The 72,089-nt window shown below is 47.2% G+C and overlaps 1 protein-coding gene across 1 annotated transcript; it reads right to left on the bottom strand.

Annotated features, from left to right (window-relative positions):
- Positions 1-29,455: 29,455 nt before the first annotated feature.
- Positions 29,456-67,715, bottom strand: crhbp (corticotropin releasing hormone binding protein). The gene is made up of 7 exons (XM_086001766.1): positions 67,496-67,715; positions 66,567-66,657; positions 64,840-64,997; positions 60,033-60,243; positions 36,872-37,014; positions 34,047-34,164; positions 29,456-32,282 (listed from the first exon to the last, which is right to left on the bottom strand). Exons 1-7 carry the CDS (start codon positions 67,574-67,576, stop codon positions 32,125-32,127), a joined length of 960 nt encoding a protein of 319 aa, XP_085857892.1. The 5' UTR covers positions 67,577-67,715; the 3' UTR covers positions 29,456-32,124.
- Positions 67,716-72,089: the final 4,374 nt, after the last annotated feature.

Raw genomic sequence — 72,089 nt, 5'->3', positions numbered from 1 at the left:
GTAGCATTAAGATGCTGTAAGTTTGTAAATAAGCAATACAGGAAATAGGAGCAGGAGTAGTGCGTTTTTAGGAGAGGGCATTGAACAGAGTGGCGAGGTTGAAAATGGCAGGTCGTGCGTCAAAACAGCGTTACACACTGACTGACATCACAATCTGCATACTCGGCATACTGCCGGCGCATGCACGTACCACCCGCGCAATCGCCCTAACCAAGATGGTGTTCAGCGCAGGCCATGACAGAAGTGGGAGGAAGTGAGGCAAATGCCATTTTTTCTTCAAAACCGGCCAAATCTACCGGTGCTATGGAGCCGAATTTTGCGGCCTAAATCTTTAGCATTGGCCTTTGTGTCCTCCTCAGCAGCTCCCCAATATTTCCAAAAATATGCAGGCAAAAGTTCTCCAGACAGTGTAGCAGTTCAGAAGATCACAAGATAATTACAGATAAGGAAAGCCATTTTGTCCATCTTGATTCATCGAACCAGGAGAGGTCCTTACACCTCCCATTGTAGCATCCAATTATTTCAGGGTTTTTGCCTTCATTATATTATCTGGAAATTTATTCCACATCTCATGTTTATTATTTGTGTGAAGAAAGTTTTCCTGATACCAGCTTTAACTTTTAACCTTCTTTGTTCTCAGGCCACTAAAACTGTAGCAATGCCACCTATGTATACCACTGCATAATCCCCAGCCCCCATCATGACCAAATCTAACAGCTGTTGGAACTTGGGTGATACATTTTTTCTTTCTGAAGGGTATGACCATATCTCCTATAAACTTGCGAGATAATGATGCAGGATACATCTGGGCTTTGGTGAGTAACAGGACCAGTTAATGCACTTTGGTCAGTTTGTGAATAACGGCATATAACCCTAGTCCCTTAGGATTCTCCTTCATGAGAAGCATATGGTAGGAACCGTTTCAGTAGTTTTGTATTATCTGGACAGAACTATGTAGTGTCTGTTGCGTTTGCAAAGATAATCCAGAGGCCGTAAGCAGAGCTCAGTTCATGTTGCTTTTAATGGCTGATCCAAACACACTCTACAGGCAAAAGCAATCGAATACCTATATCCAATGTCAGACACAATACAATGATAATAGCACTATCAAACTCCATGTGCTCAGGCCAAGGCAATCGAGTACCTATCACCAATGTCAGACATAACAGCATCATCCTTTTCAGGAATGAGTACCACGAGGAGTGCCCGAGGCTCTTCAAAGGATGTTTAACTCCCAAATATAGGACCCTCTACTTTTTTTCTATGTGGTCCTAAATACTATATGCCACTAGATAGGAACATCGACCTAACACTCATTCGACAATCTGTACGAATTGCCACGCATGATCAGATTTAGCTGAAAACAGTGTCTGAAGGTTGTGTAATAATTCAGAAGCCTCCTGTCACTGTTTAAGCAATAATAACAGTTCAACCTTATCAATTTCAAGGTACTTCCTTTACTCGCAACTACAATACAGTAATACCTTTGTTACTCAAGAATAGTTGAAACCAAGTTCTAAGTGTGGTAATATTTTTGTTCAGGAGACAGACAGAGATCACTTTTAGTAATATTTCATTGGCTTTGAGAAGAAATTCAGCCTAATGATCTCCACTGAATCATCTGCTATGGTGAACCAAGAATTTCCATATGTAGAAGTCTTAAGGTGCAGTATTCAAACCTTGCTCCATACAGCCCTGGTGAGTGGAGACTGGAGCTGCAGCTCTGAATTCTGCATTGACATCCAGTGGGATACTGATGTCCCGTAGGCCCCCTCATCGTATGGATTGTAGGAGCCCATAAAGCCCTCCCGCCATATAGGACTAACCACCCTGTCGGCCGGTATAAAGATGGTTATGGACATGGAAGGAGCATTCACATTGTGGCCTGTAAGACTGTTTATCAGTCTGTGAATCCTTCCGCTACTCCGCAGCATTCCCCAATGGAAGAGTGTGAAGATATGAAAACAAAATGGCTTTCCTTATCTGTAATTATCTTGTGATCTTCTGAACTGTTACACTGTCTGGAGAACTTTTGCCTGCATATTTTTGGAAATATTTTTTTCCCTTGGGGAGCTGCTGAGGAGGACACAAAGGCTAATGCTAAAGCTTTAGGCCGCAAAATTCGGCTCCATAGCACTGGTAGATTTGGCCGGTTTTGAAGAAAAAATGGTGTCTGCCTCACTTCCTCCCACTTCCATCACAGCCCGCGCTGAACACCATCTTGGTTAGGGCGATTGCGCGGGTGGTACGTGCATGCGCCGGCAGTATGCAGAGTAAGCAGATTGTGATGTCAGTCAGTGTGTAACGCTGTTTTGACGCACGACCTGCCATTTTCAACCTCGCCACTCTGTTCAATGCCCTCTCCTAAAAACGCACAGCTGAACTTGCATTCAGTTGTATGAGGGACCCCCACCAGCACTACTTAAAGGGATACATCTAACTTCTAAGTTAGTTGCTTATTGCAAAGTACTGACTCTTGCAGAGTTTGTAGGAGTACTGGGTTACTGGAAGAGACTTAAAAAGTTGTTAAAGTGTGCAGTGAGTGCTGCTGGATGCTTACAAGGCATTGGCTGCTACTGGAAGGCCTCTGAGTACACCACTTGCTCCCAGTCATGGGGGCTCTACTTACAGTCCCCCGTGGGCTGCAGCATGACAGGGAGATGGAGCAGAGGCAGCAAAGAAGAGGACAAGCTGCTCACAGAGGGAGAAGGAGGAGGAAGGGAGGGAGGAGGCAACCTGCACATCCATGTTCCAGGTGGGCTCTCCATGAACACATCATCAAACTCCGGTTGCCCTGAATGAAACCCCAGATCCTCGTTGTTCAACACTTCCCCACCTTACCATCCCTCTGTCACGGAACATCACAGCGTCCTCTTGGCCACAAAGCTGAAATGAAAGCCACCACAAAACAAACATTCCAAACCAAATTTATAAATTAATCAATCCAATATTACATAACCAAGTCAACTAATCACACTTGTGCATTCTCTTACTGCCTGATTTCCGTGTGCCTTTGCCTGTCCTAGTGCTCCTACGAAGTGCTGCAACATGGCTGGTGGAAGGCTGCTGACTTTCAGCGGGCGAGACTACAGATGGCCTTGGAGGATGACCTAGGAGACCTGGTTGCGGACTGCAACACCTCGGTATGGGTGGTAGCAGTCTTGGCTGGCTGGCTGACAGGCAACAGAAAGGGCACCGGCGGTGTGGCAGTGGTGGGAGGATGAATGTTGCCGTCCTGAGAAAGAGCAGCAGGTTCGTGCTCCACGGAGCTATAGGCACTCCCCCGAGGCGGTGCATCAGCAATCATAGCAATCTGTTGGAGGACAGATTGCTAAAGTGCTGTGACACCCTGCAAGCCCCTTTCAACATACATAAATGCAGCCATGATAGCAGCAGCCTGAGCTTGCGTGGCAGCAAGCTGAGCCTGCATGAGAGTAGACTGAGCTTCCATTGCAGCACTCAAATGTTGGGTCACTTCTGCTTGTGCTGCAATGGAAGCTGAGACTTCGGCCATCAAATACTGCATCATGGTTGGGTCCACAAGTGCGCTAATGGCGTTGCCCATCACTTCCAGCCTGGAAATCATGGGCTCCAAGCTCTGCACAAAGCCCTGTGCAAAGTTGGTGCCGGACTCCTCCATGCTCCCGGATAGTGACAACAGGCTCTCTGGCAGGCATGCCAATACCCCAGTCATTTCTGTGTGCACCTCCATCACCCTTCTTCTGAAGGCTGCCCCATCGAGGCCTCTGCAGCAGAAATTGTGTATGATCTCGCCCTCCGGGGAGCTGGCACCTGCGCTACCCTTCCCCCTGCCCTGGCTGCAAGCCAATCATTCACAGTGACTCACCACGTGCAGATCCCGCCTCTATACTACACTCTAAAGTACGCGCGGTGCCAGTTTCTGAGCTGATGCCTGTGAGTGTCAGATCGAGTGATGGTGCCTCTTCTTCTCCACCACTCTCCTCATGCTCTTCCTGCACTGGCTGGCCAGGTTGGAGTTCTTGGGTATCTGAAAGGAGAAAGGCACCAGGATAGGGTTGTGGTGAGGGGTTGGGGTGGGGGGAAGCAAGATGTGCATTGTTACACCATCAGCAGCTTGAAAGTGAGAAGAGATTGTAGGATGAGGGGGAAGCAGGATGTGAGAAAGAGGATTAGGTATGAGGATACCATCACCTTCAATGGCTTCAGCCTTGCTGCTGGCCACAGCCTCAGTGTCAGCCCCTCCAATAATGTCAAGCACTGTTTCCTCCAACTGGGTAAGGATATGCAGGCTTGCCCATCCCCCGCCAGTTAGTGGCCACTGCTTGCTTGACACCTTGCCCTGCAAGAGAAAGGGAAGTGTGTCAGTGAGTTTGGTGCAATGTGGTTGGTTGATGTGCCTGTCATGATTGACTAGCTGGCAGTGTGTGCAAGGTGTGAGATGTGAGTGTGAGGCTTGCAGAAGTGGTAAGCGAGTGAGGGTGAGGTGAAGCTATGAATGTGAGGTATGAGTCATGATTGATAGAGATTGTTGGTAGGTGAGTGATGGGGGTGTGGTGCATTGAGTAGTGTGTGAGGCTAGTGATTCAGTTGGTGGGAGACAGCATTTGAAGATGCATTCACTGACCTTGACCACTCGTGTGAGGTCATTAAACTTCTTTTGGTACTGAAATCAGGGGGCCACACTGTTGATATTGACCACATCAGCTATCTGCTCCCACTGCCTTTGCTGTGTGTATCTGGAGGGCCTTCTGGCCCTCTACGGATAGAGGACCTGTCTCCTCCTTTCCACCCTCTGGACTAAGGTCTCTAGTGCTGCGTCCGAGAAACTTGGAGCTCTTTCTCTGGCCTGTTGAGCCATTAGTCAGTCTTCTTCTTTCTTACCCTTGCCATCACAACCAGTTCCAGCAGCTGCTACAGGCAAAGTGCACCTCCCCTTTAAGAGATGCACACTGCCTTTAAGAAGTGGAGGCTAGCTTTAATTGGAGCTAGCCTCACACGAACTTGGGCCCCCTGCTGAGCAGTCAGCCACTCAGCAGCACACTCAGTGCTGGGCTGAACATTGCAGTCATTGTAATTAGCAGGCAGCATGAAGGTTGCGTGCTGCTTGCATTCCTTTCAATGGGCACGGACTGATCGCGCATCATGGTCCTTGCACCCGTTTTTGTGTCCAGTCCAATTTTTAGTCCATAGGGGGAAAAATTCAGTATCGCCCCGCTTGGGGCGCGATTATCGTCCGTGCGCAAAGTTTAGCGCCTGGCGCTAATTAGCGCCTCTGACGGCAAACTTGGCGTTTACCACCCCTGGAGGTGATTGGAGCGCTAAATCAGGTGCTCCACACCTCTCTTAAGGCGCAAAGGCCGAGGAGCGAGGCGCTAACTCAGAGCGTGGCGCTAACTCAGAGCGTGGGCGCAGCACAGGTGCTGTCAGTTAGCCATTGAACACAGACACACTGGCGCCGGCCAGTTCTTAAAGGGGAGGGTCGATCTTGCTCTCCAGCCACACCCTGCTCATTGCAGCCTTGAATCTCGGCCTGGGCAGACCTGTGGCTAAATCTTGCAGCCAAGGACTATGGAGAGTGCCAGGGAGCGAGCACAGCGCTTCAGCGAGCAGGCCTTGAAGGCTCTGGTTAGCGCGGTGGAGCGCAGAAGATCAATACTGTACCCAGAGAGTGGCAGGAGGCCTTTGCCGCGCGATTACAGAAGAGTGTGGAGGGAGGTGGCACAGTGTGTCTCCTCCAGGAGCATGGTGCCCAGGACCCATATACAATGTAGAAAAAGGTTCAACGACCTCACTCGGGTCATCAGGGTGAGTGGCTTTTTTTCAATACCTCTCCATCCCTCCATCTCAACCTCACTCTATGGCCAGAGGGTATTAAAACCCCAATGCCCAACACTCATCCAACACCTATGGCCCTCTCATGAAACACACATGCACATTCCACACTTTACATACAGTAAGGGCTGTTCTCCTATGGGAGGCACATCAGGCAAGACCATGGCTGCATAGAGTAGGGGCTTTTCACCTATGGGAGGCACATCCGGCAAGACCATGGCTGCATACAGTAAGGGCTATTCACCTATGGGAGGCACATCAGGCAAGACCATGGCTGCATACAGTAAGGGCTATTCAATTATGGGAGGCACATCAGGCAAGACCGTGGCTGCATACAGTAGGGGCTATTCACCTATGGGAGGCACATCCGGCAAGACCATGGCTGCATACAGTAAGGGCTATTCACCTATGGGAGGCACATCAGGCAAGACCATGGCTGCATACAGTAAGGGCTATTCAATTATGGGAGGCACATCAGGCAAGACCATGGCTGTATATTTATTCAGGCGCCGTCCTTTTTCTTGCAGGCCAAGCTATCTCATAATATGAGACAGCAGCAACGTACGGGTGGAGGGCGACCTCAGCTGCAACCCCTCAGCGATCTTGAGGAACGCGTCCACAGGATTGTGGCAAGCCGGGTGATCGGTCCCGTCGCCACTGGATAGGCCGACCCCGTTCTGGACAGCAATGGTAAGGTCATCACCTTTTTGTCCTCTCTCCTTCCACTTGTCCCTCACAACACCAGCCTTTGACACTTTCAATCCAACTTATTAAATCGCTGCATTAATTCCTCCCTTACTGCCACCCTGTCCTCACACTAAAGCCACACTTGTACCTCCCTGCTTTCAGATGGTGATTCTTCAGCTGAGGAGACGGGCCCTCAAGCTGCCAGTGTGAGTGAAGCTGCAGGCGAGGAGGAAGATGAAGCCGCAGCATCAGTGCCACCCTCTCCCAAGGAAGCCCATGCCCACACTGGGAACACGCCTTCCCTGGAGGGGAACAGGGGGGGAAGGGTCTGATGAGGGTGAAGCTCCACGACCCAGTGGGCTGCAGCAACGCGATGGGGGTAGGGAAGCTCGGGGGCCTTCTCCCTGGTGGGAGAGTATGCCAGCGAATCCTACTGCAGTGGACGCAGTGGAGGAGCGGGTCGTTGCTGAAATCAACACCCAGGCAGTGGACATGCACACTGAGCTCATGGGTGCAGTGGGAAGGGTGCCCGAATGCATTTGAATCACTGGCAAGGAGTGTGGAGCACTTCACTATAGCACAGGCGGATGCCACGCAATTGTTTAGTGCTGCAATTCAATCACTGGCTGCCATGACCCCATCTCTGACTGCTCTCCTGCAGACTCAGATTGAGGCCACGCGAGCACTAACTGCTGCCATCCTTGCTGGCTCAGACACATTTCCCTGGGGCTCTCACCGCACCGCAGCAGGCCAGCAATCTGTGCTCCAGCAGATTGCTCCAGATGCTGAAGTGCTGCCCCGTGGGAATGCCAGTGTGTCGGTCAAGCAGGGAGTTGCTGTCCTCTCTCAAGATGACAGCATTCCTGCTGCCACCACTGTCACTTCTCCACTGCACTTGCCACTGCCTGTAGGGCAGACTGCTGCCGCCCATGCAGATTTGGTGCAGTCTGCAGCCGGGTCCTCCAGGCCCAGAGCTGGTCGAGGCCATTCTTCAAGGGCATCTGCAGTCTCAGGTTCTGACAATCAGCAGACTTCCACCAGCCTTGCTGCAGCCACTGGGGCCCCATTACGGAGGAGCAGTAGGGTGGGAAGGAGAGAAGTGTGCAAGGGAAGGAGACCACCCTCGAAGGGCAAAAAGTAGGAGGTGTGACAAAATGTTGGTCATTTTTTTATTCACGGGCCGAGGTTCGTGGTCAAACTTTTGTTTAGTGTTTTGGACATTATCTCCAGGTTGTGAGAACCAGTTATGTTAATGGCTGTTTTTTTGTGTTCCTTTCTATTAGTTTGTCATGAGGAAATGACACACACAGAGTTTGTAAAATAAATAAGTTTTTGTATTCAAAATGTACATGTTTGGTCTTTGCAGTCATTGCTGCCTTGGCCGGCTTAGGGGTTGCGGGTTGGTTTCATTCATGTTGTTCTCAATGGCAGAAGCCATTTCCTCAGCAGGGGCCTAGAAGCGGCTTGCTATCAGCCGTTGACAGACAGCCCTTCCAGTTTGTGTGCCCAATGATGTTCCTGGTAGTTTGATAGCTCTCGTTGTACCGCAGCTCAGCAGGGGTGTTGGGCGTACGGAGCGGTGTCATCAGCCAGGTGCACAGTGGATATCCCTTGTCCCCGAGAAGCCAACCACCTGGATGATGCGGTGCCTGGAAAAGCGCAGGATGAATGCATCGTGGCTGCTGCCAGGATAGTGGGCATTGATAGCGAGTATCAGCTGTCTGTGGTCACAGACCAACTGCACGTTTAAGGAATGGAACCCCTTTCGGTTGCGGAAATCCTCTGCATTCTCATGCGGAGCACGCAAAGCCACATGCGTGCAGTCAATGGCGCCCTGCACCAAGGGGAAGCCCACTATCCTCGCAAAACCCATAGCGCGTTCATGCTGTTTGTCCGGGGTCATGGGGAAAGAGATGTACCCTCGTCTCCTTTTATAGAGGGCATTTGTGACCTGACGGATGCAGCAATGGACCGCGAACTGGGATATATTGGCGATGTCCCCAGTAACTAATTGAAATGAGCCGGTGGCATAACAGTTGAGAGCCACTGTTATCTTCACTGCCACTGACAGAGACATCCTGCTCCTCAGTTGAGGCTGCAGATCTGGCTGCAGCAGGTGGCAGAGCTCAGTGACCACCTCCTTGCTGAGGCGCAGCCTTCGTAAACACTGCTCCTCAGACATATTAATGTATGAGAATTGTTGGTGAAATACCCTGGGAGGGTAAGGTCTCCTGTACAGAGGCCTGTTGGCCCTCCTCCATCTGGCCATGATTGCCACTCTCTCTCTGCGTCTCTGTGGCCTCTGAAACTGCTGGTGCAGGACAACGCCCCCAATTAGGGCAGCCCCCATAGTCTCTTGGCAATCAAAGTAATGAAGGTCAAAAACCAAAGTACAGGAAACTTTGTGCTATCCGGCACCGATGGGACCGAGCTGTTGCCGTCCCATCAAAACTGCTGGACAAACCAGCGCTAATGTTGAAACATATGGAGATTTTGAGCTCCGTATCTGGCAACAAACCCTGTTGCTTAGCAACAGCTTCTAAACAGTCGGCCGTACCTTGCAAGCGTCTGTAGCGTCTCTGTAGCTTAGCAACAGCTTCAGCGAGACCTTGTAGAGCTTGACTGTTGAGAAAAAAGCAACAAAAAGAAGAAAAACCTAATGAAGCGGCTCCTGATTTTTGCCGGTGGCTTGAGCTTGCCGGACATTTAGCCTCCGGATAACACAAAGTTTCCTGTACCTGCAAAGTTATGGTCCGAAGACAAAACTACTTCACACAGCGTTGACTCAATGCAGAAGTCTCTCTTTCTCTCTTTCTCTCTCTCAAAATCTCTCTCTCTCTCAGAACGAGTGGTGCAAAAATGTCTACCGCACAAAAAGCCAGGAAGAGGCCCCCTTTAAATAGCGCCCCCCCCAGCCCCACCGCGACTGGGAAGCATTCCAATCTACCTGTCGTTGGTTGCGCCAGGCGGAAAGGAGAGGGGCGCCACTCAATTTCCATTCTGGGGCATCACAAGGGCTTTGCACGCTCGAATGACGTCAAGATCTGCGTGCGCAGGAGATCGGTGCAGTATTGTTTAGCGCCGCCGCAAAATGCCCGGTCAATTTTGCGAGAGGCGCAGATATTGCTGCGCCCGGGCGCGAGTTGCTTTGTGCCCCATTAGCGCCCTCTTAAGGCGCTAACGGGAGGTGCAAACCAACTGAATTTTTCCCCCATAGTGTTTAAACAAAAAACAACAAAAACAAAAGCTAAATGGTTCCGAAATACAGGTCTAACAAGACTTTCCCTTTAAACCACTTCCACATTGATGTGGTGACTGAGCTAAGCTGGATGTCCTTTATACTTTATATAATACTTTAATAGGAGTGGACTCAAAAGTCAGTCAGCAAATAAGCAGCACACAAAACTGGATGTCTGAGATCACTATCTAATTTACATTTTAATTCTACTGCCAGGTTTTGGATGGGTATTTCCTCCCCACCTCCCAACCCCACCGACATAATCTTTGGGGTAAAACAGCTGATGGAATCTCAATTATGGATATTTTGGTTGACATCCCCACATCATTTCATGCACCTTCCTGCCCCAAAACTGCTTGAAATCGGGGGTAAAAACAATGGGAAATCCAGATCCTACCGTCTCTATCTGCCCCTCTGTACACAGTCACTAGGTGGTACTTGAGAATGACCTATGTTTTCCAGATTGCTCTGTGGGGAAACACCTCCAGTTGGGTCCTCCCTCTAACAGTGTGACTCGGGTGGAGAATTCACTGTGGGGAAGCCACAGGTGCAAACCTTGCTTTCTGGTAACGATTGATTTCCCTGCCTTCTAAGTGATTCACAGTTTCAGTGTTTTAGTATCTTGATACCATTCAGGATTTCCACATATTCATTTGTGGAAGATTTCTTTATGCTTTTGCAGAAATTCAGTGAATGCTAGCTAAATGACAATATGAATGAATGACGCATCACACTCCTTAATGTGACCACTGTTGAACTGAGCTCTATTTGACTTGAATGGAAAACGTTATTTCCAATAACAAAACAGGTACAGGTGCAATACTAATAATCCTTTTGTTTTGCCAATTCCCTGAATAGTAACTGCAGTATAATTAACCTCTTAGATAGCCAGGAAGGTGAGGAAGAAATCGTGGAGCCCTAATTTCCAAGCACTAGTAATTTTTTTACAATGATTTAAGTGCCAATTGGAGAATGAGCTTTGCATTGTACATTGTAGGAACAAAATATATTTGGAAGTCCTGGCTGGCAGTTATCCCTCAACCAGCACCACCTAAATAGATTATCCAGTCATTTATTTCATTGCTGTTTGTGGGACCTTGCTGTGTGCAAATTGACTACTGCGTTTCCTACATTACAAGTGACTACATTTCCTTTATTGGCTGTGAAGCACTTTGGAATGTCATGAGGACATGAAAGGCTCTATATAAAACTTCTTTCTTTCTTTCTTTCTTTCTTTCTCCAAAACAACTGTAATATTGCATTGTAGCAAACAGAAATGTTTCTGGACTATTCCTTGAATCCCCAAGGGAAATTTATTGCTCATCAGCACTAGCAAGGACCTTGCTGTGCACAAATTGGCTGCTTCGTTTCCTACATTACAGCAGTGACTACACTTCAAAAATACTTCATTGGCTGTAAAGGGATGTCCTGAGGTTGTGAAAGGCGCTATATAAATGCAAGTCTGTCTGTCTTTCTTTCTTTCTTTCCTTCCTTCTTTTCTTTCCTTCCTTCCTTCCTTTCTTTCTTCCTTCCACCAGTTATTTTGTCATCAGATTAAAGAGATTGTACACCTTTGTTATAATGTTATTTAGCTTGTAGAATATTGATAATATTGTTTTTTGTTACTGCACAAAAATATACAAATCTTTCTGTGTGATATTGTAGCATCATAGGAATTCAAATGAGATTCCTTCACCCTGCCAAACTGTCCCCTGAGTGAAGACTACTATCTCTTTTGATTCGGTCAATGCCAATCCTCAAAGTTGCTTGATGAATTGATCCCAATTTTCAAAACAGCCATATTCAGATCAGGGTGTACCTCTACCACTATGTTGCCATATTCACTATAGGACTGAAGAGTCCACTGCAACCATCATGTTGGGTGAGAACCAATTCAGTCATGTCTTATCCAGCAGAGTGTATATCTCAGATATTGAGCCTTGACAATTGTCCAATATTTGGCTTATTACATTCTGGAACTGGAGATTGGCATTTATGATATTGCTTTTGTCACCCATTTGCTTCTCCATGTGTGCTTGAGATCCATGGTACCTGCAACCTAGCACAGATCTCTGATTTGTTTTCTTCACTGGCGGTGCTACTTCCTCTGTTTTAGGTGACAGTTCTTGCAGTGATGAGACATAAGGATGCAGCGAAGACAGAGTGGCAAAGGTGGCGGGGGTCACTAGGCAGAAGACAATGGTTGGAATTTTCACCTTTGTGTCAGGTTTTGTGCGTGCGGGGGGTGTAGCGGGTCCAGAACGCGATGTTCAGAGCAGCACGTTGTTCAGAGCGACTTTCAGTTAATGGCCCCAATTGAAAGAGTCATGAGCATTTCCTGGCCCTATTAAATGGTGCAGGTCTGATGACATCATTGATGACTCATTTCCAGCGCCCATATTTAAAGCAGCCTTGCACTGGACTCACTTGAAGTTTGCCAGAGGAGGGCGGAAGGTATGAAAGAAAGGCCACAGTACAGCTAAAACTTTTGAAACATTGATAGCCAAAGGCAGAGGGCTGCACCACAGTTCTCTGATTCTTCGTTGCATACTCTTGTGGAGGTCCTCTTCCCTGCTGACAGGGAAAAGAGACGTCCACAAACAACAAAAAGAGCCTGGCTGGATATTGCTGAGGAGGTCAGCAGCAGGGATGTGGTGAGGAGGACCTGGATACAGTGCAGGAAGTGCTTCAGTGATCTCATGAGGTCAGGAAAGGTGAGTGCAATGCCACACACCCCCTTCATCCTGATGTGCCTGTCACCACATCCCCATCACTCTGCCTTCCCAAGCCTACTCCTGCCCATCATTCTTCACACCAACATACCTTACATGTCCACACATCCCTTTCTCTCTATGTATATACAGTACTCACATCCCCATCTGACTAACCACCCCTCACACTTACCCTCATCCTAATGCAAACATAGCAGGAGCTCCACAGAAGGAGGCCATTTGGCAATGTCACGCCACCCCCTCATAGTCACCCTCTACAGATGTAACCCACACATTCCTTACACTCATTCCATCACTCTCACTCAAGCTTCCCTTCTTTCCCTCCTTGCAGAAGAAGAGAGCCCAGAACACATGGGAGAGGGAGTGAACCCGAGGTGGCCCTGATGTAATTGCAAATCTCAGCAGCCAGTGAATGTTCATCATGTGCATAATGGTAACGTTACCCATTCTTATTATAACACTTCTAATTCATCTCTTTACTCTCCCACAGGTCCATCAACTGCACCACCACCCCCCCCCACCCCGCACCCCCCACTGTCCAGCCAGTGGAGGAAAACGACTCCTCAGAGGAACCTGCAGCCTCTGAGGGTGCACCATCAACAGACCCAAGTGCACCCAGCACCAGCGCAGATACATACACCTCGGAGGGTCCTTTGCGCCATAGAGTAGAGTTGTCACCTGGTGTCTCACAATTCACAATTGAGCAAGAGCAGATGGTGTTTACAGGGACAGCAGTGGAGACTCCTTGCTAGAGGGCACAGGATGCTCCAAGCTCTGCTCAGCTGCATGCAGGCACTGAGCCTCGGTGGCTATCGAGAAAGAGGGTGATCCTGGAGGGGCAGCAACAATTGCAGAGGCTCTGGCATCTTTTACAGCCACAATGTCTGCAAATGTGCAGAGAATGGAGGAGTCCATCTCCAACATGAGCATCACCATGTCGCAGGTGATGGCGACGATGTGCTGTTCCATGGAAAGGATGGGCCACCTGCATGGAGCAGCAAATGCGCCACTCACATGAGCACATGCTAGCTGTGGACAACAGATGGCAGGTGCTCATAGACCTCCTCCCAAGGAGGAATGTAAACATTGACTTGGGCCTTCATCACCCCACTGATGTGCATCAAGATGCTAGTCAGCTCCTTGCTAGCAGGGAAATGCGGATGGCCCATGAGAGGGATGATGGTGAGAGGAGACATGGAAGTGGGGGCTCTTCTCAAAGAGCTCACACTTCTTCCCCATTGCCTCCCCCTCAGTCAGAGCCCCAGATGCTTACTTGGATTGCGATGGCCGAGTCTGCCCCTGCATAGTCGCAGGAGGAGCAGACTTTGGCGGGGCCATCACATGATCCAAAACCCAGAGGACGTCCAGCAAAAGTGTTTACGCCATCGCAGCAGGGAAGTGAGCAGCCTGCCTCTATCTCTGCTGCAGCCACAGGGATGCACTTGCAAAAGAAAAATGACACAAAAGTAGATGCACAAGGGTAAGCACATATGTGTATCAAAAAATGTTAGTGCTAAGTGACATAAATCTTGTCATTCATGTGGAAATGATTAAGAAGTAATACTGGGCGGCCTGCTGGTGGCACTGTCCAGGGAGAGTATAAGTACTCGGGCATAGGCCCAGCTTGCTCAGGACATTCTTTAACAGGAACTAGTGAAGGACACAACTAGATCTCCATGTTGAAAAACAGTTGATTAAAGCCTTGTTTAATACTCAGACCAAGTGCCTAGTAGTTTTCTTACGTCACTAAGTTTCAGTTGTTCTGATTTCACACATAAATGTTTTTCTTTGCACCACTTTCGGGTCTTGTCCATTTTTGCCTCAAACCTTGGAAGTGGCTTTGTCACTTGGAGTGAATGGTGACACATTATTTAACCTTGAGCATTGGGGCTTTGGGTAAGAGCAATGGCTTGGTCATTGTATGGATGCTTTATGGTGTTGTTGGTGGGGTGGGATGAGGAAATTAGTACAGCATGTGACAGCCATGTGGCTGAATTGGAGCAAGTAAAGTAAATCTTGTCCTGATGAGGCCATCCCGGGCCTCCCGTGAAGCAATGTGCACCACTGCTGGTGCCATCTGCATCTCAGGTTCCTCCTTCTCCTCATCCTCATCTTCCACCTGCTCGTCCTCCTCCTCCTGCTCCTCTGAAGAGGCTGTGTGCCGTGCACCATGCTCCTCCTGCAGCGTCAATCCTCGCTGCTGCACTATGTTGTGCAGCGTGCTGCAGACGATGATGATTCTGGAGACCCCGGCTGGTGCGTACTGAAGGGCTCCTCGAGATCTGTCAAGGCATCTGAAGCACATCTTCAGCATGCCTATTACTTGTTCTATGACACATCTGGTGGAAATGTAGCTCTCAGTATAACGCTCCTTGACCTCAGTACTTGGCCTCCTCAGGGGTGTCATGAGCCATGTCTTCAGTGGATAGCCCTTGTCTCCAAGCAGCCAGCCAGTAAGTCTGTTTGGGGGTGTAAAGAGCTGAGGGAGGGTGGACTGGCGCAGAATGAAAGAGTCATGATAGCTGCCAGGGAATCTGGTGCACACATGCATGATCATCTTTTTATGGTTGCAGACGAGCTGCACTTTGAGGGAGTCGAAACCCTTGTGGTTCACAAACACTCCTGGGTGATAATGGGGTGCTTTCATGGCCACATGTGTGCAGTCGATGACACCCTGCACCTGTGGGAAGTCAGCCAGAGCCCCAAAGCCGAGCGCTCACTCAGTAACACTGGCTTCATCAGTGGCAAGGTTTACATAATTGGCTGATGTGTGAAACATGGCATCGGTCACCTGGGTGATGCATCTGTGAGCGGCCGACTGCGAGATCCTGCAAATGTCTGCTGCAGATCCCTGGAAGGAGCCTGAGGTGAGGAAGTTGAGGGTGGTGGTGACTTTGACAGCGACTGGTAAGGAGTGTCCACCAGGACCTCTGGGCAGCAGGTCTTGTTCCACCAAGCTACAAATGTCTGCGATGACCTGGCACGATAGCCTGAGCCTCCTGGAGCACTGCTGCTCAGTCATGAGGAAGCTCATCCTCTGCCTGTATACCCTGTGCTGGGGGTATCGCCTACGGCGTGCTGCAGCCCTTTGGTGCCCCCCTCTCTCCTGTGGAACACCAGGTCGTTGAGGAGAAGGCTGCTGTTTTGGTTGCTGCTGGTGTGGCTGCTTGTGTGGTTGGTGTTGTTGGTGGTGCTGCTCATCCTGGTCCGATTCTGAGGACCAAGGTGAGACAGTATAAGCGGCACCCATGCTACTGTCATAGATGGCAGGTCAAGTAGCGATCAGAGGGCCAATTCCTCAGTGTTATGATAGTGGCTAGCAAATGTGCTGAGAGTGGTTTCCGAGGTTGCAGAAATGGCCTGCAAACTCCAGAAACCTAAATCTGTGCACAAAATGGAGTCATTAGCAGCCTTTCCCTTAGGCAACTAATGAGGTGTAAGGTGTGTGTATTTATCTGGTATTCCCAGCTGTCAATTATTGCCCTCGCATCATGGCCACTGAACTTCCACCTCCCCTTCATAGGCGAGGTTCCCGAGCTACGTGCTTCCCATGCTCATGCCATTAAATTCAGAAGCTGCAGCTAAAAGCCCTGTTAAGGGTCTGATAACAAGCATTTAATGAGTTTAGAATGCCTTCCTCTCCCGATTGGGTCCGTGGCACGCTGGCAAACACGCCCAAGTTAAAGGCACGAGGAATGACGGCAGGTTTCCGATGTGCTGCCTATTTTCACAACTTTTACAGCCGACCCAACTTCAAACCCCCACACATGGCAATGGGAAAGTTCCGGCCAATTATTTTTAGTTGAGGCCTCTACTTCAGTGCCTGTTCCAAATGGGTTCAGGTCAAACAAGGTCAAGGAAACATAGAAACATAGAAGATAGGAGCAGGAGTAGGCCATTCGGCCCTTCGAGCCTGCTCCGCCATTCAATGAGATCATGGCAGACCATCCAAATTCAGTACCCTGTCCCTGCCTTCTCCCCATATCCCTTGATCCCTTTAGCCTTAAGAAATATATCCAACTCCTTCTTGAATGTATTTAATGACCTGGCCTCCACCGCCCTCTGTGGCAGAGAATTCCACAGGTTCACAACTCTCTGGGTGAAGAAATTCCTCCTCATTTCAGTCCTAAATGGCTTACCCCTTATCCTTAGACTATGACCCCTGGTTCTGGACTCCCCGGCCATCAGAAACATCCTTCCTGCATCTAGTCTGTCCAGGCCTGACAGAATTTTATAGGTTTCAATGAGATCCCCTCTCAATCTTCTAAACTCCAGTGAGTATAAGCCCAATCGACACAATCTCTCCTCATACGTCATTCCTGCCATCCCAGGTATCAGCCTGGTAAATCTTCGCTGCACTCCTTCCATGGCAAGAACGTCCTTCCTCAGATAAGGCGACCAAAACTGCACACAATACTCAAGGTGCGGTCTCACCAAGGCCCTGTACAGCTGTAGCAAGACATCCTTGTTCCTGTACTCGAACCCTCTTGCTACGAAGGCCAACATACCATTTGCCTTCTTAACTGCCTGCTGCACCTGCATGTTTACCTTCAGCGACTGGTGCACAAGAACACCCAGGTCTCTTTGCACTTTCCCTTCTCCCAATCTATTGCCATTCAAATAATAATCTGCCTTCCTGTTTTTGCCACCAAAGTGGATAACCTCACATTTATCCACATTATAGTGCATTTGCCATGTTTCTGCCCAATCACCCAACCTGTCCAAATCGTACTGGAGTTTCACGACATCCTCCTCACAGCACACATGCCCACCCAGCTTTGTGTCGTCTGCAAATTTGGAGATAGTACATCCAATTCCCTTGTCCAGATAATTAATATATATTGTGAACAGCTGGGGTCGTAGGACCGATCCTTGCAGTACCCCACTAGTCACTGCCTGCCACTCGGAAAGCGACCCGTTTATTCCAACTCTTTGCTTTCTGTCCGCCAACCAGTTCTCTATCCAAGTCAATACCTTGCCCCAATCCCATGTGCCTTAATTTTGCACGCTAATCTCTTATGCGGGACCTTATCGAAAGCCTTCTGAAAGTCCAAATACACCACATCCACTGGTTCTCCCTTATCTATTTTACCAGTTACATCCTCAAAAAATTCCAGTAGATTAGTCAAGCATGATTTACTTTTTGTAAATCCATGTTGACGTTGTCCGATCCTGTCACTGCTTTCCAAGTGCTCTGCTATTACATCTTTTATAATGGACTCTAGCATTTTCCCCACTACCGATGTCAGGCTTACCAGCCTATAATTCCCCGCTTTTTCTCTACCACCTTTTTTGAATAGTGGGGTAACATTAGCTACCCTCCAATCCATGGGTACTGTTCCAGAGTCTATCGAGTTCTGGAAGATGACCAGCAATGCATCTACTATTTCTAGGGCCACTTCCTTAAGTACCCTGGGATGTAGATTATCAGGCCCTGGGGATTTATCGGCCTTCAGTCCCATCAATTTTCCTAACACCATTTCCCTAGAAATACTGATTTCTTTCAGTTCCACCCTTTCATCAGACCCTATGTTCCCCGGCATCTCTGGGAGGTTATTTGTGCCCTCCTTTGTGAAGACAGAACCAAAACATGTATTTAGTTGGTCTGCCATTTCTTTGTTCCCCATTATAAATTCCCCTGATTCTGACTGCAAGGGACCTACGCTTGACTTCAGCAATCTTTTTCTCTTCACATATCTATAAAAGCTTCCTACTGATCACAACCTATATCCTCCCCCTACCACCACCCTCCCCCAGCACCCCCCCCGCCCCACAAATGATGAATCGTATTCATTCATATTGAATATTACTTAGAGGAATCTCTAAGGGAAGCAAGGGCACAGAATGTACTCTGGGTGAGTTCTTCAATGTTTATCACAAAGATTGGTTCAGTAGTATCATCATTACCAATCTGGCTGAGTCCTGAAGGACACAGCTGCCAGATTGCATCATGTGGGAACAAACTTGAGGAAGTAATCTACTTAACCTCATCCTTGCTAACCTACCTGTTACAGGAATGTCTGTCCATGATACCATTGGTAAAAGTGACCACTCTTCACCAGTGTTGTCCAATAGAAATCGTTAACTAGCCACAGGTGTGACTACGTTGACTCTGTTTTAGTCACATGCACTAATTTTAGTAGAAAGCATCTTACATACCCTCACATTATAGGTAACTGTACTTCATATTTACTTAACAAACATCCACCGCCATTCTGTAACCAAGTAAAGCACTCACACACTCAGCATTTCTTCTTATCATTTTACCAACAAATACACAAAAAGGTTAAAGTGCACATGCATACACTGCACGAATATGAGTATTGAGATCACATACCCAATGATGGTTTCTATTATTCATTTTTTATTTACTAATCAGAAATGCAGTTAGGCACATCTGGATTCCCAATTAGCCAGGTGTGTTTAGTAGCTATTGTGTTGGACAACACTGCCCTGCACAATGGAGGTTCTCTCACGGTGAAGGTGAAGTTTTGTGCAGACAGACTAAGGACAGATCTAGCAGCCCTAAACTAAGAATCTATGAGGTGCTGTGAGCCATCAGTGGCTGTAGAATTGTACCCCACCACAATCTGTAACCTCTTGGCCTAGCACATTTCCCACTCCATGATCATGAGTAAGCCAGGAGATCAATGCTGGTTCAATGAGGAGTATAGAAGGGTGTAAAAGAAGAAAGCAAGATTTGCATTTATATAACGCCTTGCACAACTTCAATATGTCCCAAAGTTCTTTACAGCCAATGAAGCATTTTTGATCTGTAGTAACAGCATACTCCCACTAGCAGCAATGTGATAATGACCAGATTTGTTTTAGGTGCTGGTTGAAGGATAAGTATTGGACAGAAGACCAGGCAGAATTCCCTGCACTTCTTCACACAGTGGGATCTTTTACATCCACCTGTGGAGGCAGATGGGGCCTCAGTTTAACATCTCATCCAAAATATGGCACCTCCAACAGTGCAGCATTCCCTCAGTACTGTACAGGAGTGTCAGCCTAGATTATATGCGCAAGACTCTGGTGTGAGACTTGAACCCACAAGAATGCTACCACTGAGCCACAGCTGACACGGTACCAGGAGAAAAGCTTAGAATGAGGTATTAACATAGCAAAGCTACCATACGGGGCTACTTTCATGCGAAACACCAGAAGCAGCAGCCTATAGACAGAGCTAAGTAGTCCCACACCCGCATTTCAGATCAAAGCTCTGTAGCTCTACCACTCCAACAACACGCTGATTTTTCTTTAAGCAATCACTTGTTAACTGCCCTGAAGTGGCTTAATGAGCCATCTAAACACCCCCCAGCGTGAGAGAATTGGGGAATTATAATCATTATACTGACATTACCATTCATTTAATTTGAAATGACGCTCTTATGTGTGGAAGAGGACTTTAGGCTGAAGTAAAAGGCCAGTTGGAAGATTGCATACTTGCAAAACAGGCAGCGATCTGGCAATATGGATCTCTGCCCGGTTTTCTGGCCCCGCATGCCCATTCCATGCCACGGCCAGCTGCCATGCTGAGCAGAAAATTTGCCCTGAAGGGTCATGCAACCACTGTTCTTACCTTTTTGAGTTGCAGTAAGTCACCTTTTTTATTGACCTTATCTCATTCTTATTGTTAGGACGGCAAACTGCTACTCTGCCCTGTGAACCCTTCTGTATAGTGCGACAGTCGCCTATATTTGTCTTAAAAAAATTAATAAACGTTATCCCTATCCTCGCCACTGGGTCCCTATCCTCCTGTCTATTGATTTCAAAATCCTCGGCCTTGTCTACAAACCCCTCGTTGCTTTTGCCCCACACTGTGGTGTATGTAACCTGTTCCACCTTAAGAGAACTTAAGCCTGGTCCACCTTAAGAAAGGTACTACTTTCTTTGGCTGCTGTATACGTAATACCGGTGGTGACCACACCGGTATATAAGCACAGTGTAATAATATTGTATTCAGTATAGTCCGACCTCCAACCAGTAAAGACCTGTTGAATTTACTCTTGTGGTCTGTGTAGTAATTCTCTCTATAACACACAGACTTAACAGTGGCGACGAGTCCGATTCTTACCCTGCTGCAGTAATTTCCACGGCGACTTCGTCCACAGACAGGACGTCGAAGAGAGGTTTCCACCCTCATCACCTACGGGAAGACACGTCGAGCGGCAGGCATCGAGCAACCAGAGTGCAGAAGACATCCTGACCTCGAAGCCTCCATCAGCGACTGTCAGCTTCTTCTACTACCTCGTGGTGGGTAAGCCGGGCAGCGACATGACAGAAAGTCAACCACGTTGGCTGTACAGACGGGGCTGGGAAGACGGAGGAATAAGGGCGGTGAGGTCGATCGCGACCAGAGATAAGGGCCGGGCCGCTTTCGAGCGAGAGGCGCAGCGCGGGACATCGATCGCGACCGGAGATAAGGGCCGCATTCGGGCTAAAGGCGCAGCGTCTGGGGAAACTGAAGGCGCGAGAGCCGCGGTGAAGCGGAGACAGCGTCGGGGGACGGGTGAAGACCACCAAGCTCGGGAAAGCCGCCATTTTGTGGGCGGAGGACAACGGCAAGAGCGGGAAGCCACCATCTTAGATAACATTAAAAATACGATAAATTGCTATGATGCCTAAACATGGGAACATTAATGCCTTCGACAGTGATATAGAAGACTGGGCTATGTATGTAGAACGCATACAAAACTATTGTAAGGCAAATAAAATTCCTGAGACAGATAAAGCACTAACATGACTAAACTTAATGGGTGCGAAGACATACGGGCAATTGAAACACCTGTTATCACCAGATGAACCGGCAGATAAGACGTTCGAACAGATTGTTACTGTCCTAAAAAAATCATCTTAGCCCCACGCCGCTGATGCTAGCGGAACGATTTAAATTTTACAATAGAAGACAGCTGCAAAATGAAAGCAATGCTGAATATTTGATGGAATTACGTAAGCTAGCAAAATATTGTCAGTTTGGAACGGGACTGACAGAGGCACTTCGAGATAGATTTGTGTGTGGTTTATTTAAACAGGATACACAAAGGCGACTGCTCGAGGAGAATGAGCTGTCTCTCGAGAAGGCGGTCACTATGGCAGCAGCACATGAGGCCGCAGCGAGAGGCACGGCAGTAATGCAGCTACGGCCACCGGAACTCGGTACAAACAAATTGGGTTTGAGTTCTGTCAAATGTTATCGTTGTGGAAAGACAACGCACGATCAGAACCAGTGTTGGTTTAAAAACCAAGAATGCAGAACGTGTGGCAGGTTTGGCCACATAGCTAAAGTATGCCGGTCAGGAAAGAAGACCAGCAATAAAAAGTCACCGCAAGGAAAATATGCAAAGGTACACAAGGTGACAAAGAACAGTTTGACTGAACAGAAGTCAGATTCAGACGCTAGCAGTAATGAACTGGATAGCTTAAGAATACACAACGTTGGTAAGGATACAGACCTCCAGACAATTTGGGTCACTCTTAAGATAGCAGGAGTCCAAGTAAAAATGGAATTGGACACTGGATCGGCATTGACGGTCATGAATAAGAAAGATTACAGAAGGTTATTCCAACATATTCCCTTACAGGATACGGAGATTATATTGAAAACGTACACGGGGCAAAGAGTGCACCCCATTGGAAAAATAGAGGTAGAAGTGGTCCACAAGGGCGAAGGAAGCCAAGTAATGGACTTATATGTGCTACCTGAAGGAGGTCCACCACTACTAGGATGGGAGTGGATTAGGAAATTGAATATGGACTGGCACTCCTTGAAAGCACTAACGGTAGATTCCGGGGAAACAGCTGTCAAACCTAAACGATTGTCCAGAATATTGGATGAGGCTAAAGAGGTGTTCCAGCCGGGACTGGGAACACTGAGAGGAATTACGGCAAACATCAAGATTGATGAACATGCACAACCAAAATTTTTTAAAGCCAGACCCTATGCAATACGACCTGCGGTTGAAGCGGAGCTGGAAGCACTAGAACGTTCAGGGGTACTGTCTAAAGTAGATTGGAGTGAGTGGGCTACGCCCATTGTTCCCGTTATGAAACGTCCTGCGAACAATAAGCCAGGAGATCCAGGGAAGGTTCGCATCTGTGGAGAGTTCAAGATCACCGTTAATCCGGTGCTTCACACGGTGCAGTATCCGCTTCCACGGATTGAGGATATTTTCGCTTCACTGTCTGGCGGGAAACACTTCACCAAGATAGACCTGGCGCAGGCGTACTTGCAGATGGAGGTTGAAGAAGAGTCACGCCAATACCTCACGATCAACACGCATCGAGGGTTGTACCGGTACAATAGGCTGGTTTTTGGTGTGGCATCGGCTCCAGCAATTTGGCAGAGGGCCATGGAGCAGGTATTACAGGGAATTCCGGGCACACAATGTTACCTGGACGACATTCTGATCACAGGTGATGGTGATGAACAGCACCTCGCTAACTTGGAACTGGTGCTCAACAGACTGAAAGAGTATGGACTTAGAGTAAATCGGCAGAAATGTGAGTTCTTCCAGAAGCGGATCTCGTACTGTGGTCATGTCATTGACCGGGAGGGGCTTCATAAGTCTCCTGACAAGATAGCGGCAGTTGTAAAGGCTCCCGCCCCGGAGAATGTCTCTCAGTTGAGGTCGTTTCTAGGATTAATTAACTACTACCATAAATTTCTGCCAAATCTATCCACAGTGCTGCATCCATTGAATGCTCTTTTACAGAAAGGGGTACCATGGGACTGGGGCAAAAACTGTAAGAAGGCATTTCGCAAAAGCAAAGAATTGATCACCTCAGAGGAAGTGTTGGCTCACTTCAACCCGACACTGCCTATTCGGTTGGCTTGTGATGCTTCTCCATATGGTATTGGGGCAGTACTCTCACATAAATTGCCAAATGGCACGGAAAGGCCAGTCGCGTTTGCATCCAGATCATTGACCTCCGCTGAGCGCAACTATGCGCAGATCGATAGGGAGGCCCTTAGCCTTGTATGGGGAGTGAAGAAGTTTAATCATTACCTACAGGGCCAAAAATTCACACTCCTGATGGACCATCAACCGTTGGTGTCCATTTTTAACCCTAAGAAGGGTGTTTCGGTGATGACAGCACAGCGTCTCCAGAGATGGTCTCTTTTCTTAGGGGCACATCAATATCAGATAGAATTCAAAGGTACGAAACAGCATGGCAATGCTGATGGCCTGTCGCGCCTGCCACTACCTGAAGATGAAGACACAACGGAAGTTGACCCTGTTGAGTTATTTCATTCGACCATTATCGAGTGTTTACCTGTCACCAACGCAAGTATTGAAAGAGAAACCAGGAACGACCCGACACTGTCCAGAGTCTACGAGGTGACAGTGAAAGGATGGCCAACACGGGGTGATCCTCTGTTACCGGCATTCTCGGCAAGGCGAGACCAGCTGTCCGTCTGCCATGGTACTTTGATGTACGGGACAAGAGTGATTATTCCTCCCAAGTTAAGGGAAAGAGTTTTAAAAGAACTACATGAAGGTCATCTGGGGGGAGTTAAAATGAAAAGCCTTGCTAGGGCTTACGTATGGTGGCCGGGTATTGACCAACAGATTGAGGAGTTAACGAAAAGCTGCGCTGGGTGTCAAAAAGTGCAAAATGCACCTCCGATAGCACCGCTACACCCATGGAAATGGCCTTCAGCCCCATGGCAACGCGTACACATTGACTTTGCTGGTCCATTCATGGACTCCATGTTCCTAATCGCGGTGGACGCACATTCCAAATGGCCAGAAGTCATCAAGATGAATACCACTACTTCAGAAAAGACAATTGCGGTGTTAAGAACAATATTCGCAAGGAACGGATTGCCAGAACAGATCTGTTCGGACAACGGACCACAGTTTGTATCAGAAGAATTCCAACAATTCTTAAAGAAGAATGGAGTTAAACATTATACCTCTGCCCCATATCATCCGGCGACAAACGGGTTGGCTGAAAGATTTGTCCAGACATTCAAAAAGGCTATTAAGGCCATGAATGATGATCAGATTCTGCTGCAACACAAGGTCAATAAGTTCCTGATGTCATATAGAAACGCCGATCATGCCGTGACTAACCAAAGTCCTGCTATGATGTTTTATAACAGGAGGTTGCGGTCCAAGTTGGACTTGTTAAAACCAAATGTGCGGAGGGAAGTGGAAAACAAACAGTTTCGGCATATTAACAGCAAGACCACTCGAACTTTCGACGTAGGACAACCAGTGATGGCAAGGGGCTATGGAAACGACAAATGGCAGTCCGGAACAATCCGGGCCAGACAAGGACCTCTGATGTACACCGTAGATATTGGTCATAATGTGATAAGGCGTCATGCGGATCAACTGGTAGAGTCGAGAGCAAGGGTCGAACCCATGGTTGTGACAGAGACAGCTGTGGAAGACGTTCATGAACCTGAAGCATCTACCTCGGCCGAGAATGTATTTGATGATGATGACACCCAATACATTGGCAACCAACTAACTAGAGGAGGCACCTCAACAACAAGAATCAGAGACCACTGAAAGGCGTTATCCAAGCCGAATCAGAAAGCCTCCTGAGAGGCTGAACCTTTGAACTGTTATACCTGAAGTTATATATGTATATATGTTATGTTTATTTGGGGATATGACTGTTAAGCTAAAAAGGGAGGATTGTGGTATATGTAACCTGTTCCACCTTAAGAGAACTTAAGCCTGGTCCACCTTAAGAAAGGTACTACTTTCTTTGGCTGCTGTATACGTAATACCGGTGGTGACCACACCGGTATATAAGCACAGTGTAATAATATTGTATTCAGTATAGTCCGACCTCCAACCAGTAAAGACCTGTTGAATTTACTCTTGTGGTCTGTGTAGTAATTCTCACTATAACACACAGACTTAACACACACCACCTCTGCAACCTTCTCCATCTTTAGTCCCAGTTTGTAAGCCCCTGCTGTTCAGACTCTGGCCTTCTGTGTCACCCCCTCCCTCCCTCCACCCCATTGTCAGTGGAACCTACAGTCATCATGCCCCTGCTCCTAAAAGCCTCTCTCTCACTTCAGTTCTCTCCACTTTCAAAAGCCTGCTGAAAACCTACCCCTTCAACTGCCTCCCCTAATCCTCCTCCCAAACTCCTGCTCTGTGTCCTGTTCCTCTTTCTAAAGCACCTTGAGATGTTGTGTTGGATTGAAGGTGCTATATAAATGCACTTTGTAGTTGCTAGTGTGTTAAAATTCACACTTTGACAGGAATGATGCATGCCATGTGTATAATCAAATTATTTAAACTGCTGGGTAGTTCATCTTTCAAATGAATCACAGATAGTGATGTGATGGCTGGCTCAGCGAAAGTTATATTGTTAAATTGGATCAATGCAAAACGTTCTCTTAGGACAGCAGACCATTCTTGTTACTGCGGTTAATATAGATTGCAGCATTTAACATGTCCCCTTGGAGAGTGCCCCCGATAATGACAGCGTCATTAACCAGATGGAAAGGTACAAAATCACAATTTCCCTACTGAGTGCTCCTTCATTAATTCATCTCCTGTTTACAAGTACCAACTTGTTCCTCTATCTGCATTCCATTTGACTTAAAAATACATTTTGCTAATAACAGAAACAAGCAGTGATTAAAATACTTGCGATGAATGAGCCTCACTGCATGCATGCTGTCTTTTTAAGCCATTTTATTATTTAGAAAGAAGCAGTTATATTTTCATATACAGGAGACTACACTTAACACTAGCAATATTTACATACTGCTCTATTACCACTTGCGAGAAACAATAATTTTTCCAGTTTACTGGAAACAAGTCCCAACAAATTGTTTTGGAAACAGCAGTAATGGTAACACAATTCCCCAGCTGTAGCAGATACTTCTTTAGTTAGTACAAGGCAATAGAAGAAGGTGTAATTTATACAGTGCAAGGACGAGTTCTGACAGCTTTTAACTTGGGGATGTGAATTACTGCAGATATAAGAGTAAGCAGATGCACTACAACGGAATGTTAAAGAAAGTCTGGCCAAATATTTCTGACATATCTCAGATGAGAGCTGCCAGTGGCTAACATTTGTCCCTCCTGTAGAAAATTAAAACATAGCCCTGGAATTAGAATTCTATGCTTTTTTTAACCAACTAGATTTAAATATTGGTTGAGAAATCTGATGGTTACACGAAACTACGTTTTTGCTAAAAAAAACTTGAAATAAAATGCTCAAATACTGGACTGCATTGTTGCAGATTAAAAGGGCTTTTTGGAGTTTATCAATAAGGTGCCAAATTGATTGTAAATATTATACATTTTAGATATAGGGTAAAAATATGCTCTCTCCTGTATTTTAATACGGGGATTAACACATTTATTTTAACTAGATACATGCCTCTGTTAAAATGGGAACAAGACATAATTGATCTGAACACATGAAGTATCCACACAATCGTGTTGCCAAGAGTAACATGTAAAAAGCATTAATTTTTTAGAAAGAAAGACATACTTTAGTGTCAAACACAATAAAGGGTGCAGATTTGAATTCTTGAAATAGCGTATAGATCCTTCTTGGCCCATAGAGAAAGAAACATTTTTTTCTCTCCTTGGAATTCATTGAGAAAATACATCCGTGCAAGTGACTGCATTCATCATACACTCGACATTTAGTAACAATAGAGACATTGCTAAATGGATTGTGAGGATGTGATTAAAGTTAATTACAACCAGCAAAAGTAGAATACCGTTATTGGTTGTTCCAGCAGAGCCTGACATCTCTCCGTCACAAGGGAATACGTGAATTATTTTGATGCTATTAACTGAAGAATATTTCACTGCCAGTATCTGATATCCCTTTGTGTTATTACTGAGTTTTATTCTGTATCTCAAAGACTTACAGGCTGAAGAAAGAAAGAGGCACTCTCTCTTGGAAATGTCTCTTTGCCTTTTCCTCAGTTTCTGTCTTATAATACAAACCCATTATCTAATGCTATTAAATGAAATAGTTATACCTGACTTTTAAAAAATAGTCAAACCTATCAAATAATAGCAGAGATATAATCAAAATTATCAGAACTAAAAGAGCTATTCCCTGATGGAAAACACAATGTCTGGTTCATTGTTATGTCTACGTTGGTTTTGGTTTTCATTTTGCAAAGAGCTGGGCCGCGAAATTCCTTGCTTAGCGCCGGTCTTGGCAAAAAAATGGCGGCTGCCTCGTTTCTGGCCACTTCCGGCGCGGGCCACAGCAGATGTCATTTTGTGCAGGTCGGTAGTGTGGCCGTTGCCAGCGTGTAACGCTGATTTGACACACAACCTGCTATTTTGGACAGACCCCCCACCAGCGCTACTTAAAGGGACACATGCAACTTTGAGGTAACTTGCTTTTTGCTATTGTATTGGTTTGTGTACAGTCTATTTGAGTAGTGGTTTGGTGTAAAACATTTAAAAGGTTGTTAAAGTGTGCAGTGAGTGCTACTAGACATTTGCAAGGCATGGCTCTTAAACAAAGGGCTCTGAGAAGACCACTTGCTCCCAGTCTTGGGGGCTCTAATTGCAGTCCCCCTTGGACTGCAGCATGACATGGAGGTGGAGCAGAGGCAGCAAAGGGGACAAGTTGCTCGCAGAGGGAGGAGGAGGGCTCTCAGCAGGAAGCCTTACCCACCTAGGGTCTTCAGGGAGCACTTCTCCTACCTGCACCTAAGCCAGGAGCAGTGTATTAGGAGGCTCTGCTTCACCAAGAAGGGAGTCACAGAACTCTGCCACCTCCTGCAACCAGACTTGGACCCTCAGAACAGGGTGAGGACAGTGCTGCCAGTGGCCCTCAAGGTCACCGTGGCCCTCAATTTCTTCGCCAGCGGATCCTTCCAGGCTGGAACTTGTGGCACAGCTAACATCTCGCATTTCGTCATCCATCACTGCATCTGGGAGGTCACAGAGGCTCTGTATGCTAGAAGAGGGGACTTCATTGTCTCGCTAAACAGAGAGAAACAGGAGGAGCATACACGTGGCTTTGCGAGGATATCGGACATCCCCATGGTGCGGGGCGCCATCGACTGCATGCATGTGGCTTTGCGGGCACCGCTTCGAAATGCTGAGATGGACCGCAACCGCAAACATTTCCACTCGCTGAATGTGCAGTTGGTGTGCGACCAAGCTCAGCATATCATGATGGTGAATGCCCAGTACCCTGGCAGCAGTCATGATGCTTTTATTCTGCGTCAGTCCACTGTTCCCTCAGTCTTTGAGCCACCAAGACATCCAGAGGGTGGCTGCTTGATGACAAGATCTATCCCTTGACCACCTGGCTCATGACTCCGCTCAGCAACCCAGCCACACGTGGCCAGCATGCGTACAACAAGAACCATGCTGAAACACAAAACATCATAGAGCAGGCCATCGGGGTGCTGAAGCAATGGTTCCGCTACCTGGACCATTCTGAAGGAGCCCTACAGTACTCGCCGGAGCATGTGTCCTGAATCGTGGTGGTCTGAGGTATCCTCCACAACCTGGCCATCATGAGGGAACAGCCCTTGCCACCAGGGATATGGCCACCAGCTCAGGAGCAGGAGGAGGAGGAGGAGGAGGAAGAGGAACAAGCAAAAGAGGAGGAAATGGAAGAGGAGGAGGAAGCAGAAGGAAGGAGACAACCCAGACAGCCCCTTTCCGGCCAGGATATCAGGGATCGAATAATCCGCCTGCAGTACCAGTGAACACAAGGATTCCGCTTTCAACATTAGTCCCACACCATCCCTTCCCTCTGTTACTGACCATCACAGTGTCTGTAATATTTGCATATTGAATTATCATTGGCCCGCAGGCATCTCTAAGGAATACCTATTATATTCACATGTGATCACATGTTGAGTTGTCATTGGCCTGCAGGCATCTGTAAGGACTGCTATTATTTTGGAAGACCCAGGCTAGGAGTCTTAACTCCATCTTGTCCCCACTGTGCTGTATGATTGAGATCACAGACCTGATGCTTCATAAAAGAGTTTAAACTGTAATACTCCGTTGTCCTGCAATTTATTATTTTTGTACAAAGTGTGCAAAACAAGACAGTGTCCTCTTGGTCACAATGCTGAAATAAAAGCCACCACAAAGCAAACATTCCAATCCAACTATTCATCTACTATTATATTCCAAAACAAACTAATCACCATTGTGCATTCCCTTAGTGCCTGTCTTCCGTGTGCCTTTGCCTGTCCTAATGCCTCTACGCAGTGCTACCCCAATGGCTGCAGCATGGTTGGTGGAAGGCTGCTGACTTTCATTGGGGGGAGACTGCAGATGGCTTTGCAGGATGACCTCGAGGAGCTCTGGGCCTAGTAGGCCCTGCTTCGGACTGCACCACCTCGGCATAGGCAGCAGCAGTCTGGGCTGGCTAGGAGTACGAATGTTGTCATCTTGAGAGAAGACAGCAGGTTTGTCCTCCATGGAGCCAAGGCCACTCCCCCAGGGCGATGCCTCAGCAATCCTAGTAATCTGCCAGAGGACAGACTGCTGGACTGCTGTGACACACTGCAAACCGCTTTCAACACTGGTAAACTCAGCCATGATGGCAACAGTCGGTGCTTCCATGGCAACAAGCTGAGCTTGCATGATGGAAGTGGCTTCTGCTTGTGCTGCAATGGAAGCTGAGACATCAGCCATCAGATGCTGCATGTTTGAAAGGGTTGGAAGTGGTGTATTCCAAGGGTCATGCTGGGGTCATTTTTGTTTTCAGTATATTTAGCTGATATTGACTTGGGTATAGGAAGCAAAATCTCTAAATTTGCTGATGAAAATTCCGAAGTGAAGAGGACTGTAAAAGAAGAATGATAGAGGAGTAATGGACCTATGTGAAACCTACTGGCATTGTGACAGTCACAAGAGGGTAGAAATTTGATCACAGAATCCGCGCAGCACACGCAGTCTGTGCCTGAACACATGGAAACCTTTAAGTAGTGAAATTGGTCCCGGTGCCTCATTTACTTTGAATAGTTCGTCTGCCAGCACTGTTCATTGGCAGCTCGCCTAATTGGGGTCATGAAAATAGCATTATTAAGTATTTAAAGGCAGCCTACATTTCTTAAAGAGGAGGTGCATTTTTGTTGCTGAACACTGGAATCTGTCATAGCGCTTCAGACATTCCTGAAACAGCTGCTGTGAGGTACCCCGGGTTCTCCGATACCCTTCTGGTGCGGTCACGTGAGACCTATACTCCAAATTGCTTTGCTGTGGACCTGTTTCACGCCCGAAAAACAGGAGATGCGAGGTTCAGTTTCCCCTCAAGATGTCAAGTACATGTTTAGGCTATAAAGTTTAGAAATTACACTGCAATATTCTCATATAGATATTCCTCTGTTCACTATTTCAACAGAGATGTTAGATTGTTTATTTTAAGAGTTAAGAATTAATGCAATAATATCTGCAGTGTAATTTTGATGCTAAATTGATCCAGTTATAACTCCAAGTACAGAAGGATAACTTCCTTTCACTTGATATGCATTTTCTGCACTTTCTATTTTTAATACAGCATTTCCTATTAATAGAGAGATTATTGAAAGTGAATTGAGATCTGCACTGCTCACCTATTGGCTAATGAACCTTTAAAAACTGAGTGATGTAGAATCAAGCCACATAAAACATGCTAGATTGCAGCTCGAGTTAATATATTGTGACCTGAACTGTTTTACGGAGTAAAATAACTTTAATATGAATTGCAGGGTATAAAGAGGATGTCACGACTAGTGATACTCATAGTCAATAAAACAGTAGTATGTTTGAAAAAAATAGACGGTCTATATTACTTCCTTTTTTCTTTGGGTTAGATATAGATGATTAGACTTGAATATACTGATTCTCATGCCATTAAAGGTTTATTAAAAAGGATTTAATTACAACTAAATATTATATAATGATATGGCTAAATCTCTAAATAGGAATGCTGTATCAGTAAGTTAAGGAGAACACTTGTCTAATCTTTCCATTCTCTCTTTCGGTATTTGCAATCAATAGGTTAAATATGATTGTGCTTTGCTTTTGAAATTTTCAGTTAAGTTTGATCCCTGAAAAAATGATGTTCTTACCTCATTATTATTGATCAATGCAGTGCCTTTGAACACAATTTAAGAGGGAATACTGCTCCTTCCTCTGAGCGATTTTAACACTGTCCAGCTATATACTGAGTTTTCACTTTCTGTCAGAACAGAAGAAAATGGCCACTCTGTGCAGCACATGGCACAGAATAAAGACATTGCTGTTAATTATCTTTATTTACACAATATTTAATTTTCTCACAAAGTGTTTTATACAGTGCTGCTGGTCCGGTGTAACCGAATTGTTTCTAAACAATAAGTAAAAGTCAGTATATTTTGACATCACTATTGAATCAAATAAAGCCTTAGCAAGCAATGGAATATTTTTCTGTCAGCCTATTGAACATTCTGGCTGCTAATCTAACTAGGCATTTGCTGACTAATTGGCTGGCAAAGCAGCAGGAACCCATCACAGAGTTCATCAATTAATCAGAAAGATAAAGCAGCAGCTACCTGGCAAAGTTCTAATAAATCAATTAACAAAGGAGGAGCAGACGCCCACCACAGATCCCATGATGTATTTTTGAGAGAATTACAGTTGTGTCACAGCTTTAATCCTTTAATCGGAGAGTAAAAGGAATCTGCACAGAGGGGTCCACTCAATCAGCAGGGTAGCAGAAATCCTCAACCCCATTTTCATTCTGTTTATCCAACTCGTGCTGCCCCAGCTGGCGGTACTCAAACGTCAGGCGATTTATGTACTTGCCACTGGACACAATGCGCACCACGGTGTTGTCACAGCCGATCTTCATTTGTGCTGTAATGAAAGATTTTTAAGTTTAAAAAAAAATATCTTTCAACTGGAACTAAAAAGAATCAAAGGCAACTGCTGTGAATCTGAGTGCAGTGGTTACCTGGAAGCACAGAAAGATTTGAAAGAATTGTATGGCAGTCTAAACAATAATTCAAACACCCACAATCTAAAGTTAAGCAAAGTTATTCAATAGAATCAGCACAGAAGGAGGCCATTTGGCCTATTGTGCCAGTGCCGGCTGTTTGAAAGAGCTATCCAATTAGTCTCACTCCCCTGCTCTTTCCCCATAGCCTGCAAACCTTTCCTTTTCAAGTATATATTCAATTCCCTTGAGTTGTAATATGTGCCTTGCATTGGTACAAGAAACTACCTCACACTGACACCAAACATACAGTGTAACTATGGTAAAAGATGTACCAAGATTTTAGTCAAAAAATTGAACAGCATTAAATTGGAGTCAGAATATTCACTTACTTTACAGTTTTTTTCACACCTGTTATGTTTTGTCCTGCTTCCCCATTACATTAAAAAACATCTTCCCTACAAAAGCTTACTGTTATATATGCAGCAGAGGCTGAGGAACATGACAGCCTGGGCTACAGATGTCCCTGCAAATGTTGTCAGTTATACCCGATGATAAGCCAGCAGGGAATGAAATCTTCAGATGGGTAAATTGGATAATGTCAATTTTTCTTCTCCTGAGAGAATGACTGGCAGCCTAGAAGAGAACTGATGAAAATTTTCCAGCTGAAATAAACACAATTCCAGCACAAATAAACACTAAAGCCTGCCGATGCACTTTATTATGGTCATATTTATGCTAATATATATGTACAAATGTATGTTGAAATGTTTAAGTGTCCTAATCCAAATTGTACACTCTCGGGAGCCGCAAGCCTACATTTCGTTGTACTGCACTTGTGCACTAACAATGACAATAAAAGTTGATTTGATTTGATTTGATTTGAGTATGAGTGACAACAAGGCTGGGACAACTCACAACCTTCTGGCTGGGATTCTATCACCTGTGCTGCCAAATTGCCACAGGCTTCCAGCATAACCAGTGCCATTTACAACAGTGACTACACTTCAAAAGTACTTCATTGTCTGTAGGGTGCTTTGGGATGTCCTGAGGTCATGAAAGGCACTATATAAATGCAAGTCTTTCTTTCATTTTGTTGGCTTTTGATGATATGTGATTGCCATTACCTGACAGAGTATTGTAAAAACATGCTTATTAGTTAAACAGACAGATGATGACTTTCGAAGCAATGACCAGTGATCACTGTTGTAGATGAGTATTATTCTAAAACTATCCAACTTATTCATTAGATCAAAAATCTCTCTCATATCCCAGATTCACTAGGCAGACATAAACTAAAAGGAATTAAAATACTGACAGAAAAGATTACTCGAGATTAGACAAAACTGAATTTAAAAGCTTGACATCATAGAATCATACAGCACAGAAGGAGGCCATTCAGCCTATCATGCTTCTTTGAAAGAGATATCCAATTAGTCCCACTCCCCTGCTCTTTCACTATAGCCCTGCAAATCCAAGTAAACATCCCAAAAGATCAGCACAGAAGTAATTATTGCAGTTGTTAATGAATAAATGAATCAGTAAAATATACAGTCAGAAATATATCGATATATATATATCTTCAAAAAAAGTCCTTCCAAACATAGAATTTTTTTTTTTTTAAGTTGAATTGTACTTTTGAGCCATCTGTGGATGGTTGGATTTATGGAATTAATCTCTCTCACCTGGTCCACTGAACGAGTAGCAAATGTCAGCCACTGGGTACATCCTGCTGGGGTCTAGTCTATTCCCTCCCAAAAGTTGCACAAAATCAGTTGCTCCACCACAGCTTTTAACAGGTATCTAATGGAGGAGACACAAGGAAATCCATGAAGCCCTTCCATATACGGTACTCCATAGAGGGCATATCACAAAACAGAACAAAATAATTTACCCAAGTCCACATTTCACAGAAGGTAAAGATATTGGGCAAGTCAGTTAATTTTAACTGAAAATGTAAATTCTAATTGAAAAACTTTATACAGTATTGGTTAATGTTTACATTGATGAAATGAATCCATCCTGTATTTGTTCTAAAACCATACAAAGTCACTCTCCTCTGGTGACACCATTGTGGAATTATGTAAATCAAACTTCACATTATAGCCCACAGGGTATAACTTGGAAACATGTTCCAGACGTCATATCTGTCAGGGGATGTGTGACATTTCTGTAGGAGGTTCATGTTCAATTTTCTGAACGTTTACAGGTAGGCTCCTCTGGGAATAGAGATGGTATAGATGTGAAGATTCTATCAGTATTGAAACAGCAGTCTCCGCTATTCCAGCTATACTACACAGCTTACATAAATATGAAGCAGTTTTTGGCTTTGCACTAACACAAGCTGTGAAGTATTATTCAGATATAAAGTCACCTGAATTCAATTTATCAAAGTGGAGCAAGTCCACCTTCAGGGGATTGTGGCACACTGCTTTGGCTTCTCACCAGCGGAAGTATAATTTAAAGATTAAATTTAAAATTGTTTTTTAGCGGGGAGCCAGGCAGGTTTGGATGTCGGTGAGCTGAGCTTTGCGTATGCATGCAAACTCACATGAGCAGAAATCCATTTTCACTGGCCAGAGAATGACACTGGCTGGAATTTTAACTGGAAGGCGGGTTGGGAGTGGGGGGTGCTAGGAAGTGGTCGGGAAACCCGGGAGAACAGGTTTCCCACAGGCCTTAGCAATTCAAAGATCTGTTTCCCACCTGCAGCCAGCCAGATGGAGAGGCTGGCTGGCTGCTAGCGGGTAGACCTGCGGCACTAGGCCGCAAAGAGGACGGAAGGAGGGATTGGGTAGGGGGTGGTCGGGGGCCGGAGCATCGGGGGGGGGGGGCGGGGATGGGTGAGAAGCATCGGGGCCGGAGGACTGGGGAGGAGGGAAGCATCGGGGCCGGAGGACTGGGGAGGAGGGAAGCATCGGGGCCGGAGGACTGGGGAGGAGGGAAGCATCGGGGCCGGAGGACTGGGGAGGAGGGAAGCATCGGGGCCGGAGGACTGGGGAGGAGGGAAGCATCGGGGCCGGAGGACTGGGGAGGAGGGAAGCATCGGGGCCGGAGGACTGTGGAGGAGGGAAGCACTGGGGCCGGAGCATCGGGGAGGAGGAGAAGATCGGGGCCAGAGAAGTATCAGGGCTGGAGGGGGGAATCCGGGAAGGTGATCGGAGGCCTCATGGGGGGGATCGGAGATCTTGTGGGAGGTCTCTGATCGTGGGGGGTGGGTGAGGCAGGGAAGCTAGATCCAGGAGGTAAGTGTAAAGGCACTTACCTACTGGATCCAGCAGTCCTAGCCTTACTTTAGCTGGCGTGCTCCCGAAGGCCTGGGAAACCCGAACAGCCAGAGTTAAATTTGAGGCACGCCAGCTTCATTATAATATTTAAATTGGCGATCTGCCTCCTGGGAGCGGGTTGGCTGCCCACCTCCACTTAAACCGGAAGTGGGCGGGTTGGGGGCAGGATTCTGTTTTTTAACACTTTAACCTCCTACACAACCGCAACCCACCCGTTTTATGTGGTTAAAATTCCCCCACTGTGTCTAATGACTCTTGTCATTTTCAGTAGTTACCTTCAGTATGATGATGAGCTGAATTTTAGTATGTGTGAGTGGAAGATTGACTATATAATATTTCTATGTAAAGGATTATGTAGTGTAGATTGCAACTAATATAGCTATGATTAGTGAAACCGGGCAGTAAGATACATTCAAATGGTGGTTTGGTTATATTTGTACAAAATTAATACATTGCAGATTTGTGACATAGGCTTATTTTAGACTATTAACAATTATTTTGTGAAAGGAGTTATGATTTCCATTTACTCATGCACAGAAATTTGCTAAATTTTCTCCAATTTGCTTTTTTTTGCGTGGGTGTGAATTTTTTGCTCATCAAACTGAGAAATGGAACATTTTCCACTTTTTGCACCAAGTATTAGCAACAAACACTCTAGGTCGAGTATTGTCAGGTATAAGCAGATTATAGCTATTTCTACTCTACTATCTCCATTCTACCCCAACATAATGCCCTAAAACCAGCCTTAGGAAAACAGTCATGAGTGTCATATTTTTATTTCCCTTATCAGTGACCTCTGGAGTGAGATTGGCAACTTAATGGCAATTAGTGCCAAACTGGGGATGATTCTGTGCTTTGGGCCCACGCCTTGCAGGACCAGGATTGAGACAGCCTAAACTTACAATCCCTGGTTGACATAAGGGGAGGCTTCAATCCGTTATTCCGATCTGGAGAAAGCAGTTTTATAAACTCTTGCTCTCGTCAGTCCCGGGAAGGTTTGAGAGCAGCTTTAATGTGTTTTCATGTATTTGCTTCTGTCCCTAACATATCCAAAATTCTGCAGCATCCTGACCTGTAAGATTCTTACAATTTTGCAGGATCCAGCAGCATGCTCTTCAAATCATAATTTTAAAAATAAATGTTATATGTGCTAAATTATTATGTAATGTGATAAATGACATGACATTACAACCCAACCAGAATCCTTTGTGAATCATCTTTACCTGCAGATAATTGAAGTGTCCCAGGGTCAGATCAGAGATCTTGATTTCTGCTGGGTAAATGATGGAAAAGCTGCAGTTTCTCTTCTGATGGGGAATGACCATCGTGAACCTTCCATCAGGAGTCTGGGAAATCACATTGCAAGCTTTGAGGAAGAACAAACAATATTTGAGAGCCAGAATAGCTACAAAGTACAAATTCTTCAGCGCTTGAAGGTCTGCAGTGGAGCTTTGCTTCAAAGATTCTTTCCATCATTATTTTCTTTTGCGAGCGTATTTTTCATCATCTGCGCCATAGCAATGCTGGATGTCATGGCTACCTGTTCACCCCTGGAACCCAACATTGCTACAGGAGTGGACAGAAGGATTTTGAATTTAAAAAATCCAAAAAGCCCTTAAAGTCAATTGACTACATAGGCCAGAGAGGAAATTCCCAAATTTTAAAAAAAATTCTAGATTTTGCCATTAGCTTGGAGGCCTACAAAGTGTAATTCTGTCCCCAGTACAGGCGGACTATCTAGTGCAGTCCATGTAGCCTACCAAGAAGTTAATGGCCTGGATAATTGGCCCAAATCAGGAATGCATCACTTTGGCGAATAAATGTCCTGCCACGCTGAAGAGGTCTCCCACTTCCATAAGGGCATAAATCCTGGGCCAAAGTGTTCTAAAGAAACTGAAGTTCACTACTCCCAATTACAGTTTTACAGTTCAACTAAAGTCAATTGAATGAGGCATAAAATGTAACCTTCAAACAAATATGGGTAAGTTGTGTAGCCTTTTTAGGGTAATATTCCATCTCAGTTGATATATGTGAGGGGGAGGCATTGAGCATCGTTGCGACCATTCTTTGGGTGAAAAATCAACGTTCCAGGGACAAGCTTTGGGTCGTGATCTGCTGCACCCAATCTTCTCTGAAAGTGCGCTGGCACTTGAATTTCTCCCGCATGATACCTATTAGTACACTTGTAACACTGGATTATTTCTGATTCTCACATATTACATTTTTCAAACTATCCTTAAAACAAATTACTTCAAACAATTCTAGATGGATTTAATGACCATGCATGTACAGTTAATGGGGGAAAAGTTCGGTTGGTTGCGCCACCCATTAACGCCTAAAGAGGCCGGCAAATGGGGCGCTAACCAACTAGCGCCCGGGCGCAGCGATCCCTGCGCCTCTCCCCATATTGAGCGGACATTTAGCGCCGGCGCTAAACTGTAGCGCCCGCTCACCGGCGCACGCAGATCATGACGTCATTTCAGTGTGCAACACCTTTGGGGTGCCCCGGACTGGAAATTCAGTGGCGCCCCCCTCCGTTCCGCTTGGCGCTAATAAGGACAGCTTACTTGGAACGTTTCCCAGTCACTGTCGGGCTGGGGGGGCGTTCTTTAAAGGGGACTGGTGTGGAATAAAAGCGGCAGCCATTTTTGGACCACAACTTCTTACAGAGATACAGAGAGTTGCTCAGCTGCACACAGAGAGCCCTTTCTACACTGAGCCAGTGCTGGCAGAAGAACTTCAGCCTTCTGACCATCACCTTGCTGTTGGTGAGCATCTCAAATGGCATAACTTTCTGTGCGCACTTAATATGGGGGCTGCATTGGATGGGAACGTCCTGCTTCTGAATCATCTTGACAAGGCACAGAGATGCAGGGATAGAGGGGCAGGCATGGCCAGCCAGAGGAGGGCCAACAGACATCACCACACGAGACCTTACGCTGCCAGGGTTTTCCGACAGCAATTTTCATATATGAACATGTCGGAGGAGCAGTGTTTCCGAAGGCTGCGCTTTAGTAAGGAGGTGGTGACTGAGCTGTGCCACCTGCTTCAGCCAGATCTGCAGCCTCAGCTAAGGTGCAGGACATCTCTGTCGGTGGCTGTGAAGATCACTGTTGCGCTTAACTTCTATGCAAGCGGCTCCTTTCAGGCCACAACTGGGGACATAGCCAACATCTCGCAGTTCACGGTGCATTGCTGCATCCGTCAAGTGACTAATGCCCTCTTTAAAAGGAGGCGGCAGTACATCTCCTTCCCAGTGACCCCGGACAAGCAGCGGGAGCGCGCAGAGGGCTTCGCAAGAATAGCGGACTTCCCCATGGTGCAGGGCGCCATTGACTGCGCGCATGTGGCTTTGCGGGCGCCTGTAGAGAATGCGGAGGAGTTCCGCAACCGCAAGGGGTTCCATTCCTTGAATGTACAGCTGGTCTGTGACCACCGACAGCTGATCCTCGCTGTGAATGCCCAGTTTCCAGGCAGCAGCCACGACGCCTTCATCCTGCGCCAGACTTCTGTGGCAGACCTTTTCGAGGCCCCGGCTCACCCAGGAGGCTGCCTTCTCGGGGACAAGGGCTATCCTCTGTGCCCCTGGCTGATGACCCCGCTCCGTTCGCCCAGCACCCCTGCTGAAGAACGCTACAATGCGAGCCATCAAGCGACCAGGAACATTATTGAGCACACAATCGGCGTGCTGAAGCAATGGTTCCGCTGTCTGGAACATTCTGGAGGAGCCCTTCAGTACTCACCTGAGCGAGTCTCCCACTTCGTGGTTGTGTGTTGCATGCTGCATAACCTGGCAATCCTCAGGACCCAGCCAATGCCACCAGACATTGAAGCACCAGCAGAGGAGGAGGAGGAGGAGGACCAAAACGGGAGGGAGGCACAAACTGGAAGGGCCGTCCGTCAGAGGCTTATCACAAGTCGCTTCTAGGCCCCTCTCAGGGAATGCTTGCTGCCATTCCAAGAACAGGAATGGAACCGTTCTGATACCCCAAAGCCGGCGAAGGGCAAAATGTATGTAAAGAGCAGACATGGCCATTGTAAATAAAGAAAGTTGTTTATTTTACAAAATGTGCTTCCTTCCTGCATGACAAAGCAATGGCAACAAAAAGCAAAGCAAACACCCTGACACATAAGTGGCTCGCACACCCGGGAGACTCACCAAAACATAACTCACATTCAGACCAGCATCCTCGGCCTTGAATTCTACAAATAACAGGTATCAGCAGCACCTTCTACTTTTTCCCCCTCGATGGTGATCTGCTTTGCTTGCGAGATTGGCCCCTTCCCTCCCTGCAGCTCCTCCGTAATGGGACCCCAGTGGCTGCAGCAAGGCTGGGGGAGGCCTGCTGACTGTCCGAAAGCGCAGATGCCCCTGAGGGACGGCCTGGACCAGCTCTGGGCCTGGAGGGCCCGGCTGCTGACTGCTGACTGCTCCAACTCTGCATGGGTGGAAGCAATCTGTCCTACAGGTGGCGGCAGCTGCAGTGGAGACGTGCCAGTGGTGCAATCAGGAATGCTGTCATCCTGAGAGCGGACAGCAGCTCCCTGGTTGGCCGACACACTGGCACTCTGACGGGGCAGCACCGCAGCATGCGCAGCAATCGGCTGATGCACAGATTGCTGGCCTGCTGTGGTGCTGCAAGGGCCCCGGGTAATCCTGCCCGATCCAGCAAGGGTGGCAGCAGTCAGTGCTCGTGTGGCCTCAATCTGCATCTGCATGAGACCAGCGACTGACTGCGTGGCAGCACTCAGCACTTGCGTGGCAGATGCCAGTGCTCCGGTGAAGCCCTGGACAATCCTTGCCAGTACTGTCCCGAAGTCCTGCACACTCCTTGCCTGTGCTGCGCCGAAGTCTTGGACACTCCTTGCCAGTGTCTCGATGGATTCAGGCATCCTTGCCACTGCAGCCATAAGCTCAGTGTGCCTCAGCCCAGCCTGGGTGCTCATTTCTGCAAGGGCACGCACCTCTTCTGCGCTCTCTGCAGCAGCACTCGCGGCCCGACTCGCCCTCCGGGGAGATGGCCCCCGAGCTTCCCCACCCCCCTCGCATTGCTGCAGGCTGCTGGGTCCTGGAGCTGCATCCTCCTCAGAGCATTCCCCCCCGCTCCCCTGCAGGGAAGTAGTCTCCCCAGTCTGCAGATGGGCTGGCTCGCCTGAGGGTGGTACGGATGGTCCGGCTTCCTCCTGCTCGTCGCCTCCCGAGTCAGTCGCAGTGGCAGCTTGAGGGCCCGGCTCCCGAGCTGGTGATGCAGCATCTGAAAGCAGGGAGGTTGAAGAGTGGCTTTAGCGAAAGGACAGGGTGGCAGCAAGGGATGCATGAGTGCTGCAATGCTCTGACTTGGGTCCAAAGTGAAAAAGCATGCTTGTGGGGGGAACAAGTGGAAGGAGAGAGTTCAAAAAGGTGATGACCTTACCATCGCTGTGCACAATGGGATCGGCAGCTCCAGAGGCGGCGGGACCACTCATCCGGCTTGCAACGGTCTGGTGGACTCGCTCCTCAAGGTCTGTAAGGGTCTGCAGGTGAGGCCGGCCTCCTCCGGTACGAAGCTGCTGCCTGTGGTTGCTCGCCAGCTTGGCCTGCAAGAGAAAGGACGGGGCGTGATGAAACATGCTGCCCTGAGCTGACATCACATGCCTCCCATGGTAGAATAGACTTACATTATGCTGCCCTGAGCTGACGTCACATGCCTCCCATGGTAGAATAGCCCTTACATTATGCTGCCCTGAGCTGACATAAGAACATAAGAAATAGGAGCAGGAGTAGGCCAATCGGCCCCTCGAGCCTGCTCCGCCATTCAATAAGATCATGGCTGATCTGATCCTAACCGCCAATCCACTATCACAGAACCATCTCCTGAATCTAACAGAATTAGACACACGAAATAGGAGCAGGATCAGGCTACACGGCCCCTGGGCCCGCTCCGCTAACCACAGGGCCATGACCGATCCGAACCTAGACTCATGTCCAAATTCCTGCCCGCTCCCCGTAACCCTTAATTCCCTTTACTTCTAGGAAACTGTCTATTTCTGTTTTAAATTTATGTAATGATGTAGCTTCTACAGCTATTTGGGGCAGCATATTCCATGGACCTACCACCCTCTGAGTGAAGTAGTTCCTCCTCATCTCAGTTTTGAAAGAGCAGCCCCTTATTCTAAGACTATGCCCCCTAGTTCTAGTTTCACCCATCATCGGGAACATCCTCCCCGCATCCACCCGATCCAACCCCTTCACAATCTTATATGTTTCAATAAGATCGCCTCTCATTCTTCTGAACTCCAATGAGTAGAGTCCCAATCTACTCAACCTCTCCTCATATGTCCATCCCCTCATTCCCGGGATTAACCGAGTGAACCTTCTTTGTACTGACTCGAGAGCAAGTATGTCCTTTCTTAAGTATGGACACCAAAACTGTACGCAGTATTCCAGGTGCGGTCTCACCAATACCTTGTGCAACTGAAGCAATACCTCCCTATTTTTATATTCTATCCCCCTAGCAATGAAAGCCAACATTCCATTGGCCTTCTTAATCACTTGCTGCACCTGCATGCTAACCTTTTGAGTTTCATGCACCAGGACCCCCAGATCCCTTTGTACTTCAGTACTTTCCAGTTTCTTGCCATTAAGATAATAACTTGCTCTACGATTTTTCCTGCCAAAGTGCATAACCTCATACTTTCCAGTATTGTATTCCATCTGCCAAATCTCTGCCCACTTACTTAGCCTGTCTATGTCCCCTTGCAGGTTTTTTATGTCCTCCTCACTCACTATTTTCCCTCCCATCTTAGTATCATCTGCAAACTTTGATATGTTACACTTGGTCCCCTCCTCCAAATTGTTAATATAGATTGTAAAGAGTTGGGGACCCAGCACTGACCCCTGCGGAACACCACTAGTTACTGATTGCCAGTCTGAGAATGAACCATTTATCCCAACTCTCTGCCTTCTGTTAGATAGCCAACCCTCTATCCATGCCAGAATATTACCCCCAATCCTGTGATTTTTTATCTTAACAATAATCTTTTGTGTGGCACCTTGTCAAATGCCTTTTGAAAGTCTAAATACACTATGTCCACTGGTTCCCCTTTATCCACCCTATATGTTACTTCCTCAAAGAACTCCAGCAAATTTGTCAAACATGACTTCCCCTTCATAAAACCATGCTGACTTTGTCCTATTAAATTATGATTATCCAAATGTCCTGTTACTGTCTCCTTAATAATGGACTCCAAAATTTTACCTACCACAGATGATAGGCTAACCGGTCTATAGTTTCCAGCCTTCTGTCTACTGCCCTTTTTAAATAAGGGTGTTACATTAGCAGTTTTCCAGTCTGCCGGGACCTTTGCCGAGTCCAGGGAGTTTTGGAAAATTATTACCAATGCATCCACAATCCCTACCGCCACTTCCCTCAAGACCCTAGGATGTAAGCCATCAGGTCCAGGTGATTTATCCACCTTGAGTCCCATTATTTTACCGAGTACCACTTCCTTAGTGATTTTGATCGTGTTTAGCTCCTCCCCCACTTTAGCCCCCTGTTTGTCCAGTGTTGGGATATTCTTAGTGTCTTCTACTGTAAAGACTGATATAAAATATTCATTCAGTGTTTTTGCCATCTCCATATTTCCCACCATTAATTTCCCGGTCTCATCCTCTAAGGGACCAACATTTACTTTAGCCACCCTTTTTCTTTTTATATAACTATAAAAACTCTTACTATCTGTTTTTATATTTTTTGCTAATTTACTTTCATAATCTATCTTCCCTTTCTTAATCAATCTTTTTGTTATTTTTTGCTGTCTTTTAAAGTTTTCCCAATCCTCTATCATCCCACTAGATTTGGCTACCTTATATGCCCTTGTTTTTAGTCGAATACTATCCTTTATTTCTTTACTTAGCCACGGATGGCTGTCTTTTCTTTTACACCCTTTTCTTCTCAGTGGAATATATATTTTTTGCAAGTTGTAAAATAACTCCTTAAATGTACACCACTGATCATGTATCGTCTTACCCTTTAATCTATTTTCCCAATCCACTCTACTCAATTCCGCTCTCATACCTTCATAGTCTCCTTTATTCAAGCTCAGCACGCTTGTTTGAGATCCAACCTTCTCACCCTCTAATTGAATATGGAATTCAACCATGTTATGGTCACTCATTCCAAGGGGATCCTTTACTAGGACATTTTTAATTAATCCTGTCTCGTTACACAGGACCAGATCTAAGGTTGCTTGCCCCCTGGTCGGTTCAGTTACATACTGCTCAAGAAACCCATCCCTAATACACTCAATGAACTCATCCTCAAGGCAGCCCTGCCCAATTTGATTTGTCCAATTAATATGATAGTTAAATTCCCCCATAATTATAGATGTTCACATGCCTCTCATGGGTAGAATAGCCTTTACATTATGCACTGAGCTGAATGTGCGTGTGTGTTTCCAGAAAGGGCCATGGGTGCTGGATGACAGCTGGCCATTGGGGCTTCGCGCACCCTCTGGCCATAAAGTGAGGTGCAGATGGAGGGATGGAGATGATTCTGAAAAAGGCACTCACCCTAACGACCCGAGTGAGGTCGTTGAACTTCTTCCTGCATTGCACAGGAGTCCTGGGCACCACGCTGCTGGAGGTGACTCTTTGGGAAACCTCCCTCCAAGCTCTGCGATATTCGGCCTGATTAGGCCTCCTGCCATTCTCCGGGTACAGCACAGATCGCCGGCGCTCCACCGCACCAACCAGAGCATCCAATGCCCCCTCGCTGGAGCGCTGCGCTCTCTCCCTGACCCTCTCCATGTCCTTGAAGTTTTGGCCGCCACAGATAGGTAACCGCCGATTTTGAGGCCTACAAGGTGCAGAGTGTGGCTGCAGATGAGAATCGATCCGCCCCTTTAAGAGCTGGCCGGCGCCAGCGTGTCTAGGTGAAATCGATTATTGACAGCACCTGCGCTGCGCCCGCCCGCGGAGAAATTGCTTTGCGCTGCTGGGTTAGCGCCTTAAGACTACCGTGCAACGCCTGATTTAGCGCCGCGATCACCTACAGGGGCGCTGCAACCCAATATCGCTCGAGGTGGCGATAATTTGCGCCTGGCACTAAACTTTGCGCACCGCCAATACTAGCGCTCCAAATGGGGCGATACCGAATTTTTCCTCCAATATAGTTTGCAATCTTGAAAGGATAAATGACTGCTCTAATTTTTATGTTCTGTATATTATAACTGTTAGAATGGCATTTGCTTACGGAATTTTTTTCTAATGCAAGTGTTCAGTGTGCTGTGTTACTTCTGTCTGAGGAGGTGATATACAATTCTGATAATGCACTCGCTCAGCTATAACCATAAAAAGACTAATGGCTGTATAATGCTTGAAAGACATCGTGCATGAAGCCATACTAAGTGCTTGTTGTACTAACTAGAACACCTGGTAGATACTTGGAAGGCTTGTTTTTGCTTCAAACATAATTTAGCAACTCCACTGTACCTTTTGGTTAAAGCATATTGTTTTAAAAAGAACACTTGGTTTTCAAGTGACATTTATGATGATTTAATCGCCAATCAATTTCCAAAGTTGAGTTCTTAGTAAGATATAGGGCTCGAAATCAGTCCTGGCCAGTTTTCGGGTCCAGACTCAATGCTGCAGAGGGGGCATGCAGCCAAAGCAAGAGGCCTGAGGATCGATAGAAATTGGTCCTCGGGCCTCATCTGAATAGTTGGGGCGAGCTGCCGCTAGTCACCCCTCCATGCGCAGCTAGCCTAACGGGGACACATCAATTTCAGGCCACCGGCCTCACTAGCAGCGACCATCAGGTAAGGTAACGCCTGCACAGGTTGTCCCACTGCTGATTTGGTGAACTTTGCGCCTGTTTAATGCCTGAAAAACAGGCACAACACATAATAATTTCGATGCCCATACTCACCAGCTTGGCTAGACATTCAATTTGCATTGTCTTTATTTTACGATAATAAACAAAATGAAAAATTTTGGCAAAATGTAAGCATTATACTGTACAATTTTTGCAGCTTAGTTTAACATTTTCAGGATTTTCTTTAAGACAAACATAATTTAGCAACTCCACTATAAAATATTACATCAGATGTTTGTAGCGGGTCAGGCTAATGGCATACTGGTAAATTACTTTTCAAAATGAATCTGTATAATATTCATGTCCATTACCATAACCTAATGGGTTCAGAATGATCAAACACTAATGTGGGCACATTTTTTAAAGCTCCCAGTGGCTGTCTGTGCTACTGATGTTAGTCTAATAATGCCATTCAGTGATTTATGGTATATGACTAAAATCTAGTTGCTACAATTTTTCATAGGGATATGCTATGTTTAGTCAATGGAACCCTTCCTCACTTTTACATGTTTGTCTTATTCATGCTTGAAATGTTCTCAAAAGACTATTATATATATATTTTTTATATTGCAATTGTTCTCATGTTGCAATGCGGTTTCGTACATTATATTGTTACACGTTCATTGCATGTTTTGTGATCATGAGTGTGATTGATAGTGTGGTTTACGGGTAATCCTGGGGTTCAACGCTGGGGAGCAATGGCAGCGTTAGGATGTGCTTCCACAATTTCCCACAGAGCTAGTCTCTGGTTGGCATTTCATAGAATAGTACAGTAAAGAAGGAGGCCATTTGGCCCATCGAGTCTGCGCCAGCTCTTTCGAACAGTAATCCACTTAGTCCCGCTCCCCTGCTCTTTCGCCATATCCCTGCAACTTTTTCTTCCATATCCCCACATCTCTGCAATTTGTTGTGCTACTTTAGGTTTATGTGTTACTTTATCAGATTTGGTGAGGTATGAACCCCTTGTAAAAAGAAAGAAAGACTTGCATTCTATATAGCGTCTTTCCTGACCACCAGACATCTCAAAGCGCTTCACAGCCAGTGAAGTACTTTTGGAATGTAGTCACTGTTGTAATGTGGGAAACGCAGCAGCCAATATGCACACAGCAAGCTCCCACAAAGCGCAATGTGATAATGACCAGATAATCTGTTTTTGTTATGTTGATTGAGGGATAAATAATGGCCAGGACACCGGGGAGAACTCCCCTACTCTTCTTCAAAATAGTGCCATGGGATCTTTTACATCCACCTGAGAGAGCAGACGGGGCCTCAGTTTAACATCTCATCCGAAAGACAGCACCTCCGACAGTGCAGCGCTCCCTCAGTAATGCACTGGAGTGTCAGCCTAGATTTAATGTGCTTGTGTCACTGGGGTGGGACTTGAACCCACAACCTGCTGACTCAGGGGCAAGAGTGCTACCAACTGAGCCACACTTTTATGGTGTTCAAGTTTGAAAAGCGCCCATTAGCTAATAGTTGACCCCTGGTAAGTTGCTGGTAAGTCCAGCATTTATTGTCCAAACCGTAGTTGCCCTTGAGATGGTGGTGGTGAGCTTCCTTCTTTGAACCAGTGCAATCCATGCGGTGAATGAACTCCCACATTGCTGTTAGGTAGGGAGTTCCATGATATTGACACAGTGACGATGAAGGAATGGCAATATATGCCCAAGTCAAGATGGTGTGTGGCTTGAAGGGGAACTTGGAAGTGATGGTGTTCCCATGCACCTGCTGCCCTTGTCCTTCTAGGTGATGGAGGTTGAATGTTAGAACTAAAGAAGTCCTGGTAAGTTGCTGCAGTGCATCCTGTAGATAGAACACATTGCAGCCACGATGGTGGAGGGAGTGAATATTTAGGCACACAGGCTAATGGGGTACCATAATTCAAATCTAATGTAGGATTTAGATTTTGTACATTCTTAAGAATGCAGACAAGTTGGGCAGAACTTTCAACTTCAGCAGGGGTGTAAAGCGGGTGATATTTGACTTTAATGGAAAGGAAAATTAGACGGTCGTATAGTGGCCAAGCAATCCAAATATAGCCAGTTTTACACCCCTACCAAGTTAAACATCCCGGTTCTCTACTTGATGCTTTAATGGCAAGAACTAAGAAAGTTACCAAATTTCAATCACTGGGCTATGCTGAGTTAGTTAGTCTCAGCTTGAATGGCAATGAGATGTTATAACTGGCCTTAGCATCATGGGCTCGGAAAGGGGAAAAATAAAAGACAAATCACCGAGGGTTCCGACTACTTAGCTATCCAGTGACCCATGTTGGAAAATACTTGCCTGTGGAAGTAAGGTGCTGCTAGGATCAGGTTTGGCTGTGGTAACACCATTCCCCCACAACCCCCCACCCCGGCCCCCTGCCGCAGCACACACCCCACACACACACAGCACACACACACACCCCACCACACACACACCCCACCACACACACACACCCCACCACACACACACCCCACCACACACACACCCCACCACACACACACACCCCACCACACACACACCCCACCACACACACACACCACCACACACACACCCCACCACACACACACACCACCACACACACACCCCACACACACACACACCCCACCACACACACACCCCACCACACACACACCCCACCACACACACACACACACCCCACCACACACACACCCCACACACACACACACACCCCACCACACACACACCCCACCACACACACACACACACCCCACCACACACACACCCCACCACACACACACCCCACCACACACACACACACACCCCACCACACACACACCCCACACACACACACACCCCACCACACACACACCCCACCACACACACACGCCACCACACACACACACACACCCCACCACACACACACCCCACACACACACACACACACCCCACCACACACACACACACACCCCACCACACACACACCCCACACACACACACCCCACCACACACACACCCCACCACACACACACCCCACACACACACACACCCCATCACACACACACCCCACCACACACACACCCCACCACACACACACACACACCCCACACACACACACCCCACCACACACACACCCCACCACACACACACACCACCACACACACACCCCACCACACACACACCCCACCACACACACACACACACCCCACACACACACACCCCACCACACACACACCCCACCACACACACACACCACCACACACACACCACCACACACACACCCCACCACACACACACACCACCACACACACACCCCACACACACACACACCCCATCACACACACACCCCACCACACACACACCCCACCACACACACACACCACCACACACACACCCCACACACACACACACCCCATCACACACACACCCCACCACACACACACCCCACACACACACACACCCCACCACACACACACCCCACCACACACACACCCCACACACACACACACCCCATCACACACACACCCCACCACACACACACCCCACCACACACACCCCACACACACCCCCCCCTCACACACACACACACCCCACACACACACCCCACACACACACCCCACACACACAGCCCACACACACCCGACACACACACCCCCTCACACCCAACACACACACACGTGTCCCACACGCATGCGCCCCACCAAACGCGCCCCACCACACGCGCCCCAACACACACACCCCACCACACACCCCACACACACACCCCACACACACACCCCACACACACACCACACACACACACCCCACACACACACCCCACACACACACCACACACACACACCCCACACACACACCACACACACACACCCCACACACACACCCCACACACACCCCACACACACCCCACACACACACCCCACACACACACCCCACCACACACACGTGTCCCACACGCATGCGGCCCACCAAACGCGCCCCACCACACGCGCCCCAACACACACACCCCACACACACACCCCACACACACACCCCACACACACACCCCACCACACACACCCCACACACACACACGTGTCCCACACGCATGCGGCCCACCAAACGCGCCCCACCACACGCGCCCCAACACACACACCCCACACACACACCCCACACACACACCACACACACACACACCCCACACACACACCCCACACACACACCCCCACACACACAGCGCACACACACACCCCACACACACACCCCCACACACACAGCGCACACACACACCCCACACACACGCCCCACCACACACCCCACACACAAACACCCCGCACCCACACCCCACACACATACACCCCACACACACACCCCGCACACACACCCCACACACATACACCCCACACACATACACCCCACACACACCCTGCACACACACCCCACCACACACACCCCACACACACACACGTGTCCCACATGCATGCGCCCCACCAAACGCGCCCCAACACACACACCCCACCACACACACCCCACCACACACACCCCACCACACACACCCCACCACACACACACCCCACACACACACACCACACACACACCCCACACACACCCCACACACACACACCCCACACACATACACCCCACACACACACCCCACACACACACCCCACACACACACCACACACACACACCACACACACACCCCACACACACACACACCACACACATACACCCCACACACACACCCCACACACACACCCCACACACACACCACACACACACACCACACACACCCCACACACACCCCACACACACACCCCACACACACACACCCCACACACATACACCCCACACACACCCTGCACACACACCCCACCACACACACCCCACACACACACACGTGTCCCACACGCATGCGCCCCACCAAACGCACCCCAACACACACACCCCACCACACACACCCCACCACACACACCCCACCACACACACCCCACCACACACACACCCCACACACACACACCCCACACACATACACCCCACACACACACCCCACACACACACCCCACACACACACCACACACACACACACCACACACACACCCCACACACACACCCCACACACACACCACACACACACACCACACACACCCCACACACACCCCACACACACCCCACACACACACCCCGCACGCACACTCCACACACACACACACCTCACACACACACCCCACACACATACACCCCACACACATACACCCCACACACACACCCCACACACAAACACCCCACACACACACCCCACCACACACACCCCACACACACACCACACACACACACCACACACACCCCACACACACCCCACACACACACCCCGCACACACACTCCACACACACACACACCTCACACACACACCCCACACACATACACCCCACACACATACACCCCACACACACACACCACACACACCCCCCACACACACCCCCCCACACACACACACCCCACACACACACCCCACACACACACCCCCCACACACTCACCCCACACACACCTCACACACACACACCCCACCACACACACACACCACACACTCACCCCACACACACCTCACACACACACACACCACACACACACACCCCCCACACCCCCCCACACACACACCCCACACACACACACACCCCACACACACACACCACACACACACCCCACACACACACACCACACACACACCCCACACACCCCACACACACACCCTCACCACACACACACCCCACACCACACACACCCCACACCACACACACCACACACCACACACACCCCACACCACACACACCCCACACCACACACACCCCACCACCCCCACACCCCCACACACACACCCCACACACACCCCACACACACCCCCCACACACACCCCACCACATACACACCCCCACACACACCCCCCCCACACACACACCCCACACACACCCCACACACACCCCACACACACCCCACCACACACACTGTCGTGTATTGATTGCGAGTTTGACACCAGGCAATACGGTAATGTAATGTGCGAGTTTAACACCAGTTAATACGATAATGTAATGTGCATTGCATTATGGGAATCCCCCGGGAAAACGGCAGTCAGCCATTTTACACAATAAAGTGAACACCGTAGTTGTAAGCCTGTCTGCCTGATTCTGTGCTTTAATGCGTTCATACAATGTTGGCGACGAGGATAACGAAAGGAATCATTTTAGATAGGTAGTTGCCCAAGTTTTAGTTAGCTAGGATGGAGAAGACCGGCATTCAAAATTTTGCAGCTTCGCCGAGCCAGCCACGTTGGGTCCAAGATGGACGAGGTGGTTAATGTCTTTTGAGCTTTATGCCGATGGCAAAGGACTCATTATCGACGATACCGCTACAGCTGCTACAAAGCAGAGGAGAAGAGCTCTACTTCTACACCTAGCAGGACCAGATGTCCAGGATATCTTTTCGACTCTACCGGACACAGGAGAGCCAGCAGACTACACGGCGGCGGTTAGTGCTTTGAATCACTACTTCATGCCCCAGGTCAATGCAGCATTTGTTAGACTGACTTTTCATAAGTTGTCCCAGAAGGCAGGTGAGACTGTGCAACAATTTGCTACTCGCTTGCGGCAGGCTGCTAAAGACTGTGCTTTTGGGGGGGTTGCGGATAATCAAATAAGAGACGCTATCCTGAGTAGGTGCACGTCAGCCTATGTGCGGAGGAAATTGCTAGAGGAAGGGCAAGATCTAACGTTCGCCCACACGTTACAATTGGCCTCACAATGTGAAAACGTCGAGGAGCAGGTGTCAGCCATGTCATGTACAGAGAAGGCGGAGACAGATACTGTTCGTCGTGTTACACAGAAAAGAGGGTATTATGCAAAAAGCTCGACAGAGAAACCAAAGGGAAATGGCAATAGGAACAAAAGGAAACGTTACAGATGTGGACACACAGACCACATGGGCAGAGATCCGAAATGCCCAGCACGCAGACAAACGTGTCATAAGTGCAAGGGAAAGGATCATTTCTCCAAAGTATGCCACACAAAGGGTACAAAGAAACACAGTGTGAACAATGTAGAGGAACAAAATGACTTTGCATTAGCTGTTACTGGAAATAACGTGACAGAGAGACTTACCTTTTGTGTGGGGGGAGTAATCCTGAGAATGTTAATTGATTCGGGTGCAACTAGTAATGTGATAGATGAGAATACATGGGAAGGATTAAAGTCAGAACACATTAAGTGTCAGTCACATGTCCCTAAGACAGAGAGAAAGTTATTCTCTTATGCTTCTAGCCGACCACTGTCAGTTAAAGGTGTATTCACATGTGGGATTACAATAGGTAAGAGAACTGAGCAGGCGGAGTTCATTGTGGTTAAAGGCCATGGAGAGCCGTTGCTAGGAAGGGAGACAGCCATGAAACTGGGAGTTTTAAAAATAGGCGCAGATGTCTCAGCTGTGGTAGATGTAAGACAGCTACTAGAACAGCGGTATCCAAAGGTGTTCCAGGGAGTAGGAAGGCTGAACACAAAACAGATCAGTTTGTATATCGACCCACAAGTGAAGCCTGTAGCCCAGCCACTCAGGCGTATACCATTCAACTTAAGGGGGGCAGTAGAGGCCAAAATAAAACAATTGAGGGACATGGACATTATCGAACCTGTAACTGGTCCCACCCCATGAGTAAATCCTGTGGTTATTGTACCAAAAGCGGATAAGGATATAAGGTTATGCCTAGACATGAGACGAGCAAACCAGGCAATAGTGAGGGAACGATATCCAATCCCCACCGTTGATGAGATACTCCAAGGTATGAACGTCTCGATGGTGTTTAGTAAGCTAGACCTGAAATGGGGTTATCACCAGCTAGAACTGACCCCCGAGTCACGAGAAATCACAACGTTTGCAGTACATAACGGAGTATACAGGTACAAGAGGCTGATATTCGGTGTATCTTCAGCTAGTGAGCAATATCAGCACGAGACAGCTAATGCCTTAGCTGGAATAGAGGGTGTTGAAAACATCTCAGACGACATTATCGTGCATGCACACAACCAGGAAACACACGACAGATGCCTGCACGCTGTCATGACCAGACTAATGGAAAGTGGGCTGACACTAAACTCAGAGAAGTGCCAATTCAACATGGACCGATTGATTTTCATGGGAATCCTGTTGCCTGAAAAGGGCATCGGACCAACAGCAGAGAGAGTGCAAGCGGTGGCAGAAGCTCGGGAACCAGAGAATGCTACAGAGGTGAGGAGTTTCTTGGGACTCGTTGGGTACAGTAGCAGATTCATCCCGCAGTTTGCAACGTTATCAGAGCCACTGCGATGCCTGACGAGAAAAGACACACCATTTGAATTTGGATCACAACAGAGACAGTCATTCAGTGCACTCAAGGAAGAGTTGGCCAGAGCCGGCACTTTAGCATATTTTGATAAGGATGCACCAACCAAGGTGATAGCAGATGCCAGTCCTGTAGGTTTAGGCGCAGTACTAGTTCAGGACCAACAGGGACAAGAGGTGCCAATATGCTATGTAAGTCGTCGTTTAACAGAATGTGAGAGGAAATACTCTCAAACAGAGAGAGAGGCCTTAGCTCTTGTATGGGCTTGTGAGAGGCTGAATCCATATGTGTATGGCCGAAAATTTAACTTGGTAACTGACCATAAGCCATTACAAGTGATATACGGCCCACACTCTAAACCCTGTGCCCGTATAGAGAGATGGGTACTTAGATTACAGCCGTACGATTTCAAGGTGATACACATTCCAGGCAAGCAAAACATTGCAGACCCACTGTCACGATTGCTGGGGGAGACAGCAAAACAGGAGAGACATTCTCATGGCTCAGATGAATACATGAGATTTGTAGCTGTGAGTGCGACACCAAAAGCACTCACTACTAGAGAGGTGGAGGAAGCCTCTGCTACCGACCCAGAGCTGATTGAGGTACGGAAGGCAATCACAAACGGACATTTTGAGAACTGTAAAGCTTATGCAGCAATTGCAAACGAGCGTAGTGGGGTACCTAGTTCTTCGGGGAACACGCATCGTGCTACCCACAGTGTTACACGCACGAGCCCTGGTGTTAGCACATGAAGGACACTTGGAAATAGTTGGAACAAAGCAACATCTCAGAACCAAGGTTTGGTGGCCTGGCATGGACAAGGCAGCTGAAAAACATTGTAAAGCGTGCCACAGCTGTCAGATAGTAGCCAGACCCGACCCACCTGAACCGTTGAGACCAACACCATTACCGGAGGGCCCCTGGCAGGACCCTTGCCATCCAACCACTCCATTCTTGTGGTAGTTGATTATTATAGTCGCTACTATGAATACAACATCATGACCTCCACAACAACAGAGAAGGTTATTGATAGTTTAGAGTCAATCTTCAGCCGTCATGGTTTGCCAATCACCTGCAAATCTGATAATGGTCCCCAATTCAGATCTGAATTATTCAAAGAATACAGTGAAAACAACGGGATCAAACACCTGAAAACAACAGCAAAATGGGCTCAGGCTAACAGAGAAGTCGAGCACCAGAATGCATCGCTGATGAAGAGAATCAGAATTGCTCAGTCAGAAGGACTAGATTGGAAACGTGAACTTAGAAAATATGTGACTGTGTACAGGAGCATTGACCATGCCACAACAGGAAAGAACCCGTCAGAGCTGCTCTTTAGATGGAAAATGAGAGGAAAGCTGCCAGACATCACAGAGTCGCGCGCAGACATGGAAGTACATGACCGGGACGCAGAGCAGAAAGGCAAGTCCAAACTGTACGCAGATGAACAGCGGAGAACACAATACTCAGAGGTGGAAGTTGGCGACACGGTGCTGGTACGGCAGGACAAAGTGGACAAGTTCACCACTCCTTTTAATGCCACACCCCACAAAGTTTTGAGTAAAACAGGGAGTCAAGTAGTAGTAGAATCTCCAGACGGAGCACGCTACTCGAGAAACACTACGTTTGTGAAGAAATACAGAACCAATGGACCAAAGCAGACACTCCATGAGCAGGAAGAAACACAAGGGACTGAGGACAGTATAGTAGACCCTGACACACATGCCACTGTGACACAGGCAATACCCACTGACACCAACATGTCAGACATACCCAATACAGCCAGACATCAAAGGGTTAAAAGAAAACCCCAAAGACTGTCTGATTATGTCACAACATAAACTATGCGAGAACTGCATGGGTGATGTTAAATGTTTAAACCTGGGAATTATTTAGTTGTGTGGTAAGACACAAGTTTGTAAAAAGTTTATAAACCAAATAAGTTATGCAGTGTTATTGCAAGCACCTGTTTGTAAACTGTAAGTTTGTTTCCAAGGAAAAGGGGGATGTCGTGTATTGATTGCGAGTTTAACACCAGTTAATACGGTAATGTAATGTGCATTGCATTATGGGAATTACCCGGGAAAACAGCAGTCAGCCATTTTACAAATAAAGAGAACATCGCAGTTGTAAGCCTGTCTGCCTGATTCTATGCTTTAATGCGTTCATACAACACACCCCACCACACACACACCCCCCCCACACACACACACACACACACCCCACAAACACACACACCCCACACACCCCACACACACACCTCACACACACACACACCCCACACACACACACACCCCACACACCACACACACACCTCACACACACACACACCCCACACACACACACACCCCACACACCACACACACACCCCACACACACCCCACACACACACCCCACACCCCACACACACACACCACACACACACCCCACACACACCCCACACACACACCCCACACCCCACACACACACACCACACACACACACCACACACACCCCACACACACACCCCACACACACACACCACACACACACCACACACACCCCACACACACACACCACACACACACCCCACACACACCCCACACACACACCCCACACACACACCCCACACACACCTCACACACACACCCCACACACACCCCACACACACACCCCACACACACACCCCACACACACACACCATACACACACCACACACACACCCCACACACACACCCCACACACACCCCACACACACCCCCACACACACACCCCACAACACACACCCCACACACACACCCCACAACACACACCCCACACACACCCCACCACACACACCACACACACACCCCACACACCCCACACACACACCTCACACACCTCACACACACACACACCCCACACACACACCTCACACACCTCACACACACACACACCCCACACACACACACCATACACACACCACACACACACCCCGCACACACACCCCACACACACCCCACACACACACACCATACACACACCACACACACCCCACACACACACCCCACACACACACACCATACACACACCACACACACACCCCGCACACACACCCCACACACACCCCACACACACACACCATACACACACCACACACACCCCACACACACACCCCACACACACACACCAACACACACCACACACACACCCCACACACACACCCCACACACACACCCCACACACACACCACACACACACACCCCACACACACACCACACACACACCCCACACACACACCCCACACACACACCCCACACACACCCCACACACACACCCCACACACACCCCACACACACACACCATACACACACCACACACACCCCACACACACACCCCACACACACACACCACACACACACCACACACACCCCACACACACACACCACACACACACCCCACACACACCCCACACACACACCCCACACACACACCCCACACACACCTCACACACACACCCCACACACACCCCACACACACACCCCACACACACACCCCACACACACACACCATACACACACCACACACACACCCCACACACACCCCACACACACACCCCACACACACACACCACACATACACCACACACACCCCACACACACACACCACACACACACCCCACACACACCCCACACACACACCCCACACCCCACACACACACACCACACACACACCCCACACACACCCCACACACACACCCCACACACACACCCCACACACACACCCCACACACACCCCCACACACACACACCACAACACACACCCCACACACACACCCCACAACACACACCCCACACACCCCACCACACACACCACACACACCCCACACACACACCACACACACACACCACACACACACACCACACACACCCCACATACACACCCCACACACACACACCACACACACACACCACACACACCCCACACACACACCCCACACACACCCCACACACACACCCCACACACACCCCACCACACACACCCCACATACACACCCCACACACACACACCACACACACCCCACACACACACCCCACACACACACCCCACACACACCCCACACACACCCCCACACACACACCCCACAACACACACCCCACACACACACCCCACAACACACACCCCACACACACCCCACCACACACACCACACACACACCACACACACCCCACATACACACCCCACACACACACACCACACACACACACCACACACACACACCACACACACACACCACACACACACACCACACACACCCCACATACACACCCCACACACACACACACACACCCCACATACACCCCCCACCCCCACACCCCCCACCCCCACACCCGCCACACACACACCCCACACACACACCCCACACACAGCCCACACACACCCGCCACACACACACCCCACACACACACCCCACACACACCCGCCACATACACACCCCACACACCCCCCCACACCCCCCCCACACACACCGCACACACCCCCCACACACACCCCACACACCCCCCACACACACCCCACACACCCCACAAACACACCCCACACACCCCCCACACACACCCCACACACCCCACAAACACACCCCACACACACCCCACACACACCCCACACACCACACACACACCCCACACACACCCCACACATACACCCCACACACACACCCCACACACACACCACACACAGCCCACACACACACCACACACACACACACAACACACACCCCACAAACACACCTCACATACACACACCATGCACACTCCACACACACACCACACACACCCCACCCCCCCCACACACACCCCCCCCCACAAACACACCCCACCACACACACCCCAACACACACACACCACACACACACCCCACCACACACACCCCAACACACACACACCACACACACACCACACACACTCCCCACACACACACCCCACACACAGACACCCCACACAAACCCACCACACACAACGCACATGCACACACACAAAACACACACACCCCACACACACACCACACACACACACCCCACAACACACACCCCACACACACACCCCACACACACACCACACACAAACCCCACACACACCCCCCACACACACCCCACACACACACCACACACACACCCCACACACACACACCCCACACACACCCCACACACACACACCCCACACACACACACCCCACACACGCCCCACACACACACATCTCACACACACCCCACACACACACCCCACACACACACCCCACACACACACACCCCACACACACCCCATACACACACACCCCACACACACATCCCACAGACACACCACACACACACCCCACACACACGCACCCCACACACACCCCACACACATGCCCCACACACACGCCCCACACACACACACCACCACACACACATCCCACCACACACACCCCACACACACACCACCACACACACACCACACACGCACACCCCACCACACACACACCACACACACACACCACACACACACTCCCCACACACACACACCACACACACGCTCCCCACACACACACACCCCACCACACACACCCCACCACACACACACCCCACCACACACACACACCCCACCACACACTCCCCCCACACACACACCCCACCACACACACACCACCACACACACATCCCACCAGACACACCCCCCACACACACACCCCACCACACACACACACACCACACACACACACCCCACCACACACACCCCACACACACACACACCACACACACACACCCCACCACACACACACCACCACACACACATCCCCCACACACACCCCACACACACACCCCACACACACACACCCCACTCACACACACACACCCCACACACACACACCCCACCACACACACATCCCCCACACACACCCCACACACACACCCCACACACACACCCCACACACACACACCCCACCACACACACCCCACACACACACACACCCCACCACACACACACATACAGTTAAATAGCAGTCAACGTCTAAAGCCACATATGACATGTTGGTTCCCTTAGGTGAGGGTTTCCCTTGGTAAGCGAACTGTAACCCAGCATGAATCACTACTTTTAAGAGACAACGTTGAGAAATTTGGAACTCAACATTGAGAGAGCGAAGAATTAACTCCTAAAAGACATCATGATAGTCTATCGCTTCTAAACGGTACATATCATGCAAAAAATATTAATTAAAATAAATACCTCTTTATACTTACGGAAAGGATTGATTAATTTCTTTACTGTTAAGGAAAATCCATTCCCAGGCAAGTGAATTCTAAAGAACAGCATTGCCACATTTTGCGAGGACCTGATTATTGACCTGGTGTTGCTATCATCACAAAAATCAATGTAACGCTCTGAGATGGAGAGGGGGTGGTCTATTGTGCTTGGAAACTTCTCCCCCTTCAATATCCAGCCATCAAAGACCTGTGCATCAATACAAAATGATTTAGAAGAACAGAAGAAGGAACTTGTATATTTATATATATTTAAAGCCTTTCACGGCCCAAGGACATTGCAAAGCACTTCACAGCCAATGAACTATGTTGAGGTTCTAATGCAGGAAATTTCAAGAAGAAAATTGAACAAAATCCAGTAATAGGAAGAGGCAAAAAGAAAAAGAAACACATATACTAGATGTCTGGAATAAAGCAGAATTGCCAGAAACACACAACCAGTCAAGTCAGCATCTGAAAGAGAAAGATGGGATAATGTTACTTTATCTTTTTCTGCAAGACGTTGATCAACTCACTACTTATTTCCAGCATTTTCTGTTTTCTACCAGTAGAGCCATGACTAGCAATACTAGTGAAGTTTGTATTGTACATAAACAAAATGGGGCTGATTTGATAGCTTTTATGTCACATGTGCTCTGAGGCATGATGACATATTTATCCACCTGGACTATTTTTATTGCTCCAGTACAAGTCTGTCACTGTTATACAAGTTTCACTGCTTTTATTGCTTCTCAGATAACCACACACATTTTCCTATTCCTAGCCCAAGCCTCATTTCTCCCTCTCCATCTCATTGATTATTAGAGAGAGAGGAAGGTGCTTAAATGAATGGATTACTGCACCATCCATGTTATGCTACTTTTTCCCTCAACCTGTCTTTCAGCATTCACTTTTCTCTAATCATTCTACTTCCACTTTGATCCCCACCCCCTCTTGTTACATTTTGGCAGCACCTCCCAAACCTGCGATTTCCATCAGCTACAAGGACAAGGGCAGCAGGTACACGGGAACACCATCACCTCCAACTTCCCCTCCAAGTCACATCATCCTGACTTGGACATATATAACCATTCCTTCCTTGCCATTTGGTCAAAATCTTTGAACTCCCTACCTAGCAGCATTGTAGGAGTACATTGCATTCACAACATGGACTCCAGAGGTTCAAGAAGAAGGCCCACCACCACCTTCTCAAGGGCAACAAGGAATGGACAATAAATGCAGGCCTTTCCAGCAATGCCCACATCCTAAGAAATTGGAACTTTTCCATTATGCTAACTTCTTTCCATCATGCTGACTTTCTTCCTAATCTGTCTCTAGGTCTTATATTTCTCTAACCATTATCACCACCATCTCCCCTCTCTTTATTGCTGATGTTTCCACCACTGTCTTTCTCTCACTCTGCACATGTCTCTAACACCCAGGGCGGACAGCAGCCCATTTGCTTTCTTTCCTCCGGAGCCTATGTTTCAGATTCCATCTACTGCCAACTTCTTTCCACAACTGTCAGTATGAAACAGTCTGGCAGCGCTACACAGCCACTTTATCCAACTTCAGGCCTTTGCTTTTCTGTGCCCCTCCTCCTTTGGTAAACAATGAAATAAACTATCCTTTCTTTAAACACAAAGGACTAAAAATTGAGTAGTGCCCCAATTGAGGCGCTAGCTTCGCCGGGGCGCTAAAAGTAGCACCACCCAAAAAAATTAGCGCCCCCGCGCTGGAAATTGAGTGGTTGTGCCCCAAGAGGGAAGCGGGGCGCTACTGGAAGCGCCCCGCATCCCTCTTGGGGCACTGAGAGTGAATATCGTGGCATGACGTGCTGCAGCGCCACATGCTGCGGCACATCGCGCCGCGGTATTACAGGCCTTCCTCCCCTTCTAAAAGGGGAGGGGCCTTGTGCAGCGTGATCTGGGGCCCAGCTGGGCCCCCGGGGATCGGGAGTTCAGGCAAAAGAGCCCGGCACCCAAGAGAAGTGCCGGGCTCTTGGAGCGCAGCCGGCACTCCGCGGGGGGGAGGGTTCAGGAGGCCGGAGACGGGAGCACAGGCAGGTGCTGGCAGGTGGCCAGCAAGAAAAATGGCCATCCCGCACCTCACCTTTAAATTGTGCCTCCCCGGCCGCAGGTACGCCCCCCTGACCCCGTCGGACATAGCGTCCGGCGGTAAATCAGGGATCGCTCCCGAAGATCGTGGCCGGGGCGTGAGCGGGGCGCTGTGCACACCAATGATGTCATCACCAGCGGCGCAGCGCTACTGGTTAGAGCCACCACTAACCTCCTGCTTAATTTTGCGGGAGTGAGCAGTGCCGCGCCCGAGGGCTAGTTGGTTTGCGCCCCACTTAGCACCCTCTTAAGGTGCTAACGGGTGGCGCAACCAACTGAATTTTTCCCCCAAAGAATCTTGGAATGAGAAAGAAGAGTTACACAATGTCTGGTTTAAGTAAAACAAATAATGAAGAACTAAAGTTAACTGAGAAATAAACCAGCATGCTGATCTTGAAGCACATCAGCAGCTGATGAGCTGAGGCTGGATGTCACTCAATGGGTTATTTCTCAGTAGTAAAGGAAAATATCAGGAAGTAGTGATTAGAGTCTGTGGATTGTAGGAGGAAGGAAAGACTGAGAGAGGTAAGGAATTCCATATAGTTTTATCCAGGGAAAGAATTGGGGTACTTTTAACCTTCTCAAGGGCAATTAGGGATGGGCAATAAATGGCCAGCGATGCCCACATCCCATAAGCGAATTAAAAAAAACATGCTGGGCATAAACGGACGAGTTCAGGTCAGACACCATTTTACACCCTGCCTGATTTTCCTCTCCATTGAAGTCATTGAACCCGCCCATTTACCACTGGGCAAGGTAGGTTGAAATTGCCCCCAGTGAGTTAGGAGACTGTAATAATCAAGAAAGGAAAGTTCAGGGGCATACTGACTTTAATAGTATTGATAAAATACTAAGAAAGGTTCCAAAAGAGAGAGAAAGCTTGGATTCTGGAGGTGTAGAGGTTCGCAAAATTCCCCTATTTTCCCTGAAGATCAAAAATATTGGTCCACATTGTGGATGAAGAATTGGGTGATGTGAATTGTCTACAATGTTTTAAAATGTGCCCAGAACCGCAAAAAGGCTGCGTTGAGATGGACAGCACGTGGACAACACTGGAATCGAGGAGTTCTGTGGAAATATTCACACACCTTAAGACAGTACTTTTATTAATAAAATTGTTCCCTGGAGTTTGGTCAATCACAAAGATTTTAAAATGGCCGTCAGAAAGCATTGGCCAAGACAATGGGGCTTAAAAATGTCTGTGAAAAAGTGGGAGGATACAGTGGCAGTCTGACCTGTCAATCAAACCAGGGAGTTTCCCCTTTGTGGAGAGGCAAGGTTTGTTTACACGAAACTGCAGGATGTTTATTTACTTAAGGGATTAACCCACTTGAGACTAACCGCAGAGACAATCGATTGAAACTGCTGTCTGTTGACACAGCACTTAAGGGTGGTTTCAGTCAAACCAGAATCAAAGGCTTCTGTTTATACTGAAATCCAAACCCATTCAAACCCCTTACACACACAATTGAGGCACCTTTGAAACTCCGGAAAAGGACTTTTGAAAGAGATCAGTATGGATGGGTTTGAATCACTCAGACAATACGGCAGTTGGATTCCTTTTGTTTTAGCCCAGGTGAACTCCGGATGTGGGCGGGAACATTTTGGCCCCAGAGTGCAGACACATTAAATCACCCCAACCACTTTGAATCAGCCAATCATGGCTTTCTTTTGTGTATTGGAACTTTTGGGCGCGAATTTTGCGCACAGACCTTTTTCAGCACCAAACAGGAGTTGGCAGGATATAAAAGATAGCTCCTGAGAAGCTATCTCTCTCTTACTTCACTGGACCACAGGTGAGCAGGTTTCTGACTCCTCAGCAAGGCAACCTAGTCAGGAGTTAGGGGGGGTGGTGATTTAGGGGAAATTGCTAAGATTGTTTCATCAACATTGTAGCCACTTACCCCTCATTTTTGCCATCTGCCTTCCCCCATTTAAGCAATTTTACTGTAATTACTGTGTTCGTGTGGTATAGTTTAAATTTGATTATAGTTTCTTTAGTTTAATAAAAGTTTGACTTTCTCACACCCAGACCAGTTGTCCATTTTAATATATCATTAATTATAAGCCCTCCAGTCAGAACTGGAAGGTGGGGTAGCGATTTGAAACCGTTGTTTGGAAATTGGTTTACAGTGTAGCAGCAAAAGGCTGCTGACCAGGTGAATTACCGTAAACCAGGTAAAAGGTTGGAATTGGTCAGAGTGCAGGCAAAGCTGCCTGACCAGGTAAATTACCATAAACCAGTTAAAAGATGCCCCCTACAAGGTGAGAGAGCAGTTGTCTATCAGATTACAAGCTTTTTTCTGGTATTCTATCCAGCAATGCATGAATTATTACAAGAGTTTTCCCCAGAGGGTGAGCATTATTCTGATCTTGGATGGACCTGGGTTTTAAAAGAAAGTTAAAAATTGTGGAGGGGAAAAGAAATTATCACATGAAAGAGGAAACTGAGCTTCTGGGATGCAACTTTAGCAATGAAGGAATTGTGAGGGTTTAATTTGAATCAGAGGGGATATAAGGCCAAGAACATCATCAGATGAAAAATGACAAAGAATGGAACCATCAAACATAAGAGATGACAGTACTAATCAGATTAGGCTTTGTTAGACAAAAATCAAGCAATAAATATTTGAAACAGTAGTATTAAAGTCTGAATGTTTTCTTTTAATTGTAAGCTTGTTTGTGCTTACCTTGAGGAAGTCTCCACCTTGACAGTCTATGTTGACATAATTGTATTCAAAGGAGATAATCTCATCTGGACTGCCAATGAAGAAGGTAGCACAATAGAGCTGTGGTCGGTCTGCACTGAATGTGAACTGTCCGTCTACACTCAACATGTCAATGCATTCTGTAGACAGAAGGGATTGCATTAAGATACCCATAAACTATCCGATGTGCCAAGTGGAGGGCTATCATTAAATTATGTTTACATTTACTAAAATCGAACTGTGGAGCTTCCAAATTAAAAGTCTTTTAAAGTGAAAACAATGAAACATTTATCTCATTTTAACATTTATTTTAACAATCTGCAGATTATAACAGTAATTCCGAAAAAGATTTAGAATTAGTGAATAATCTGTCCTTTTACCATTTAGATGACATGTTTTCAATTCTTTTAAATTACTGTGAGCTAATTCCACATCATAGTTGTGTTTTTAAAAGATACCTGCTGTTAAAGAGTAGGATTACATAGGATATACAGCACAGAAACAGGCTTCACCATCGATGCTCCTTTTCAACAAATCAAACTCGTATGTAGTTTAGACAATGATGGCGTCATTGGGATATGAGACTGGAGGAGTTACTGAGCCCCTCAAGTGTAAGGGAATCAAATTAATAGAAGCAGCTAAAATGATGCAATGGCTACATACAGTACATTGGGTTGCTGATATTAATTCAGCTCTCACCATGCTGGTCTCAGTAACTCCTCCAAACCAATTATCAAACAAACGCGTAATCAGTGCTCTTCATTTAAAGACAAAAGTATTGTATTCTACGAACAAAAAGTTAAGGGATATTGGAATAATCGAGAATCTTAGTAATGATTGGAAAAGTCCTACTGATGGCGAGGCTTACTTTTTAATAATAATGGATGCAAATATTTCCGTGTCGCCCCCTACCCCCACAAAATCTCATTGAGGAATCTTCACTATAAAGTAGCCTGAGCCAACGTGGCACTGGTACAGCTGGTACAGCGGGCATGGCGTGGCTAATGCCATCGCTTCATTACCTCATCCGTATCTATAGGAAACTTCCCTCTGGAGCCAGTGTACACCAGCACACGGGCCTGAGGCCACACCAAAGCTGCCAGGCTCGCCCCGCACGCTTTGCTTTCAGGTGTGGCCACTCTGATCCCATCTCAGGCACATTCTTTTCTAAACTAGAATTCACAGAGTATTTCCATCTTTTTCTATTTTGTTTTTCAGATTTCCAGCACTTGCAGTATTTTGCTTTTGGTTTCTAGCTGAGAGGCCGGGCGACGCGCAAACCCCATTCATTCAAATTTGGTTCACATCTGGACACAATACCCCAAATAGACATGGTGATCAGATTTAGAATTGAAAACAAGCGAAAATAAAGATGGTTACTTTTCATAAATCGTTTAGGACACAAATTTAGGTGGAATACCTAACCAGTTGTCAACAGCACATGAATCAATAAACCAATGGGCAAGATTATCACTGGAGCCTCATTATGTCAAGGAGAGGGTTAAAAAGAGCGAACGGATTTGGTATCTTGTTCAGTATCGGACACAGCCTGAACCTAACCATGCTGCAGCAGCAATCCACGCCGATTGTGCTTGTTTCTTTAACTTGTATAATTGACTGAGCCTGAACGGTTCAGGGTGCGTGAATCCTCCCACCCAGGAATCGCAAACAGCAAAGACCCTCTCCCCCACCCAGCCCATAATACTCACTCAGACTTCGACTGTAAATGTACCCTTGAGAAAGTTCTCGCTTCAGCTCCGAGTTTAGAAGCCCAAACGCGTCCTCGATTATTTCATTTTTCTTTTAAAAAGTTGGAAATGACATGTTAAATATAAGACACCTGTGCAATCTAAAAAACCCACATCTTATAGAGCCATGTGTACTGAGAATGAAACGTAAGCCACATCAAAGTGTGCGGAAAGCAAGTTTTTGCAAACTTCCTTCGATATGTATTAAACTGGATGTCTAAAAAAATTGAGATGGATCAGATTTAGTATTTTACACAAGCAGATTAGACACAAGACTTTCCCCACTTTTAGTTTATATCAATTTAATCTGAAAAAATCTTATCCCTACCTTTCAGAACCAGCTCAGCACATGTAACCAGCTTTGTAGATTGTGCAGTACCTGTAGTAGGGTTTTTTCAACCCTGATTGCAGGACGCCTCTGCACACTGCTAAACTAAGCTGAGAGACAGTCTCCAACATAAATTCAACACAGCGGTTGAAAGGAAAGGTGAAAAAAGCTTTTAAAAAAGCAATGAATAAAACGCTTTCTGTAAAGTTTCTCACTGCAGTAGGAAAGCTTTAAGGAAGGAAAGGGTCCGCACATCTTACCGTCCAGGAAATGACAAAAGACAAGATAACGTTGGCACAGATATTAGATAGAATACAGGACTGAGAATGGGTTGCTTAAATTAACTCGTACATTGAGGATTACATGTGATAGTTATCAATACACATTTTAAACAGATTTATTTCAGTGCAGAATGAGAAAAAAATCAAAATATAGTAACAAGTTAAAAAATATATTTCTTATTATCACAGAAATAACAAAGACTGAAAGAGCCAGATGAGTGTTTGGATGAATACATGAATGGACAGAGTCTCCCAGACACTGACTGCTGGTAGTGTCCCACCTCTATGTATCTGGCTTGTCCCTGGAGAATCGCCATCCACAGCAGCGCGATATGCAGCGGAAACTTGAAGTCAGAAGACATCTTTCTTCCTGCCTCGGTGTGTTAGCAGCTTGCAGTCACTGTCGAGTATTGGAGAACAGGATTGAAATTCCCCTTTTATACTGCGTTGAAAGCTGTCTGTAATGTATGCTGTGGGTAGAAGTCGCTGATAAAAATCGAGTTACCAGGCTACCCTATCTCTTTCACCTAAGTTACGTGAATGTGACGGTGGCAGAACATGGATTCTCATTATCATAGAGACAAAAAAATCAGCCCAAATGATCACTTCAGATGCAATTTGACACCAGAAGCGATAACCCGAACAGTGGACTTCCATCAATATACCGTGTAACTGCTACTTAAAAAAACAACGCTCAACTCCCACCCTGGGGAATAGTTGGAAATATCCCATTTATAACTTCCAGTTCTTCTCTCTGCTTTTTATTTTGATTTTTTAAAAACGATGTTAAAAGATTAATTGAACTTTTCCCTCACTAGCCAAACTTCCCAATTAACATTTAAGCTGAATTATAAATAAACGGGAAACTCTTCCAAACCATGGGAAATGGTGTTAGGGAAATTGACGGGATTGAAGGCTGATAAATCCCCAGGGCCTGATAATCTACATCCTAGGGTACTTAAGGAAGTGGCCCTAGAAATAATAGATGCATTGCTGGTCATCTTCCAAAATTCGATAGACTCTGGAACAGTTCCCATGGATTGGAGGGTATCCTATGTTACCCCACTGTTCAAAAAAGGTGGTAGAGAGAAAACGGGGAATTATAGACCATCGGTAGTGGGGAAAATGCTAGAGTCCATTATAAAAGATGTAATAGCAGAGCACTTGGAAAACAGTGACAGGATCGGACAAAGTCAACATGGATTTACAAAAGGTAAATCGTGGTTGACTAATCTACTGGAATTTTCTGAGGATGTAACTGGTAGAATAGATAAGGGAGAACCAGTGGATGTGGTGTATTTGGACTTTCAGAAGGCTTTCGATAAGGTCCCGCATAAGAGATTAGCATGTAAAGTTAAGGCACATGGGACTGGGGGCAAGATACTGACTTGGATAAAGAACTGGTTGGCAGACAGGAAGCAAAGAGTTGGAATAAATGGCTCTTTTTCTGAGTGGCAGGCAGTGACTAGTGGGGTACCACAGGGATCGGTCCTAGGACCCCAGCTATTCACAATATATATAAATGATCTAGACGAGGGAGCTAGATGTAATATCTCCAAGTTTGCAGACGACACAAAGCTGGGTGGGCGTGTGTGCTGTGAGGAGGATGCCGAGAAACTCCAGTTTGATTTGGACATGTTGGGTGATTGGGCAGAAGCATGGCAGATGCAGTATAATGTGGATAAATGCGAGGTTATCCACTTTGGTAGCAAAAACAGGAAAGCAGATTATTATCTGAACGGCAATAGATTGGGAGAAGGGGAAGTGCAACGAGACCTGGGTGTCCTTGTGCACCAGTCGCTGAAGGTAAGCATGCAGGTGCAGCAGGCGGTTAAGAAGGCAAATGGTATGTTGGCCTTCGTAGCGAGAGGGTTTGAGTACAGGAACAAGGATGTCTTGCTGCAGTTGTACAGGGCCTTGGTGAGACCACACCTTGAGTATTGTGTGCAGTTTTGGTCGCCTTATCTGAGGAAGGATGTTCTTGCCATGGAGGGAGTGCAGCGAAGATTCACCAGACTGGTACCTGGGATGGCAGGAATGACGTATGAGGAGAGATTGGGTCGATTGGGCTTATACTCGCAGGAGTTTAGAAGAATGAGAGGGGATCTCATTGAAACTTATAAAATTCTGACAGGACTAGACAGACTAGATGCAGGAAGGATGTTCCTGATGGCCGGAGAGTCCAGAACCAGGGGTCACAGTCTAAGGATAAGGGGTAAGCCATTTAGGACAGAGATGAGGAGGAATTTCTTCACCCAGAGAGTTGTGAACCTGTGGAATTCTCTACCACAGAAGGCAGTGGAGGCCAATTCATTAAATATATTCAAGAAGGAGTTAGATATATTTCTTAAAGTTAAAGGGATCAAGGGATATGGGGAGAAGGCAGGGACTGGGTACTGAATTTGGATGATCAGCCATGATCTCATTGAATGGCGGAGCAGGCTCGAGGGGCCAAATGGCCTACTCCTGCTCCTATCTTCTATGTTTCTATAGAATATGGATCAGTCTGACGGAGCCCTCGGAATGCTGTGCCCATTCTGCTGTTATTCAGCTTTGCCACTTCATGGTTTTGTCGTTGCGGGCATCTGTGACCCGGAAAAGCTAAAGGTTGCGGTGAAGCTCCTTTCAGTTAAGTTACTCGGCTTAATTTGAGCATCTTCATGAAACAAGACTACATCAAATGCCTTTACAAATGTACAGATCTGGAACATTCATGTTGTACCTGATGCTGTCTCCCTGCTTCTATCAGCGGTGTAAACAGGGCATGAGCTATATAGGAGTGATATAGTCTATCGGTATTTACATTTCTAAATGAAAAGCAAGACACACTCTGATTGGTTTTCTAAATTGGAAGGGTCTTGCATAGAATTCTGTTTCTTATACAGTAATACAACAAAACCTATAGAGGGGGACACAGATCCTGGAGCAAACCCATTTAAGGGGAGTTTTAATAGGTATTTCATAAAGCGAAGACACTGGGCTGGAAATTGCGACGGGAAGCTTGCCGCCCGCGAACGCCTCTGAACTGCAAGAAAGCTCCATACGTACCTGATGGCTCTGGAGCTTCGTGTGGTGTATGTAACCTGTTCCACCTTAAGAGAACTTAAGCCTGGTCCACCTTAAGAAAGGTACTACTTTCTTTGGCTGCTGTATACATAATACCGGTGGTGACCACACCGGTATATAAGCACAGTGTAATAATATTGTATTCAGTATAGTCCGACCTCCAACCAGTAAAGACCTGTTGAATTTACTCTTGTGGTCTGTGTAGTAATTCTCACTATAACACACAGACTTAACACTTCGGACTCTTGTGGCCCTGGGCCTGCAGGCATACGCCTGCGTAAAGGCCCACGGATCCCAGGGGCGTGTGCGGCTTGCCCTGCGATCACGTGGGCCTGGCCAACCAAAGAGAAATTTACGGACGGAATCCCCATAAACATAATAGAAACCACCTAAAAAATACCGGTTTTCACATTGAAATAAAAATAAATGATCACAGGTTCAAAATTAATTAAAATACCATTGAATTAAACATTTAAAACAAAAATTTAATTTTTGGAAAACTAAATGCAAACATTTTTAACTGGGATAAAATTGACTTAAACTAATTTTAAATGTAAGTGAATGTTTAAATTTTATTTTAACATTTATTTAAACCCTTAAGCTGGTAAAAGAAGGTCTTATGTCTACTTTTACCAGTCTGTGCCAGCGAAAGTGAATTTCCAGCGGATGGGTACAACCTGTCAAGGAGAAACTTGACAGATCGCAAGTTCTGGGTTTTTGTGCATATCCATCACATGCGGAAACCCGGAACTTGCGGGGCACTTACGACACATAGGCGCCATAAAATCCGGGCCATTAAATAATACCTGCAACCACAAGAGATACTTTTGATAAATTGTTCAAGCACAAATAGTTGTGGACTGTTTAAGTAAACACTGTAGGGAATGTATGGATGTGGTGGAAGAGTTATATATTTTGTACTTTATTTATATGCTTTGCACCATTACCTAATACTCTGGGAGAACCTGAATCATTTAATATCATCATTCAACAACATATGTAAAGGCTTAAAAACAAATTCCATGCAATTTTAAAATGATCTAATTGCTGGCAGGTTCGAGATCGTCATAGTTATAGTGTAAATCCAGCCTGAATTTGGTGTTGGGGCTGATGGGACACCTAAGCAAAGCAGAATGAGGCCCCAAAGTGAAAAAGAGATTCCCTGGAAGGAGTCACACTCCATTTCACTTCAGAGTCAGTTCAGGCCTTGACACCTGGTGTGAGCTGAAGCAATTTCAGCTTTGCGCCAAAACTGAACTTGTGGAGTACAAATCCATTCTAAGAAATTATTTCAGTTTTAATCATAGTTTATAATATCACCTGAAAATCTCTATTGAATCCATTGTAATCCAATCCTACTGATTCAGTATCTGGGGAGGAAATGGTATTGTATCAAAATATCCATAAGAAATTAAGCTACCTTTAAGATTGACTAATGTTGTCAAAACATCCTTTACATAAGAACATAAGAAGAACATAAGAAATAAGAGCAGGAATAGGCCATACAGCCCATCGAGCCTGCTCCGCCATTCAATAAGATCATGGCTGATCATCGACCTCAACTCCACTTTCCTGCCCGATCTCCATATCCCTTGGTTCCCTATGAGTCCAAAAATCTATCACAGCCTTGAGTATACTCAAGGGGAGGGATTTTAACTCAGGTGCGGGATGGTGTCGTGTTATCCGAATTTCGTGTTTCCCACACAAATTTAAATGGATGTGGGAGATTGACGCAATTTTAACTGAATTGGCCAATTGATTTCCAACGTGTGGGAAGTCTTTGCAAATGGGTTTTTCATCACTGAAAGT

This window comes from Somniosus microcephalus, chromosome 1, assembly GCF_052327205.1.
Source record: "Somniosus microcephalus isolate GS21.2 chromosome 1, FLI_Smic_1.0, whole genome shotgun sequence".
Lineage (NCBI taxonomy): Eukaryota > Metazoa > Chordata > Chondrichthyes > Squaliformes > Somniosidae > Somniosus > Somniosus microcephalus.
This window is presented reverse-complemented; position numbering and strand designations above follow the sequence as displayed.

Excerpts from the sequence above, each read along its gene's own strand:
- crhbp (XM_086001766.1), bottom strand. The coding sequence starts at position 67,576 with ATGTCTTCTGACTTCAAGTTTCCGCTGCATATCGCGCTGCTGTGGATG. Across the intron at positions 64,998-66,566 it reads CATTTACAGTCGAAGTCTGA|AATGCATTGACATGTTGAGT; the intron begins GTGAGTATTATG and ends TTCTGTCTACAG. Across the intron at positions 37,015-60,032 it reads GAAATTAATCAATCCTTTCC|CTTGCAATGTGATTTCCCAG; the intron begins GTAAGTATAAAG and ends TCTTCCTCAAAG.